This window comes from Malania oleifera, chromosome 7 (genome assembly GCF_029873635.1).
Source record: "Malania oleifera isolate guangnan ecotype guangnan chromosome 7, ASM2987363v1, whole genome shotgun sequence".
Lineage (NCBI taxonomy): Eukaryota > Viridiplantae > Streptophyta > Magnoliopsida > Santalales > Ximeniaceae > Malania > Malania oleifera.
In genome coordinates this window covers 1,271,952-1,344,040 of record NC_080423.1, presented here as the reverse complement: position 1 = coordinate 1,344,040, position 72,089 = coordinate 1,271,952, and the positions used below count along the sequence as shown (strand labels likewise).

The 72,089-nt window shown below is 34.8% G+C and overlaps 2 protein-coding genes and 1 pseudogene across 2 annotated transcripts; all 3 read left to right on the top strand.

Annotated features, from left to right (window-relative positions):
- Positions 1-15,399: 15,399 nt before the first annotated feature.
- Positions 15,400-17,471, top strand: LOC131159795 (peroxidase 47-like). The gene is made up of 4 exons (XM_058114967.1): positions 15,400-15,642; positions 15,749-15,937; positions 16,056-16,218; positions 16,858-17,471. The coding sequence occupies exons 1-4, from the start codon at positions 15,409-15,411 to the stop codon at positions 17,256-17,258; spliced, it is 987 nt and encodes a 328-aa protein (XP_057970950.1). The 5' UTR covers positions 15,400-15,408; the 3' UTR covers positions 17,259-17,471.
- Positions 17,472-19,799: 2,328 nt separating this feature from the next.
- On the top strand, positions 19,800-40,212 carry LOC131159727 (uncharacterized). Its single transcript, XM_058114867.1, has 6 exons — positions 19,800-20,266; positions 24,961-25,014; positions 29,658-29,731; positions 38,653-38,770; positions 38,873-38,931; positions 39,945-40,212. The coding sequence occupies exons 1-6, from the start codon at positions 20,129-20,131 to the stop codon at positions 40,021-40,023; spliced, it is 522 nt and encodes a 173-aa protein (XP_057970850.1). The 5' UTR covers positions 19,800-20,128; the 3' UTR covers positions 40,024-40,212.
- Positions 35,106-35,724, top strand: LOC131159728 (small ribosomal subunit protein eS12-like; annotated as a pseudogene).
- Positions 40,213-72,089: the final 31,877 nt, after the last annotated feature.

The window sequence follows — 72,089 nt, the reverse complement described above, 5'->3', positions numbered from 1 at the left end:
CATATACTGAGTCCAGCTACCCCAAAAATCCAATACACACGCTCGCAACATATCCTCAAGTACCTGAATCATTCTCTCTTTCTGACCGTCCGTGTGAGGATGGAAAGCGGCGCTAAATGCTAGCTGAGTCCCCAATGCCTTCTGCAAACTCCTCAAGAATTGCGATGTAAAACATGGATCACAGTCTGAGACTATGGATACCGACACTCCATGGGGTCGAACAATCTCCTGTATATAAATCTTTGCAAACCTGTTCATAGGGTAGCTAACCTTATTGGGAAAAAAGTGCGTTGTCTTCGTCAACTTATCAACAATTACCCAGATGACATTTTGACCATGTGGTGCCGGTGGTAACCTAGTAACAAAATCCATGGATACATGGTCCCACTTCCATTCGAGAATAAAAAGTGGCTGCAACTGGCCAGCCGACCTCTGGTACTCAGCCTTAACCTGTTGGCACGTCAGACACTGTTGCACAAATTTTGCTATTTTCCTTTTCATGCCACTCCACTAGAAATACTTCTACAGATCCCTATACATATTCGTACTGCCAAGATGAACAGTGTATAGAGATCTGTGTGCCTTCTCAAAAATCGTCCTCCTGATGCTGTCATCTGCAGGCACACACAATTTGGTGTGAAATCTCAAAGCCCCATCGTTAGAAATGCTAAATTCTTCTTCCTGACCATCCTGTATTCTGGCTATCACTTTCGCCAATTCTGGATCATTCCCCTGGGTGACTTTAATCCTTTCGTAAAGTGTAGGCTGTACAACCAGACTGACAATAAATGCCTGAGGATCATATGCTACTTATTCCATGCCGAGCCTTTCCAAGTCCATCTAAATCGGGTGCTGAATTAGTGCTACTAACTGCGCTATATCCTCTGATTTACGGCTCAATGCATCAACTATCACATTTACTTTACCTGGGTGGTAACTGATGGTACAATCGTAATCCTTGATGAGTTCTAACCACCTTCTCTGGCGCATATTCAACTCTTTTTATGTAAAAAAATACTTTAGGCTCTTGTGATCAGAAAATATTTCACACCTCCCACCATATAAGTAATGTTTCTAGATCTTTAGTGTATGTACAACCGCAGCCAATTCTAGATTGTGAGTAGGGTAGTTCTTTTCATATTCTTTTAACTGCCTGGACGCATACCCCACCACCCTACCATGCTGTATTAGTACACAATCGAGCCTTTTCAAAGACGCATCACTGTAAATCACATAACCATCACCTTCTGATGAAATCGTTAATACTGGTGTAGTGACGAGCCGCTGCTTTAATTCCTGGAAACTCTGTTCGCATTCTTCATCCCACGCAAATCTGGCATTCTTTTTGGTCAAACGTGTGAGAGGTCCTGACAAGGTTGAAAATCCCTCCACAAATTGACGGTAATAACCTGCCAGTTCCAAGAAACTTCTGACTTCTTGCGCATTCATCAGCCTGGCCCAATTCACTACTGCATCAATCTTGCTGGGATCCACTGATATATCGTCTTCTGAGATCACGTGGCCTAAAAATGCAACTTTCTCAAGCCAAAACTCACACTTGCTAAACTTGGCATAGAGCTTCTCTTCCCTGAGTGTCTGCAGAACCTGTCTCAAATGCACCTCATGATCCTCAAAACTCTTCAAGTACACCAGTATATTATCAATAAAAACTACTACAAATTGATCTAGATACTGGTGAAAAACTCTATTCATCAAGTCCATGAATACAGCTGGGGCATTCGTCAAACCAAACGGTATAATGAGGAATTCGTAGTGCCCATATCTGGTCCTAAAGGTTGTCTTTGTAACGTCCTCTGCCTTTACTCTCACCTGATGATAACCTGATCTGAGGTCAATCTTGGAATACACCCATGTACCGTGGAGCTGATCAAATAGATCATCGATACGGGGTAGAGGATACTTGTTCTTAATAGTAACCTTGTTTATCTTCCTGTAATCAATACAAATCCTTATGGTCCCGTCCTTCTTCTTTACAAACAACACTGGAGCTTCCCACGACAATATACTGGGTCGTATAAATCCCCTATTTAGAAAGTCTTGCAACTGATTCTTCAATTCTCCTAATTCAGCTAGAGCCATACGGTAGGGAACTTAGAGATCGATGTTGTCCCTAAAGGCAAATCTATAGGAAAATCCACCTTGCGTTCGAGAAGAAACCCTAGTAGCTCCTCTGGAAAAACATCTGGAAATTCTCATACAACTGGGGTACTGTTAAGCTTCGATTCATTCCTTGTCATTTCTTTTACAAAAGCCACAAACCCCTGACTTCCTTCTTGGAGTAGTATGCTCGCCTGTATAGCTGATACCATCTCCAAGGGAGCATGCACACGAGAGCCAACAAACCGGAATTCTTGTTTACCAGGGGGTCTGAAAATTACTTCTTTCTGATGGCAATCAATACTGGCGTGATTAACAGCCAACCAATCCATACCCAGTATTACATCAAACCCGCACATCTCAAACACAATCAGGTATGCTGGTAATACTTTTCCCTAAATTTCTATAGGATACCCTCTGAGCACCCTCTGACATCGTATCACTGACCCTGACGGTGTAGCTACAGACAGTTCTCTATCTAATAACTGAGTCTCACTTTCAGATAATTTAACATATGATGTAGAGACAAAGGAATGAGTAGCACCTGAATCAAATAAAATAATAACAGAATGTGATAAAACAGTAAAAGTACCTATCACCACATCCGCGACAGCCTCTGCATCACCCGGCGTCAACGCGTAAACCCTCGTTGGGGCCACATTCCTCTGCTGTCCTCCATAAGGTACCTAATATCCTCCCCGATAGGGCCTGTGAGCTGGGACCTGGTCTGGCGGACCGGGGCATGCACGTGCCATGTGACCGGGTCTCCTACAGCGATAGCATACATCTCTCCCAACTCGGCACTCCCCCAAATGACGTCTATTGCATGTCTGACATACCGGGACAATCGGCGCACCCTTATTCCCACGAGGTCTTGCCATATCACGACCTCCTATCCATGGACCCCTACTGGAGCCAGCCTGAAAGCCTCGAGGTGCAGGCCTCTTCCTCTGACTCTGAGCCGCTATACCCCTCTGCATACCACTCTTAATGATCGCAGCTCTGTCTACAACCTCCGTAAATGTCTGAGCCTTGAAACCAATCACCTGCTCAAACAAATTCTGCCTCAGTCCTTCTTCAAACTTCCTTACCTTTTTCTCTTCATCAAGTGCTAGATGTGGAGCAAAACGCGACAACTCGATAAATCGAGCTGCGTACTGGGATACGATCATCTGCCCCTGTACCAGATACATAAATTCTGTTGCCTTCGCGCTCCGAACAATAGTAGGGAAATACCACTCAAAGAATAGCTCCTTGAATCGGTCCCACACCTCTGGCACTGGAACCAACCTTTGCTCCTCTATCAATTGCGTTGATCTCCACCAGCGCTTCGTCTCTCTTGTCAACTTAAATGCTGCAAATACTACCTTCTGCTCATCCAAACAAGGAAGTACTGCCAACTTCTCTTCGATGTCCTGGACCTAATTCTCAACTATAATCGGATCATCTCCTCTAGCAAAGGATGGGGGCTTCATCCGCGTAAACTGCTCGATTGAGCAGCCACGCTCCCCAGAGCTCCTAGCCATCTCAGCCATCACCTGCTGAGTGACACTGCGCAGCACAACATCTGTATCTCCTCCACCTATGCTAGAAAGTCTTGGCCTATCCTCTCCAGCATTCGTACCACTGCTTCCCGGGTCCATCCTGAAACGAGAAACACACTTAAGCACCTTATCTCTTATACAAACCTATCTTATACCAATTCAAAATTGACTATCTTCCCTGACCTCAACTTAATATCCAGTTCTGTCACCTAGACACACGACCCGACAATAGTTTACTATGATTTTATTGAAATCGTCACCCCAGGAAAAACACAGAAACCACCACAGTAATCCTGTACCCAGACCACAGAACAAACCTCAAATCATTCCCTATACTCTGGTATTGCTTCTGCTGCATTCTAAAGTCTACAGAATCTAACAACCTAGGCTTTGATACCAACTTGTAACGACCTGCTATTTAACTAGGTTTATATATATACTGTAAAATTTATAATGCTCCAATACGTACTAGATCAAAGCAATCCATTAACCTAAGCAGCAAGAAGCAGAATTCATATAAACATCATCAAGAAAATATACAATACTAGAGTGTTAGAATGTGTCCCCAAAATATATAGATAAAAATGTTTCCCAAAAATACCCTCAACCGGGCTAGGGCTACAAATAAATACTCACTCTACTGATAGGGCAGTACTGAGGCTCCTCTATCTGCGAGCCTGATCTGTTCGCCTATCTGGATCACCTGAAAATGTTAAAGTAATGGGATGAGCCAACGTTCAGTAAGAAGAAATATGCTATTGCTAGTGTGTGGCAAATGAGTTACAATACTTTAAAGATCTGTTCTTATATAATCGTGTATAACTGAATATGAGAATATAAGTACAAATAACATATAAAACCACCACTTGTACCCATGTTGCTTAACGTATCTCTTTTTATAAGTTTCTATACGTAATACTTCTACTATATATAAGTACCCCCCCCACTGTTACTGTAAAACTGTATATACATCTAATAGCTGAAAACTTCCTTGTGGATAACTGTATGTCATGGTACTGTAAACTGTATCTGTATCAACTGTATAATCATGGTATTATGTAATTACTATAAAATATATTTACTATCTATATAATCTGTAAATTATAACTTTGAAAAATACTGTAAAGCATGTCTCTGTACTATATCTATATTCTCAAACCACACAGTAATTTAAAGCATATTATACATAATGGATAAATTGTATTAATTCCTCTTGTGAATAATAATCTGGTATAAATATATATACTATACTGAAAATCATACTAATTTTGCCTAACATAGCATATTTCCCTTACCTGACTATTAAAAAGCCCTTATTGTATATCGGTCCTATCCCCGCAGGGCTTCCTACCCGACATCCTGAAAATAACATTCATCAGAACAGAATATCAATATTTCTTTGCTTACATCATTTCCTACAATTGTCAGAAGGCCAAAAATTGACTAAAAGACCTTACCCTTATTCTGGGGAGAAATTCGACTCCATCTCATCGACGATCCACCCCAGCAGACTTAAAGAGAACTCTGCCAGGAGTGTCGTGGTGGCCTCAGATCGTCAATCCGGCGACTGACGAGGCCGAAATAGACGAGAGAAGAGGGAAGGACCGTAGAGGAGAGAGAAGAGAGGTTTCGGTGAATTTCCTGCGCAGAAAAAATGAGTTTAACACTATTTATATTGCGGCCTTCGTTGACGAGTCACGTCACCTCGTCGACGAGTCCTGTAGAAAGTTCATCGACGAACCTATTCCCTCGTCGACGAATTTCAGACTTCCAAAAATCCACTCTTGGTATCTTTTCATTGACGAAACTTGTATTCGTTGACGAGACCCTCTTGTACCCTCGTCGACAAATCCCCTAAGTTCGTCAACGAGGACCTGCTAAATTCTTTTGAGTCTTACATCCCAAAGTGCTGCCTCCTTTTGTTACTGTTTCCATTTCTATCCCTTTTATTATTTAAATACGCTTATTCTTTAGGTCGTTACAGCAACCCTAAGAGAGGAAAGAGAGAGGGTTTGATTTTTTAAACATAAAAATGATCTTAATCCTTTATATAGGCTGCTGGCGTAGGGGAAATCGTCAGCGGTTTCCCTGAAACTGTTGACGGTTTGACCTTTTTAATCAAGTTATTTCTATTGTTTTACCTTTTACTGAGCCTTGATAACTAAAACCGTCGACGGTTTTCTGAGCTCCACCAAAAGCGTCGACGATTTGGCCTTGCACCAAACCAATTTATCCTTTTTTTTTTATTATTTATTGTTATTATTATCATTTTTGGGGTCTCTACATTCTTTCCTCCTTATAAAATTTCGTCCTTGAAATTTTTCATTTAGCATTTATACTAATATTTGGGGAAAAAATCTTTGAAATTTTATTAATTACCCTCACTTATGGTGGAAGAATACTGTGGTTACATAAACGACTCTAGGAGATTATAATAACCAAATCAAAATTCTCCCAAAACCACTCAACATAAAAACCATTACATTCAACTAATTAACCTGCATAAAACCTACTTATATACAAACGAATACTCACCTGAACTATTACATTATCTATCTAACTCTTAGACCCGTTGAACAAGTGTGGGTACTCCTGGCGCATTTTCTCCTTTAACTCCCATGAAACTTCCTCAAACGCATGGTTCCTCCAAAGTACTTTTACCAGTGGGATTTTCTTGGTGCATAGTTCTTGCTCTTTATGTTCTAAGGTTTGGACTGACACTTCATCGTATGATAGAGTATCTCAAATCTCCAGTGCCTCATAACTTATTATATGTGATGGATTTTGGACGTATTTTTTCAACATAGACATATGAAATACGTCGTGTATTCTAGATAACGGTGGGGGTAACGCTAACCTGTAAGCAACTTGATCGATTCTTTCCAATATCTCAAACAGCCCAATGTACCTAGGGCTAAGCTTACATTTCTTCCCAAATCTCATTACTCATTTCATTGGTGCAGTTTTCAAATTGTTGTTGTATTAGTGTATATGGTTTTTAAAGTTCAATCTTTTCCTTGATGCTATTGTTATTCATTATTTAGGATTATTGTTGTTGTATGTGTTGTATATTTTAACTAATCCATATTATTGTTGTAAAATTGTTTTTGTTGTAATATTTACTTAATTTTTTTTTGTATTTTATTGTAAATACTAATTGGTTTGTTCTCATTATTGTAGGATTTTTATTTTTATTGCGGAGGTAAGAATTCTATTGTTTAACATTTAAATGTAATAATTTTTGTTGTTGTATATTATTAAGTGCGTAATATTCAAGTTGTATATTTAATATTTAGGATTTTTTGTATATTATTAAATAGGCAATATTCAAGTTGTATGAGCTTTGTTGTATTTATTAAATAGGCGATATTCAAGTTGTATGCTTAATATTTAGTGTTTCGTTGTATTTATTTAAATAGGCAATGTTCATGTGATATGTTTAATGTTTAGGGTTTTCTTTTTTATCATGTTTATCGTTATAAAATTCCAAAAAAATATTTTCAACTTGATTTTCATTATTTGTTTTTTTGTTATTTCAAAATTTGGGGAAAAATATCCAAAAATGTTATAAAAATTCAGAAAAGTTACATAAAAATATAAAAATATTTTCTTGAAATTTAAAATTCATATTTGCAAATTTTTCATCCCCAAATGAGTTAAAAAAAAAAAAAAAAAAACAAACTCTTGGAATATTATTTTTTCGTACTTAGAAGAACCCTACAAATTTCAAAAATCATGGGAGTGTATTTTCTTAACCTATTTTCTCGAGTTTCATCCCTATGATTTTAAAGAAAGGGTATGAGTTTTTTAAAACTTCTCGTACCCTAGTTATGAAGGGATATATATGTAGTGACTCAGAGGAATTATAATATTTAAATAATAAAAAGAAGGGAGAAAAGGAAATTAAAAGGGGCAAAAGCAAGTCTTTGTCGACGAATGTTTTGCGTTCGTCGACGACATTGCATATTGGGCTTGTCGACGAGGGGGTGATTCGTTGACGAGAAAATACCAAGAAAGGTTTTGGGAGATTCTGAATTTTGTTGACGAGGAGAGAGTTCATTGACGAGTTGTCTTCATGACCTCGTCGACGAGGTGACGTGACTCGTTGACGAAACCAGTGTATAAATAGTGTTAAACGCGATTTTTCGGCTTAATTTGGCCGCATAAACACTCTCTCTCACTCCCTTCGGTTTCCCTATCTTCTCTCTCAATTTCTGGGCCGGATTTCTGCCGATTTGACGATTTGAAGCCACCACGACACTCTTGGGAGAGTTCTCTTCAAATCTGTTGGAGTGGATCGTCGGTGGGGCTAAGTTGGAAACCAACCAAAATTCAGGGTAAGATTTTCTATTCATTATTTGACTTCTTGACAGTTGTAGAAAGCGCACGTAGAAATAATGAAGTTTAGTTCTAAAAAATGTTATTTTTAGGGTATTGAACGGGGAACCCTGCGAGTGCAGGACTGTTTTCTTAGGGGGCTTTTTCAGGAATTAGGTAATGGGATAAACTAAACTAGTTATTTTATGAAAATGTATGTATGTTATTACAACATCTGATTTCAGGAAAATAAATATATGTATATATGCTTTATGCTTAGGAAATACTACTGAAAATAATGATATGTTTAAATATACGAAAAACTTATTTCGTGTGGCATGAGTGGAATTTGTAATGAAATACTATTTTCTGGGAACATGATAATGATATAGATTTTTGTAATGAAAACCGGCATACGGGCCGAGAATTTTACATATGTGTTGTCGGTGTACGGGCCGTGCTATGGATATGTTTTGCCAGCGTATGAACCGTGCTATGGATATGATTTGTCGGCGTACGAGCCGAGCTATGGATATGATTTTCCGGCGTACAGGCCGAGCTATGGATATGATTTGCTAGCGTATGGGTTGAGCTATGGATATGTTTGCCGGCGTACAGGTCGAGTTATGGTAAAATATGAAATACCGGCGTACGAGCCGATAATTTTTATGATATATGTAAATATGCAAAATGATGCGATGATATTGATTTGGCAACTAATAGTATGATATATCCATTTATCATAGTTTAATTATATGTTATATGTTATCAAAATCTAGTTGGCTTGGTTCAGGCTAGCACTTACATCGTACCGATGCTATGTGTTCATGATTCATCATGATATTTGTGTTAACGCTGCTGTACGGAGTGGTGTGAGGTTGGATGGACGATGTGGTTTTAAGAAGTGTGAGCGCCCCTAGTGTATGGACCAGGTCTGGCAGACCCATCGGACTTACAGACTGTACTTTTGACTTGGCAGTGGTCGACCAATCATTGTCAGGTCCCGCCTTCGGGCCACACAACCGAGTCATGTGGCGGTAATACATGACAACAACCAGCTAACCTACCAGGATTGTTTTCGTATTATATTATATGAGATGAATTATGTTTATGAAAATTATGTATGTTCTGCCATGATATGAGAATATATGTTTCCCAGATATGAGACAGACAGTTATACTAATATGTTTATGTATGATTTTATATAGAAACGAAAATACTCATGTTGTCGCACACTAGTATTAGTTTATTTCCCTTACTGAGATGTGTCTCACCCCGAATTACATGAATTTTCAGGATCCCCTAATAGGAGAGCGGATAAAGCTCTACTGAGATAGTACTGTTGATCTGTTCTCTTTGAAGGGTAAGTTTTGGTAGGGACAGATGAATTTTGTGGTAAATGTCCCTAGGACTTTCTTTTTGGGATGTATATACCTAAATACAATGGATGTAATAACTCTGGTATTGAGATAGATGGTATCATGTGTATGATATTATGAGATGTTTATGATTTTATGTTTCCTACTGCTTAGGCTTCCGCATTATGTTATTTTTATATCCCTGGTACCCACGGGTCCAAGTGGATTATGATCTGGTGAGTTTTGTGATATTGGTTTTATTATATTATGGGAAAAAAATATTTGGAAATTAAGCAGATTGTTACAATATATATTACTTGCATTTTTGTATGATTTATTTCCTTGCTTGTGCATTTCATAAATTCACAAAAGCTAGTAATTTTAAAGACTTATTAAATTTAATTGGTGGGATAATTTTTGATTAATTAGGTACCGTTTGTAAGAACGAGCGCATAGGGGGTGCTTGTATCTTCCCATCGCATAACTGAACTCACAATCTCGACTCTGGAAACGCAGACTGATTCTACCCTTAATTGGGTAGTAATCAAGTGTTCTAACCACACTAAAAGGTTAGTGGCGACTCCATTCCTATTTTTCCTGAAAATTAAACCTTACGATTTTTATTTAGCCACCCTGGGGCACCTGCGCTCCCAGAACGTCACGATACCCTTTATATAGGCTGTTGGCGCAAGGGAAACCGTCGACGATTTTCTGAGCTCCACCAAAACCGTCTACGGTTTGGCCTTGTACCAAACCAATTTCTTCTTTTTCTTATTTATTGTTATTATTATCATTTTATGGGTCTCTACAGCTGAGCCATTGGTGGATATATAATAACTTATCATCTCACTCGCCTGATGACGATATAATTGGTGAAGGGGATAAAAATAATTGTGTGAGGAAGGGGGATTCACTTGCCTAATAGGAAGGGCAAGCACAAGAAGAGTTGAAGGGTTAAGAACCATGAGGGCTAATGCGGCATCAGTTGCATTCTATGCGTGAGGCCATATATGGGAAGGGAGTGCCTTAAATGAAGCAAGTTGAGTGATATGATGTCTTGCTATAGGAGCCATTGTCAACTTATTGTTGGTAGGACAAGCAAGGAGATGGGCTCTTCAAGTAAGGTGGTATTTGAAAGTTGTGAATTTAGGGTGGTTTTTTATAAATGAAGTTTTTTTGTGGGGTGAAGTTTCGTACAAGTGAGTGGAATGACAACACAAATTTAACTATGGCACATATGGATGACTATGTCGTTATTTTTGGCATAGAATTTTTTTTTAGGTAAGTCCAAGGTTGTGATTTTGTTGATTAGTGGACATTAGATGACTACGAATATGAGGGGAATGCTTGTATGGTGAAGACATCAAAGGAAGAGGGGAATGACATACAAGCCATGGCAGCACTATAGCTTCAAAGATAGGGGAAGGCGCAACAATTGGGCAAGGCCAAGCAAGGCGATAGGCAAGGGAATTCAATGCAAGAAGACATCTTCAAAGCACCACAAACATTAGTGTTTGAGAATGGGTAGGGGGAGAATGTCATGTTTTGAATATGCAAGGAATGGTCATGTCGTGCAAAGGTGGAAGTCATTAGTGATTGGAGCCAATCAAGTGACTTGTATGGAAGATGATTCTAATTTTTTTTTCTTTTTTTTTTTGGGAGGGGGATCTAGGTTTTTCCTATATTATTGAGAAATGTTAGGATTATATAGTGTTTTTGTGAGTTGGCAGAGATAATATTTGTTTGCTTATTCCTTTGTGAAAGAATATTTATTGGAATATTTAAGGGAACTTTGATATGAGCGCGCATCCATTAGGGGATGAGGTGGCAAGGTTTTGCGGAAGGTAGGTTGACATGGGAGCTAATAAAATGTATTTCCATAAAAAAAATTGTATTCTCTATTAAAAAGATATTCAACTTCTCTATTTTCTTTTATGCATGTGTCTTTTATCCTTTTTCTTTAATTAATTCGGGATTTTTCCACCCTAATGGGCGGGGGATTTTTTTTTTTTTAAAAAGGACGATGCCTCCATTTATTTTTTGATAACCCCTCACTTTTGGCGGAGGAATACTGTGGTTACAAGACAATCAAAGGGAGATAACAAAAGAAACACGTTAAATACCTCCCAAAGAACAACACCAACATCTAGTCAAAAACCGGGTTACAAGTTCAAATAAAACAAAACAAAATAGGACCTACAAAATAAATCTCACCCAACAAAATAAAACAAAAGGGATGAAATTGAAATTGATTGCTTAATGTAGCACAAAATTGGTCAAAAGGGATGTTGACTCTAGCCTTATGGATTTTTGCATTGGGATTCGACTTGGGATCTACCTTAGTTGTTGTTTTTTCAATTAATTCAATGCACATAATGTAATAGCACAATATCTTTTACCTTTCATCTCTTTACCTCCTTTTGTGTTTGATCTATCCCCTCGTCTAATCTAAATCCTTTCACCTTTGGTGGGGATCCTTCTTCATCTTTCTATAATTTTTATGATTTTTACTATCCTTATCCTACACCTCTAAGGGGAGATGTCATAACGAGGTCATTTACAGTTGATCCATCATCTCCCCTGTCTCAATCCACACAATCACTCGAAATTAAATATCATAAGACCTTAAAAAAAAATCTTTTCTCTACTATTGCTAGTGCACTGAAATGCTTACAAACATTAGTGGTTGAAGTTACTACTATTGTTATTCTTATTATTATAATTGTTATCAAAGCAATCTCTAAATAATGATATAATTGGGTTCATCTATTAGGCACAACCTTTCTCTCTCTCTCTCTCTCTCTCTCTCTCTCTCACACACACACACACATTGGTGCATGTGCGCTACACAGACTTCCACTATGAATATATATAACTGTAGCCTATGATGGAGGGTGTGCATGTCCACTCATGTCTGAGTGTAGGTTGGATGCCCCTAATAAGTCAAAACCTCATTTCTCATAAAACAAACACACGTACATTCCCTATGCCTTCTCTATATTTATATATAGGGAAATATGTGGAGGATATGGATGAATGGAAGAAAAGAAAAGAAAAGAAAAGAAAAGAAAAGGAAAAGATGAGTAGGAAAGTGTGTTTGGTGGAGTCAGCCAGTCTGCCCTTTAACAATTAACATATTGGAAACCAGCTATATAGGTATTAGGTAGTTCTCTCTCATCTCTACTTGGGCAGGCCCATGCAGCACCCCACTTCCATTCCATTCATTACTTTTTGACTTCTTTTTCTATGTATGCTTCAAACTCAATAAACACCAAAGAGATTCCCAAACGCCTCCTGCTGCTAGCTAGCTTCTAGATGTAAGATGCAGTATGCATATGAATGAATCACAACTTGACTATTAAAAATTAACTTAGTTAAATATCTACAAGTCAATATGATTATTGGAGTCTTACTTAGCTCTATATAGTTATTATTGTTTTTTCTTATTAAAATCGAAATACATATCTTTGAAACAAACAATGCTCATACTGATCGAAAAGCAATGAGCGCAGGTAATTATTTCACCAAGTTTGAGAACCTAGTTAGGACGATTGTATATAATGCGAGTTAATTAGGTAGTATTGTAAAGATACCAAGCACTAATTTGAAGTATGAAAAGATCATATAATAAAGAATATTCTAGTTTTTAATTCACTTTGTCCAGCAAATTGTGTTTTGCGTGCTTAAAAAGATTGATGATCGAGCTTTTGCTGAGCTATTTAATAAAAAGTGCGCTCCATCATCAGGATGAAATTACAATGGATGAAAGGCATAACATGCTTCAAAAACAATCTATAGACCAAGTGCCTTGCTTGTTCATCCTATATATAATTGAGAAACCATGCATAGTGCAATTATAACTTTGCTAATTGCTTCTTCCATCTGGTCTCTCAAGCCACAAATTACAAGAGGATGCATGCTTAATCATATTAAAAGAAGCAAAGGGTTAGGTAGGATCTTCCTCTAGAAGGATCTAAATAATATAGCTAGGTACATATCCACTACAAATCTCAAATACTGAGCTAAAATTTGAGAGTTCAAACTTATAAGTTTGAATTTTTGTTTGACAAAATTTGTTGAGGGGTAACCATATGAATGCTTAGAATTAACCAAAACCAAATTCAATAATTAAAGGAAATAAAACATTAGCTTTGTTGTGAAATTACGTCTTAAGGTTATATGTGCACATACAGAGCAAATACGAAAATCATAGAAAATCGAAAGGGAGAAGAAGAACACAAATTTACATGATTTGACAATGTGCCTACGTTCACAGAACCTTTGGACATTTTTTACCATCAATGAAAATTTGCCTTAGGATTTCAACTTTTGACTACAATGTGCATATATAGCCTCATATGAAAACTCCATAATACTCTCATATGATATACAGTTATATTGCACCTTCACTCAAACATACTGCATCGTACCACGGGAAACGACCCCACAACGCACCTCCACTTGAACTAGTTTAAGTAGACATGGATGTCTCGTAAATAAAAGTCTTAGGGACCCTGAGCCCTCCAATTTGTAACAGTGCTCAAGTCTATACACTCTGAATATGGGTGACAATTCAACAAACTTTAACAAATAGGGTTTATCAGATATCACCTGAAATTTTTAAACACTTACTGAGACATGGTTAAATCGAATTCTTCTTATATACCCTTTCCCTCCACTAACTAAATTGAAGTGGAGGAACTATTGGGAGTGCCAAAAAATTAGTATTCATGGAATCATGTCACCTCCAACAGCATAGTGTTCAAAAACCTAAATAAAAAATTGAATGTATTGACAAAAAAATTATTTGTTTAAAAATGTAAATTTTACATGTCAATTTATTTTATTTTAAACAAATAGCTGAAGTATGTGGGTTGAAAATGAATTTTAAAAAAGTAGTAAAAGAAAATTAGGCAGGGAAGCCAAACAAGATTAGGGTTCCATGCATGGGGCATGGCAGGCTGGTGTGGTGTGCATGTGTGATTGGCTGATTCCAATGGTCAATAAAGAATTAAGACTACCCTATATATTTTAATTAAATATATCTATATGTGACTATCCACTTATTAACTCAATTATCCAAGTATTCATTTCTAAAGCTAAAAAAAAAAAAAAACCATACTTGAAAAAAATCGATTTCTTCACACAAGAGTTCGAAAATCTCATAACACAATATGATATATCAATGTTTGGAATTAGGTTTAGTTTGACTTTTCTATAACTTTTTAAAAGGAGTTTAAAAAAGAAACGGGTGAAAAGGAGCTTATTTATAAATTATTTGGTCTGCCTGTCAAGGAAAAAGAAAAAAAAAAAGCTACTAGAAAGAAAAAGCTGATTTTAAACATTTGATAAATAAGTCGTAAAGCGTCTAAAAGTATTTTAAATGACTAAAATAGATTTGTAGTTTTAAGAAATATAATTAATGTTTTGATAATTTTATAATTAGAAAATATTAAGAACAATAATAAAATAAAATATTTTGTTAGAAAAATAACTTTTGAAAGTTCTGAATCGATCTGTAACTTTTAAAAACTTTCTAAAAAAAATTTAAAACTAACTTTTAAAAATTAGAAAAATTTAAAACCAAACACGTTAAACGTCCTAACTTTTACATTTAAAAAAAAAAATTTGAGACAAAAAAAGGGTCAAATTCACCGTACTGAACATATTAGAAATAAGTCCTCCTTTTTATAACTCTAATATTAATAAAAATAAAATTAATTTATCACATATTTAATATCTAAAATATAAATATACAGACATATAAAGGGTCAAATTTTATGCATAATTTTTCTTAAATTTTAAATAATTGTATGTGTAAGCATGCATCTTCGTTTACTTTTGGGAGTCGTTTTCTCTTGGAGTCTTCAACGATAAGGGATAGATGAGAGATTGCATTTCATAAAGTGGAGAGAATTAATCATTGTCATAAACCATTTTGCGCCCAGCCCTTCCACTACCTTTCAACCTACCTTCTTCCATTCTCCACTCACTTGCTCCAACAACTCTTTCCATCATTCTTTCCCATATTTATAAGCTTTGATAGATGAGCGTTCTGATGAGAAGTGTGCATGATCCAAAGTAGAACAGGAAAAATGAATGTGTTAGGCGTAGTGTTTGTGGTAGTGAGTTGTTTGTGGAGATATGGAGTAGTGAGAGTGGAGGGTCTTACAATGGACTATTACCTTAGGACTTGCCCCTTTGCTGAATTTATTGTAAAGAACACTGTTAACTCTGCTTTGCAAGCTGACCCTACTCTCGCTGCTGCTCTCATCCGAATGCATTTCCACGATTGTTTCATACAGGTCTCCTCTCTCTCTCATAGTCTCATGTGCATGCATATTCATGGTACGTTAATTTTAGTAATATATGCAAATGAATGAATATATATGTGTGTGTGTGTGTGTGTAGGGCTGTGATGGTTCAATTCTGATTGATTCGACGAAGGGCAACACAGCAGAGAAGGATTCACCGGCGAATTTGAGCTTGAGGGGATACGAAATCATAGACAAGGCGAAGGAGCGGTTGGAGAAGCAATGTCCTGGCGTTGTTTCCTGTGCTGACATTGTCGCCATGGCTGCAAGAGATGCTGTTTTCTTCGTAATGAATTTAGATCCTTATTAAAAAATAACATTAGTAGTAGCTACTACTCGTCGTCGTCATCATCATCATCATGATTTTGTTTTTTGGTATGTTAATTTGTTAATGGTGGATGCAGGCAGGAGGTCCAGTGTATGACATATCAAAAGGCAGGAAGGATGGAATGAGGTCTGACATAAAGGACACAATCAACCTCCCTTCACCTGTGTTTAATGCCTCCGAGCTCATTCGGGTCTTTGGCCAACATGGTTTTACCGCTCAAGAAATGGTGGCTTTGTCCGGTAACTTGTTCTATACGAATAGATCAGCCTCACAGCACATTCATTCATACCCCAAAGTCTATGTATGTTATTACTTCTGTCCAAATACAAAAGTGGATTCCACACTAATAAAATAACTTAACCTAATTTCTCCACCTATGTTATATAAAATAGTACTAGCTAATCTTTGGATATTAATAGTTTTTCCTAGGTATAAATAGAAAGCATAAAGAGAGCAGTCAATCTCTTGAAAATTGTAGCAGAGGGAGTAATTTGTTTGTGACACATAGTTAGGAAATGTCCGACATACAATCTATCTCTAGAAAAGAAACAAAAAAAAATTTCATTTGAAATAGTCCCACTCCACTAAACAATATCAATGCATATTATTACGAGACAAATATTTAAATCATACTTAAAAACATTGGTATTATGTATTCACATACTTAACATAGGGGATTGAAAAGAAGATTGTGAGTTCTCATGTGATTTCCACCCTTATGTCTATTCTAACAAGTTGACAATGGACCGCCTCGATACAAATCTCGAGATGCTAACTCTATAAATACATATATATAGACACATATATAAGTTTTACTGTAACAGCACTAATCAATCAAAAATTTAAATGATGATGATTATTTTCTTAATACGTGGTAGGGGCACATACTGTGGGAGTGGCAAGGTGCTCATCATTCAAGAATAGATTGAGCAAATTCGATGCTAGCCATGACGTGGATCCAACTCTAGACCCTGACTTTGCAAAGTCTTTGTCTACGACGTGCAGCAGCGGCGGGGACAATGCTGAGCAGCCATTCGATTTTAGTCGCAACACCTTCGACAACGCATACTTTGGGGCACTGATGAGGAAGGCGGGGGTGCTGTTCTCAGACCAGACATTGTTCGAAAGTCCACAGACAAGGAACACTGTTCTTGGCTACGCACTAAACCAAGCCATGTTCTTCCTAGATTTCCAGCAGGCCATGCTCAAAATGAGCTTGCTAGATGTCAAGGAAGGTCCCAAGGGCCAAGTCCGCCTCAACTGTCGTAAGATCAACTAGATTGCAACATAGCATATTTATACAGAGAAATTATTAGATGCATTGGGTGTATGTGTATGTATTTTATTATGTTCAATGTTGTGTATACACTCAGTGTATCTAATATTTTCTATATTTACATATAATCATTATATATATATATATATATATATATATATATGATACAAAATAATGTAGTTAGTCAATAATACTCAAATTTATTGAGATTTATCACTTGATTTTGCCTATTGACATCCTTAATTTGCATGCTAACTAAAGATAGAGGCAAATGAAGCTAATAAAATTTGGTGTTGATTAACTTTATTTTGCATTGTGTTTGGTTTCGGATATTCAAAAATATAAATTAAGTGAATTTATATTGTCCAAATTTACATAAATTCAAATCGAAAACTTTTTCCAAATATAAGAAAGGTTAATAAGTACCATAATTTGTTTGGCAAAAAGTGGTTTTAACATAATAAAAATTTATTAAAAAGTGTTTTACTAGCAACTGAAATCACCGACGGTAAAAGTAGGATAACCACTAGAGTATAATTTGATAACCTAAGGTTCCATGCATCTGAGGTAAGTTCGTTTCTCATGATTTGCTGCTCTTGGGAATATTCAACTTTATACAACTTCAAACCAAGAGGCTAATTAATTAACACATCCCAACTTGCTACCATCTCTATCTTCAAGAAAGAAGATTTGAATTGTGTGCTAGTTAATTCTTTATAATTGAGGTTTTTCATCCCAAATTAATATAATCCTTCTTCATTAGCTTGCACTTGCATCCAACTCACAATTCTTAAGCTCAATATGTTACATCTAAATATATATATATATATTTTTTTTGTGGTCAAAAGAAAGGTTATTGCCTTGTTAAAAAAAAAAAAACAAAAACAAAAACAAAAAGGTAAACCTAGATACGACGTGTAAATCAAACACTTGAAATATCCTAGAAGAGAATTTGCAGCAATCCAGAAGAGGACATTAAAAGTTTGAAATTCAATGCGTAGTCCTAAAGCAAATCCTAGAAACTAGTCTATAGTTAAATTACCCTTCCTATAAGTGTGATGAAACTTAATCAACAATTCCCTTTTAAAGTAATCTCTACACTTCTTAGCAAAAATAAAAAGAAAAAAGAAAAAAGAAAAAAAGGATGCCTAGGGTCCATAACATGCTTAACACGCCAAATGGATTAATGAAGTCATTTTTCAGAATGAATTTCCTACAGCCCAAACACCAAGTAAGACCTAAACATTTGAAAGTAGCCCAAAGTTTTATATGCAAAGAATTGCAAATGGCTATATTGATTGATTAGTGGGAAACCCATCTAGCCATTTTTCTCAAACAATCAAGCACAACACCCCTAGCATTAGTTAAGCTTGGATATCCTTTAATTGATCTGTATCAATGCTTTGCCCTAATCCCTTGGAGGAGTAACCTACCCAATATAATTCTAGCGTTTTTCACTCTACCCAACAAAGAACTTGTTACAACCTTGGGATACAAGACTGCACGTCTTGGTTAATAATAGTTTAATAATAGTTAAAGGGAATTAGGGATTCCTTTTTCCTAGAAAATAGCCTCGTTATGATCCTTCCATATCCTCCAAACAGCAGTTGTGAGTATTGATGTCCAAAGAAAACCCTCCCCACCTCCTACAAAAATAGTGTTCTACTTTTTAAAGGGTGAAATCAATTATGGATCATGGTTTATCATGGTTGCATTGCTTTGGTGAGTGATATTTTCCAATTGCATCAAATCCATTAGGCAACTTCATTTATATACTTTAATTAAACCAAGTCATCACTTAAAAAGATAATCTTCACATTGCCCCCATAGGCATGGTGCGGTGGAAAGATATCAGCAAGTAAGAAGGAGCATTGAGGGTTCAATTCTAGGTAGATACACTCTCGGAGCCAGCGGTACCTGTGGATGGTGAGAGTTTACTTTGTGAGTCAGCGGGAACTGTGGATGGTGAGAGTTTGTTCTGTGAGTCAGCGGAGACCATGGATGGTGAGAGTTTTCTGTGAGTCAGTGGGACCGTGAATGGTAATGGAGATGTGTTCTGGGGGTTGGGTTGGCCGAATGACCAACTGATGCACATAAGTCGTATCTGCATTCCGGACTTTGCCCTGATCAGCAAGACCTGGGGGCGGAGGATGTTGATCTGTAGGTTTGATGTTGCATCAGGGGGTCTAAAGGCTTATTGGTAGCTGAAATTCCTATGTAATTAAAAAAAAAAAAAAAAAACTTCACATCCATCTAATGTAACTTTAGATCAAAATGAGCCAACACATCCATTATTATTTTAAAGGGATCCTAGATTCTCTAGATACTAGCTATCTAGAGAGTATATCATTGAGTCTAGATGATGCTTGTTCATCTCGTCTTACCACTTATCAATTTCATGGACTTGAAGAATATATTGAAACACTTTTTTTTTGTTATTTTTGCTTTCCATTTTTTGTTTTAAAAGAGACCAAAAAATTAAAAAAGGCCCAAGCCCAATTGTCCAAGAAAAGTCTTAAGTCCAATTGTTCAATGATTTGGACTGGATCAGCCCACAAAAGCCCAGAACCCTGAAGGCCCAGCCCAGAAGGGTATTTGCCACTCGGACTCTGCTGCAGAGCAAAAATGTCCGAGAACCACAGCTTCTTCTTCTTCTTTCTTTCCACTTTCAGTTCAGCTGCCCTTCTCTGAAATCCATTCGTAGAGCGAAAGCAATGGTGTTGTTGGATGCTCCTTCCGCCTTCGATTCTCAGTTCTCGACTTCACGGATCACATGTTAGATGGATCTCCTAATTCTTGTGAATTAGTGGGATTTTCTTTTGTTTTCTTTGCTTTTCTCGAGAGAGAGATTGTACCGGTAATTGAGAAGGAAAATGGACAAGATGAACAAGGCGATGGAGAAGGTAAAGATGCTGGTGGGCATGGACGTGGAGGAAGACGTACCGGTTGAAGAGTCCTCTCTTTCTTTCATGGACGACTTCAATCGGGAGTGCACTTTGACTACCAAACAGGTTTCTTTCTTCTCCCTCTTCGCATTTTGTGTTTATTGTCACACCTCTTGTTATTAGTTTTTTCCCATTTTCTATTATAGAGTATTTGGTTGGGGTCTGGGTGCCTTACAGGCTTACGCATATAAACTTATAGTATGATCGCACGGTTGATTCCCAGATTGATTCTTTTTGAGGAAAGGACGTTTAGATCCAAAACAAATTAAGGGTACTTTTTTCAGTTGCTTATGATATGACATTATGTATTTATTGAAGCACACGACTGGCATTAGGGCATGATTTTTAATACCTTTGTTGTTAACATTCAGCTTTCACTGTGCAACTTACTCTCCCTGTGATTTTTATTTTTGATTCACCATATGTGAACTTGTAAAATTGAGTCATGAAACTGGTCTTGAATGAACTTTGAACCGAAAATTAAATTTCTGAATTCTTGGAAACAATTTATGAGAGCATGCAAGTTGGGGATAGACTAAAAGTTGAAACTAGAGTAGTAGATAAAAATTTTGTTTGCTTGGATGTTGTGAATGTCAAGAACTATGCTGGAGCTGGAATGAATTTTTAAACAATGACAGAATTGGCGGAATTTGAGCATTTTTTTTAATAGGTGAAATTTGAATAGTTTATGATAAAATATGATATGTTGTATGAAATGAATGTAGTGTAGTCATGAATTAGACTGACATTGCAATGACGTTGAAGGGCTTATTTCATTTTACATCATTGAACCTTATGTGCACGCATGGATAAAAAATATGGAAAGTATATCAGATCTTCAAAGGGATTGGAAAGGGGCTTTGATGTAATTATTTTCTTTTGTTTATTTTTTGCACTGTCTGCGTTAGGAGGATTCCCTATCCTTCTTTCTTTGTAATTATCTCTTCTATGCACGAATAAATGTTTTTTTTTCTATAAAAAAAAAAACAAAAGATGAAATTTATATGCTTTTGGGGTAGAATTGTATATATGGACCAAATGTACTGGGAACCTTGTTAACATTCAGAACAAGGTGGAGCTAGGAATTTGGGCCTTAGTACTACAGTGTGGGGAAAGGGTGGGAAGGAGAAGCTGGTATGGAGTGGAGTGTGTGTGCGTATGTGCAACTATGTGGTAATTGGAAAATGATGTGCTCTAATTTTTTGAAAAGATAAATATTATGTGGACTATATAAAATCCATAGCTACACAAAGTGGGAGTGGGAGCAGTTGCAGGAAGCATGGAGATCCAAAAGAGTCAAAGGCTAGTAGCGTCTGGAAGCATTTAATATAAATTATAATATTGAAAAAAATATGCAACACTATAAGAAACCCAATCTAATTCTAAATTAATTAACACAAGTACATAAAAGGCAATATGTTTTGGAGAACTCCTTAAATAGCATGACAGAGCTGTAGGGGGTTTATGCTGAATATGCTGAAGTTCAGGGAGGGACAGCTTGTTACTTTGCAAAGAGACAGTTAACATTCAATAGGAGAGTCACAACTTTCGTACAGTTAACATTCAATAGGAGAGTCACAACTTTCGGAAGCTGCTCTTTTCTGATCTTCCTCTCCATCTATTGTTGTATAGGAAGGATGTCCATAGGCAGCTTCTTTTCATGTTGTAGACAGTCTTTTATGGTTTTTCTGACTGCATGGCCTTACAATTAATTGGTAATTTTCACAACTGCTGGGTTACTTATTTCATGATATTTGTTGGGGCTCAACCCGCCACACATGTTCCCAAGTTGATGTTGGGATACGTGATTGGTCCCTGGTTAATCTTGGCCTCAAAGTGTCATAGTAAGATGCAATGTTTTAAAAGGCTCAATTGAGGCTGGCCTCAAGACAAGGCATACTTAAAATGCCTTGAGTCTCAATTTAAAATACCAAATTGTGAAAATGCTAACACATTACACACTAAGGCTTATGTTTTTTCATGGAAGGCATACTTTTTGCGCCTTTTTAGTTTAGGCCTACTCATTTTGAGTGTGTCATTCTCAAGTTAGATCTAGCTAGAAAATTTTAACTACATGTTTATGTGAAAGAAATGCCATAATAAGAGTTAATTTCTAGAACTCTTGAACCTCAACCAAGCCAAAATAATTGAGAGTTTTATCTTAAATCTTGAAAAAATAATTTGAACTTTGTAATTTTAGAGCTATATTTTGACATGTTTTACATAATGAATTCAAATTAACAATTTTGAATGGCCTATAAGTAGTTTGCAAATTGTATTTGATTTTTCTTTACATTATATTTGTGATTTTCTTAATTTTTTCTTAATTTTTAAAATATGTGTAATTTATTTACATAATTTTTATCTAAAAATAAATTCTCAAAAGAATTATGCCCCAATGGGGCCTTTTGAGGGTTAAAATGCCTAGGCTTATGCTTAAGATTTTAAAATATTAGTAAGATTTGGCTTGGCGGGTTTGAACCAGGTCTATTGTGTGTAGCTTCCTTAACCTTTCCTTAGCTTGCTCAAGTGTCTACAATGTGACTTTCATGACAGATGTCCTTCCTTCGTTCTTCTTCTTAGTCACATTTTGCTACAACTTTGGGGGCTATTTCAAACTCTCTTTTCTCATTGGTCAGAGCCTTACATGGCATTGTTCTGTTGGAGGATGACCTCATCCTACAATAATATAAATACCACTTTTTTGTCTCATTTAGCATGTTTTGGACCATCGCTTTCATTGAGACTCTCATAAAAATCAGAGCTGCTGTAAAACCCACCCATCCTTACATCACCTTTTCACACTTGGATCTCCAAGATGTCGTACCTCCATCTTTACATCAACCACTCCCTCTACCTGCCACCCTATACTTCTAAGGATTGTTCAATTCTCCTCTCTTAACCCTCTTTACTTCTTCCCATTAATTGTAGTCCTGTACGCAGTACTGCCTCTTCTCCCGAGTCGAAGAGGCAAGAACTCCTATCTATACTACTCATAGGTAGGCGTGATTTCTTTTTATAAGCAATAAAAAATTATCAATAATTGAATGAATAAACAAATTGTTTGGAAAATAGAGAGATGGATTCTTGAGATAAAAAGTAGCCTGTCACGAAGATTGTGGAAGAAGAGAAATATAAAGAAAGCAATTATTCTAAAACTTGAATGTGATTTAGTAAGTTGCTTGCCTGCCCTGTTAAGTTACAATTTATTGTTGGTGATGAATTTATAGCCTTAAGCAGTAGATCCCCATTATGTACATGTGATTATCCTATTGTGATAAAAGAAAATTTCAGGGCCTGCTGAAAGTAAATACCAAAAGAAGTGTGTTATTTATGTGACCTATTATTATTTATCCTAGCAGAAGAGCCTTTTTTGACTTGAATCTGCCCATACAAAAAGCCAAGATGGGGGTCATTGACAATATTCATTTTTTAGCTTTATGAGTTTGCATATCTAGAAGTACTATTGTCATCCGTCTTTTTTTTTTAATCAGCAAAGAAGGGATTTATTAAAAGGCATCAAAGGGATGCTGCCCAAGTACAAACAAATGAAGGAAACCTGCATTGCAGGTTGTAAAAAAAAACCAAGAATTAAGAGAAAGCAAAATACACCATTTTGCCATCTGGTCATAGGTGCATTCCCTTGGTCTTGCATGGACGGTCTTTAGTAATATGCATGGGTGTGGCTGATCCTTCAAAAGTTCTCTTATATCTTTTCCTCCAAATGAACCAAAAGATGGCAAGGGGAATGAGGGATTAAGCTTTCTTCCTCTCCTGGCTGGAGCAGATGCCTTTCTTGGCTCGCAGCTCTTTTTTTTGATTGTTTTGGCAGTAACCCGCTGCAGTCTGGTCAGAGAGGTAGCCAAGTCCCAAGGGATTCTGGTCCAGGAGCACTCTTAAGAGTATGTAGTCAATAGGTTCAGCACCTTGCCAACACAAAGAAAGCCAGTTGAAAGGAGGCAGTCCTCTTTTATGCAGGTTATCCACAGTGAGAATTCTCCCATGAGTGCAGCATGTTATGAAAGCAACTTTTGTGGGGGCTCCAGTTTTCCAAATGGGCTTCCTGGGAAAGTTGCTGCAAGCTTCTGCCTGTAGAGTGAGTTTCCTATCATAGGATCTCACCATAAATCTTTCATGCTTATCCAGGATACACATGGGATCATTAGTAGAGGTTCCACACTTGGATTTTGTATAATCTACCATAAAAATATGTATGATGATCAATTTCCCAATCAAAAACATTTCTAATCAAGGGGAGCTTCCAGCATTGTCATCAGTCATGTAATGATTCTGAAAGTTCTGCTTGTGTTATGCTTATATTTTGAGCTACTCTTAATAACAACAACAAAACAACAAAACCAAGTCTTAGTCCCACTAAGTAGGGTCGGCTATATGAATTCTTTTCCGCCAATTTATGTGATCATGGACCATTTCTTTTGATAGATTCAATGATATTAAATCCTTACTCACTATTAAATAAATACTGGTTGGTTTTACTGGAGTGAGCACCATTGGATTTTTTTTTTTTTTTTTCAAGCTATTGACTTGTTAAAATGAATCATGGGGTCAATGACAGGTTTTGTCTATCTTTGCCTAAAATCCTTTTGTTTACGCATGTTTTTGGAGATTATTCTACTATTTTTCACTCTGATGAATTTCACAAAGTGTTTATTTCTGGAATGATCTATAATTTATGATTTGTTTTTAGTTTGTTATTAACTTATTAATTTTTAATCAATCTCTCTCTCTCTCTCTCTCAGAGGATTTATGGGTTTGTCATATGCTTGGTTGCTGGTTTAACATGCACACTCTTGGTAAGTTTGAATACTTAATCCTTATGTGAGCTTTCTATTTTGAGTTTCTTTTTTTAGATAAAAACAGAAGCTATATTAGAAAATATTCAAAAGAAGGAGATTGCAGTACATCAGAGGACAAAGTCCTCAAATAAAAATGAAATAAAACAAACTAGAAAAACAAAGCTCTCCAGTTTTGCTGCACATGAACAAGCCTATCCCTGGGAACAAACCAAAAGCAGAACACCATGAAGAAGCCAAAAGAAGAACCCTATTCCAGACCATCTCTGGATCCATCACCCTCCCTGTAAAAATTCCAGAATTACATCTCCAACCAAATACTTCACACAAACCAATAGCAAAGTGGCATGTCTCCAATGTATTTTCCAGTTGTCTATATCATATATAGAATAATTCAATCTTTTGCTAAATTGAAATCTGAAGTGATAACCAACTATCAACCTTTTAAATGGTTTAATGCAGTTTTGTCTAGCAAGAGGCTGCCCTTTTTGGTATCTTTTCTTGTGGCAGCTCTTCTTATTGCTAAAGCAAATAATTAATTCATTTTATATTTTGATTTTTGCTGACACAATGGCAACCCAAGAGGGAGGGGCACACTTTGTATTGGGTTGACTTGAAACTCATTCAAACTCGACTAGAACAAGCAAAAACAGATGATAATCAGACAATTTAACACATAATCAAATATAAAGAAAGAGTTATTTAGTTCAAACACAGAATATATAGTTGCTAGCTTGATGCCTTACACCCCTCCTTATTTCTCCAACAATCCTATTCCACAACCGAAGATTCAGCCATCTTACAGCTTTCACCAAAAGGCACTTGGTCCTCAGCAGATTCCTCACCCCCACCAACAAGGGCCCAAGTCATCAAGAATAAGGATACAACAATTTTCATTTAGCACAGGGATATTAAAGGAATTCACAACGATATACATCCTTTTAGAACAATTAACCTCTTGAGGATTTGATTTGCCAATTAAGCTTTACAACTATGAATAATGAAATAGAAATTACACCACAAGTTCCTTAAGTTTTACTTAGTAAGTTAGTTTCACTATGAAGTTTAAATTGTGAGAGTTTAATTTCTAAAGTTTCAATTTCAACTTTGATGAGATCCCTGAACTGGGACTTAACCAGTGGAATGAAGTTTCAAGGAATTTAAACCTCAAGGCATGAAGTGCAATTTAGTAAAGATTTAGGAACTTGTGGTATAATTTAGCCAATAGAGAATAAGTAAATGGTCAAAAGTAACAGGTCTGTTTATTGTTCAATGATTGTTCTACCTCCCACACAACTTATTAGCTTGTGTGTAGGCCTCCAGCTTCAATAATTAGCCGTTAGAAATTTCAAATTCAATCAGATCACTGTTCAATTCAAAATCTTGGAGTCATTGGATGATTGCTTTGGAAAGCTACAATGTGTCGCAAAGTTCAACCAAATCTGTGTTTAATTTGAATTTTAGTCGTCCATTTGAATGAGAATCCATCTTTAAGCTCTTGTGAAATATTTCAATATGTTTCTAAATCTTGTACCTTAGCGAATATTCCTTAATTTCTTCAAAAGGATATTTAGTAGAAAGACAAGATGTAGCAATCAATTTTATAAAAATTATTTTGGCTTGAACCTCAATTAAATAGTATAGTTCATGGTAAGGATTTTGGAGACACCATAAATGATTCCTAATCAAAGAAGTTATATCCCAACTTCCAAGTATGGAGCAAAACAATTCAAATAAACTCCAATCAAATTTGAAGTCTTCCAATAATAAACCAAATAATCAAACAATACTTCCATTCATTCAAAACTAATATACTCACAAATCACAATCAACGTTTTGAAAACCAGCCCTGACTAGCTGGTTCAAATGGTTGGAACCAGCCTACATTTCTGTCCAGGTTGAACACCACATTTGACAACACAACAACCCATAAAACTGGTGAACTGGATGACAACCAATTAATACAAAATTGAGTTTTTTTTTTTTTTTTTTTTAAATTTTTTTCACTTAGTATTTTACATTTTAGACACCTAACATTCAACTTAATAATTTTAAATTATGAAGTATGAACTTTGAAATTTAATTTTTTCATTTTTATTTAGGCTCTATTTTATAGGTCATTTAAATTTGAAAACATTGAACTATGGACTTGTTTTAAGATGCAATTATTGATTTCTATGACAATTGCATATAGAAAATGTTTGTGATGTTATAATTATCTGAACAGTTTTTTTTAGTAATTATTGATTTTTTTTTATTTTTTCATATATTTAAAATTTTAAAATAATAGTATAACTATGTTGTCATGATGTCACCTACACAGGCCCAATTAGATCATTCAATCCAAAAACCAGTTGGGTGCTGTTTTCAAAACATTGCTCACAATGTAAATACGATGTCAAACTCACTTTAAAAGCCTAAAGTTAGGGAAAGTAAGAAACCACTTTATTCCAGACTCCATATGGCCATATTTTTAAAACACTAGAAGCAATCAAATAGTAAACTCTACGAAGAATATCTCAATCAAATTAAATTTCTTCCTTGTCAAAATAAAGTTCATCTCTAATCAACCATTCAAAGACAGAATATTCACATTGGCATGGGAGAGAGGGAGAGTGAACTATTCAAATGTAAACTCAATGTAAATATTTACAAAATTATTGAGATAATGCTAACTTTTATTAACTTACAAAAAATTTAAGATAATCATTCAAAAATAAACCAATTTAGATAGTTCATTCGAGGATCTAATTTGAGAGATTGTTTGTTTATGCGCGCGGTTGTCTGCGTGTGACTGCAGGTGGAGGGCGATAGGGTACGGTAGAGAGAGCTTTGCATGAGAGTCACGTAAATAGGCAAGCTCTGTATGAAGCTCATGTAAATGATATGGCAAGCTTACCATACAATATTTTTATCTGTAGTTGTCATGGATGGTAATCATAATCTCACAAAGCTCACTCAAATATTTCACTGCACTATTTACAAAATCTGTTAAATAATGCTAATCATCCAATTTATTCAATTTTCACAAATGAAATTAAAGCAAGGTTTTGTCATTTATCAAAATCATCCTATAGGGCAAACAGACTCTGATTGTGATGGTTGACTCTAATAATACCTTCATAAATAGCTCTTCTCCATTTCCTGGTTTAAAGTGACTCAAATATATAGGGGGGTCAACTTTAACGTACAACTTACTAAGAGTTGAGTCAATTCCCAAAAGGTCAACTCTAATATGGTTCAAATTTCATTACTTCTTTCTACGTTTTGCGCACTTAAATGCATGTTTGATATACGAATGTTTGTATCATCAAAATCAATTCAAAGGTTCAATATTTTTCATATCTTGTATTAATTTTTTAATAACACAATATTTATTGAAATTTTAATTGAATTTTTTGTTTAAAACCATATGACATATTGTTGAATTTAAAAATGGCAGTCTGCAACCTGAAATTAAATCTGTTATTTACCTTATCATTCTTCTTATTTTTTTTGATAGCAGAGAAATTTATTTGAAAATGAAGAAAGAATTATAATCTAAGGGAGGACGAGAAGTTATTTAGACTAAGAAAATAGCAAAGAAAAAAAATGAAAAAATCAAATAAAGAACATAACACGACTTCATTAAAAAGCCTCCTTTCAAAGCCCCCATGCCATAACTTATGGAACTGTCACTTTGATCTGTTTCATCTTGCTTTTGCCACAGCCCACACTAACTTCTTGGCCTGTCGGAGCAGACAAGCAAGACGACCACAACCCCATCTTAACCAAAGTTGTCGGGCTTCAATGTCCTTCTCAGTTCTCACTAACCTTTTTCTAAAGAGAGCGTGATGGGCAGAATGCCTTATCATTTGTTGTTGATAATTAAAATGCATAATAGTGCTTTTTATTGGCAAGTAACATTTTATTCTGCTTTCTTCTTTTCTAATTAACAAAGTTCTTTTTCTATTGAAAAAAAAATTATTCTGCTAAATCTTCTAGCTTGTAGAAATGTCCTTACAATGAACAGGATTGCCTAATTTAGCAAAATGTGATTTTTCTTCATGTAGGTGGTAGGACTAGGATTGGTAACAATGGTCAAGTTACGGTAATATTTGGAAAATTTTTATTTGCAATCTTTTTGTTTTAAGAGGGATTTGACATTTTTTTTTTTAATCTTCTATGCTGTTGGTTACTGTTAGATTACGACTTTACTTGAAATCTTAAGCTATTATGTTGTGGGCCAACAATGTTTATGAAGCTTTAACACTCCCTTGCATGTGCAGCCTGACAGCACGTGGAGAGATAAACAAGCGAGAAGTAAAACCCATTATAGGGAATGTAATAAGTTTTAAACACCACACAAAATTAACACAGACAACAAGACTAGAACCTAGGACTTCCTGGTAACCAGCTTTGATACTATGTTGGATTACCACTTTACCTAAAAGTTTAAGCTGTTAGGTTGTGACCCAACAATGTATATCAAGATTTAACAGTTACACATAATTATATAGAGGTAGCGTTATAGTAATTTTGTTTAACAACTGTATAATCCAAGGCAGGTCTAATGGAATCTCATGTGAAGATGTAGACTTTGATAGATATTGGTGCCATGGTGAGAATTGACTTAAATTCCTTTTCCCCTTCTTTGATGGCAGTCAATTCTTGTCTTCTTCAATCCAATCAAGTTCGGAATAACATTCACCTTTGGCAATTTACTGGCTCTTGGAAGGTATGTTTAGATTGTATGTTGCATGCTCTATGCTCTTATTGTCCGATTCTTATTCTTATCATGTTAGGGAAGTTGTCTAGTCCCAACACTTGAGGTTTTTTTCCTTGATCATCTATTTGAAAAAGCTTTTTCTTATGTGCCAAGTGTACTTCCCGTAGTGGTATAACTTATTGCTTTTAACCATGGTTTTAAATCGCGATGGTGGGTAGCATAACATAACGGTAATAGGTGTAACGGGAAACGGGAGTAGCGGATGTTACATAACGAGAAGCAGGTGTAATGGCCGTGAATTTTTTTCAAGCACGCACAAACTTTTCATATTTAGTGTATTTGTATGTTTCAAGCTTTTAACCCTTCTTGGAAAGAGTTTGTGTATTTTGAATCCTTTAGTTCAACTAACTAAGTTGTTTGGTAAGGGCAAGAAGTTTACATTTGTTTTAAACCACCATTGATAGAAAAATTACTTGTGTATGCATATTTATGCTTTCTCATTTTTCTTATGAATGATAAATTCTTATGTGTCCTAAATTAATTAATAAAACAAAATACATTACACACTCCATTAATCTATTAGACACATAAAACATATGAATAATACAAATATACAATAATTAGAAAAGAAAAGAAGGTTGAAGTTGAAGAATATAAAAAATAAATATCAAATTGCTAATATTATCAAAATGAAATATTTTTCTAACAAGTTAGTATTTTCAAATTGTTAATTAATGCATCTCTTATAAGTACTTAAAAAATAGTAAATTTTGTATCATTATCATATCCTCATCGTAATCTTTTCCCCCTCTCGCCACATGGTATATTGAGAATGATTTATGTAACCACCGCTCTACCCCGGGCCGGGGGGGGGGGGGGAAGTGAGAAGAAAAAGTAAAAAATAAATAAAATTGACGTAACAATCCTATAGCAGTTACGCAACGGCCATAGTGGCCTTTACGTAACAGTTGCTGTCTGTAATTGCCTCTATGACCGTGATTTTTCTTCCTACCGATTTCGCGGTGTGTAATGGTATCGGGAGCCCAAAAAACCGTTATTATGTAATGATCACGGTCGTAATTTAAACCCATGTTTTTAACTTATGTCAATACTACGTATAAAAGTACGCTTGTAAATTATTTTGTGGATAAAAATATCCTTGTCTTTTAAATATAAGACAACTTTTCGAATCCTTAAAGAATATTAAATAAAAGAACATATGAAGCATTTTTCAAATCAGTTAAGATTTAAACTCAAAAAAATCTGTGCATTGCTTCAAATTAATTCCTGTGCCAACTGAAAAGAACATTCTTGTTGTAAAGTATTAATAATGTTCAAAATTTTTAGTAATTTATTATTGTCCATTGAACTTTAAAACTATTTAATAATTTATTTATTCATTAATTTTCCTTTTTGCATTACTCTAATCCAGATGACTTTCTTCAATTCCCCTGTATATCTTGTCCTTTTGTAAGATTCTGGTGGGAGTGGCTAATCACCTAGATAGGGTTAGGACTTTTGAGGGATTTCCTTTATGCAGGGATTGGTGAGAGGAGGGACCACCTTGTGAGTTGGGAGGTAGTTTGTAGGTTTAAGGAGGAAAGGGGGATTGGGTTTTGGTAAGTTGGTGTCTAAGATCTTTGCATTGTTGGGTAAATAAATATGGCTTTTTCCTTTTGAAACAGATTCTATATGGCATAGGGTTATTAAAAGCAAATTTGGTTTGCAGGCAAACGGGTGGGATGCTAATATTATACCTACAGTTACTCATGAAACCCATGGAAATTCATATTGCAAATATATTCTTTCTTTTTTCCCTTGTATCAAATATAAAGTGTTAGGTGGCTGTAGCATTTGGTTTGGAAGGATTTCTAGTACAGTGATTTATGTTTTTTGATTGCCATTTAATCTTTTCTCTTTGTGTCTTGGTGCACTTATGTCATCTTTCCTGATTATTCATGACGATTTTCTTGGGATTTTAAACTTCATAAAAATCTGAATGATAGGGAGGAGCTTACGTTTGTTGGATTCTTATTTTTCCCGCATCTAATCTGATCTTCCTGTTCTTATTGCTAATTGTCTGTGGAGAGCTAAAATTCCTTCAAAGTTAAAGGCTTTTGTATGGATTGACATTCTTTTTGTTGGATCGAAAAATGAAAAATTATATCAATTGAGAAAGAATATACAAAACTGGGTATAAAAGAATTGTCCAAAAAAAAAAAAAAACCAGAACAGCTAAACTAGAAAAACAAAACAATTAATACAAAACAGCGAATCAATCACACTGAACATCTTCAAAGCATATTCCATTGAAATAACCAGCAGCAACAGCCCAAATGCAAGCTTTAACTTTAGAGGGAACCTTAATTAGTGTCCATTTATCCACTGAAGCAATGTTCTTCGAAACTAGGTTCTGCAGCCCAAAACCATACTCATACTTTAGATGCAAGCCTTATCTCAATTAACCAAATGATCCCTTTTAGGGTCGCGTATTCCCAACCACAAAAAGACTAATAAAATTTTCTAACCTCTGAGTAACACTCACAAGAACCTGAAAGAGGGACAGGAAATATAGGAGAATAGAAGGAAAAGGCGCCTGAATAATAGTACGCCCATCCACAGCTTAAAAAGCCCCGCTCCATGTATCTAATCTCCTACCTACCTCCTCAACAATGGAATTCTGAAAGGACACAACTTCAGGATTACCACCTAAACGATGCCCAAGTGAGAAATGAGCTGGCTACTCACACACCTTGCTAAAACTGCAAAATTAGATGAAATCACCTGTTCTAAATCTATACCTTCTGGACCACTCTTAAAAATATGAATCTTTAACCCTAACTCTTTCTCCATGACTTGCAAAAGACTGAGCATGTCAGAAAAACAGCCTAAATTTTATATATATATATATATATATATATATATATATAATTTTAAAGTCAAAGAACAAGTGAAAAGCTATAAGTGAGATACAATCACATTCTCATAACTTTATCTAACGCCCTCCGTCACACCCTTCTCTGGTCCACAACTAATCATTTGACTAAGAATATCCACCACAATTAGGGGTGTACACGGTTCGGTTATTGCCAAAACTGTCAACCGAACTGAACCTCTCGGTTTTTAAAACTACTAAACTGTAACCAAACCGTATAGCATCGGTTTAAAACCACACCAAACCATTTATTTTACGGTTCGGTTCGGTTAATTCGGTTTTACCAAATTTTAAACTAACAAATCAAAAAATTATTACTTAAAGCCAAGTCAGGCCACAGCCCACAGCCTCCTATATTATTCTAACTGGGCCAAGGCTTTGACTGCAAAGCCCAGCACGGAAGAGGATGAGCAGATCCAACTTCAATAAATAGGGTGGGGAAACTTTTTTCTTCCCATTTCCAATCAATGTGGGATGAGCAGAAACACATTTCGCACCAGAGATAATGTGGGCGTGAGCTGCGTTGCTGTGTGTGACTGCGTCGGCGTGGAGATGTGGGCGTTGGCGATTGGCGTGGGCGTGAGCGTCGCTACATCGGCATGGGGTGGGACTTGGGAGGAAGCGGGAGGTGCTATGAGGAGTCGAGGACGGAATAATTGGGCGACTCGGCTTTGGTGTGGGCGTAAGCGTCGGAGGGCATGGCAGTCGGCAGGTTACTAGGATTCCAAGACCAGGAGCCAAGAGGATTGAGTGTCTCTACAGTTGACGAGGCAGGGGTTGCATACATAATGGGACACTCGTACATGAATATGCTTTGTGTCTTGTGAAACTAAAGATGGAGAAGATGATGCATGCTGTGGTAGTAGCAGGCTGCTACTGGTTCGGTTCTTCCCAATAGCACTCATCCCTCATGGCCAAAATGGGAAGCTTCGGTTCTCATGCCTCCTATATAAAATCTTTCCCGACTCCCTGAGAAAGTACAAGAAAACAATTCAAATTAAAAAAATAATATATTCCACAGGACATATATGTATAATATAAAAAATAATTATTTTAAAATTATAATTGGTTTTCGGTTTTTACGGTTCGGTTTTTGAGTGAAACCGAAACCGAAACCGAAAATCCGTTTTTTATAAATTCAAAACCGAAACCGATGACCGAAACCAAAAAACCGAACCGAAGCTTCAAACGGTTCGGTTTCGGTCCGGTTCTCTGTTTTTCGGTAAATTTTGTACACCCCTAACCACAATAGTGAATAGAAAAGGAGATAAAAGACCACCTTGACAAACTCCCTTGAAGCATTAGACGACAATTTTGGATCATCATTAACTATAACTGCAAAGACAGCTGAGGAAAAGCAGCCCTTAATCCACTTTCTCCATCTAAAACCAAATTGTTCATCTCTAACACCCTAAGCAAGGATTTAAACACACTTTATGATGAGCCCTTCCAAAAATCCAGATTGAGAACCCAATCAATATAGTTGGTCTACTAGTGGCCATATAGAATTTTCCCTCTAATTTTAAAGGTATTCTTTGATCAAATGGCACATGCTAAGCACTCCTCCATTTTACCCAACTTACTTTAACTCTATATATCACATTTTCTTTAATTTCTCTTCAACTTGCATAATAGATTTGAGGCATTGCTACTAAGAATTCTTGGCCATCAAGTTTAATATTTCTTCATTGATCACAGAATAAATATCTTTTCATTTCTTGCTTCTTTGGCTTCTACTTATGTTGAACCCTCTAGATTTTAAAACTTCTCTCCATAATTCAAACTTAGGTGGCATTTGGAAAATTAGGTGTTAAAGTGGCAAACATTGAATTCAACCTGATTCCATGAACCAATTCTGAATTTTCATTGGAACTAATCACTAAATCTGATTATTGAATTATATTGTTTCCATTTTAACCCTCTTAGTTGTCAAGAGCACAACCATTTGGTAAAGTTATAAGGTAGTTACATACATCAAAGTTTTTTATTTAATATAAATAAAAATTTACTTGTCATATATTTTTTTATACAAAAGTAAATTTTATTATTTTGATTTTAACCATTTGGGTTTTGTCATTTTCATTTTTCACAATGGGTAGAAATGAAAAACAACCCTTGAATTTTCTCATTTACCAAATCAGACCAATTCCTGTGTCTGCTTCAGTTAGACCTAGGGGTGGCAAAACGTGTCGAAACTCGACGGGTGACCCGTGACCCGCCCGTTTAAAACAGTTTTGGATTTAATATAAGTTAACCCATTTATAAACGGGTCAACTCGGACTCGACCCCTTTATCAAACGGTTTAGGTGGGTTCAGGTTGGGTACCCGCTAGGTGACCTGTTTAACTTATTATATATATACATTATTCAATGAAACCCTACCCAACTACCCATCTTTGGATCTATCTCACTATTAGCCTCAAGAACCTTAGTCCTCATGCTCACGCATGGCCTCATCGCCTCACAGAGCCAATGGCTACCCATCTTTGGATCTCTCTCACCCAGCCTCAGGAGAGGAACCTCACGCTCACGCACGGCCTCACAACCGTCAGGGTGAGGGGAAAACTGACCCAGAGGCTTTGTGGCATCTCGTCTTCAAGCAACAGGGAGGACTTACCAAATTTGAACGCAAACCAGAGCAATGTTGAGAGAAGAGGGTGTTGTAGCCACTGAGACAGCTCTTGCTCCAGGTGAGCAGATGGACCTCATGATGGCCTTGCAACTTGTTCTGAGGAAATCATTGGCTCATGGTTTCCTTGCTTGTGGCCTTCATGAAGGTGCAAAGGTAATTGAAAAACGAAAAGCTTGCTGCCCATCTCTGTGTCCTGGCTGAGGACTGCAACCAGCCTGATTATGTTAAATTGGTCAAAGCACTATGTGCAGACCACTCAGTGGCTTTGATAACAGTTCCAAGTGCCAAGACTCTCCACAAATGGGCCGGCCTTTGCAAGATTGACTTGGAGGGGAAGGCAAGGAAAGTTGTAGGTTGTTCTTGTGTTGTTGTGAAGGGTTTTGGGGAAGTAACCGAGGCCCTTCATATTGTTCAGGATTATGTCAAGTCTCACTGAGTACATCTGTACATGAAAACTGAATAGGTTTAGTGAGACTCTAAAAAATTATGTTAAAAATTTTAAAATAAATAATTTATATTTTTAAACGGGCGACCCGTTTATTAAATGGGCAGGTTTGGATTTACCTATTAACCACCCATTAATAAATGGGTCAATCCAAACTCGTTTAATCCTGACCTGTTTATGACCCGCCCGAATGCGGCCCGTTAACCTGTTTTGCCACCCCTAGTTAAACCAATTTTAGGAAAATTAAATATTGTTACCAAACATCATGATATTTGGCTGGTTTACTTATTTAGTAAGTCGGTTCAGACATAGCCTCTTCCCAAAGGCCATTCAAATGAAACAAACACCCTGATTCTACTCCTCTACTTTCACCAATCAAGACAATATATTTAACATATACCATAGAACATCATTTTTGGCTTGTATGGTAAGTTTCTCCATAACTCAATGCTGACCCTTTATGTACACATATTGTGATTGAAAATTCCTTAACTCTTCAATTGTCTACGCTAGTCATTACTCCATTGTACTTATCCTATTCTAGTGATGGTAGTATCAATGGGGGATGTAGGAGTGATGGTCAAATGAAGTAAGATGGAGGGAAAGTGAGGTACAAAGGTGTGGTAACCTACTCTTTCTTAGTGAGAGAATGATTGATGTGAAAATAGGTTATAAGATATCTCTCCAAATGGGATAAGTGAAGGGTAATCATAGTTAGGGGTGGCAAAACGGATTCCCGGGCTTGGTTCGGGAGGGTTGAAAACGGGTCGGGTCGTAAATGGGTTGATGTTAAACAGGTCATGACCATGTAAACCCTAATAAATGGGTGGGTCACGGGTTACTCATTTAAAAAATAATATATATTTTAATATTTTTAACTTTATTTTTATTTTTTAAAAATACTCCTTATTTTATTTATTAAATCTTAAAAAAAAAAACGTAAAATGCAAAAAAAAAATTACAGATGGACGGACTGAGTCTGAAAGAGCCAATAGAGGGAGATTGGGCCCTAATCACATGCATCATCATCTTGTACTGACTGACCATGTGCAATGTCTTCAAAAAATAAATTCATGGCATCAAATCACTTTTTGGGCTCACATCAATCCCTTACGCTACCAATGTTTCAATGACCACCGACCGTCGATGTTTGAAAAAAAAAAATACTCATGCAGTGATGCCATGCCATCAGACTTGAAAACTAGATCTGATTTGACTATCTGAAATAAGTTGGTGTAGACCTGTGGAATAATAGACTAGATGGAGAAGAGACTAGGTGCTGGCCTAGCTACTCATGCTCGATGGACCTGTATATGTGACGAACAAAGCACAGTGAGGCACGAAAACCAACACTCCCAAGCATGAGAAAGAAGCCATAGCAGATGCAAGCCAATGGGCCTGAGAGTGAGCCGAGACTCGAGAGTCAAGAGGGAGACTGAGGCCTGAGGGTGAGATCGTGAGAAGGAGAGTCGAAGACTGAGAGTGAGAGGGAGGGGATGGCGTGTGGCAATACTGAGGCTTGAGGGTGAAATCGTGAGAGGGAGATTCGAGATCATGAGAGCTGAGAGGGTCTGAGGAAGATTGAGAGTGAGAGGGAGGGGGATGGTGTGCGGTGATGACGTGCTGGTGCTGCAGTGCTGCGGTGTGGCGTGCGGGTTGAATGTAGAGCTGGGAGCCTGGGCAGAGGGTAGTGGGTGTGGGTAAGACTGTTAAGAGATGAGGGTTTCTTGGTTAAATGGGAATATACAGGTAATCGACCCAAACTTGGGTTGACCCGTTTATAAATGGGCGGGTCACGGATTGACCCTTTTATAAATGGGTTGAATTTCATAGACCCGAACTTGTCTTAACCGGGTGGGTCACGGGTGACCTGTCGGGGCATGACCCGTTTTGCCAGGTCTAATTATAGTGTTGACAGGGTAAGCATTACCCAATAGGGTAATGCCATTAGGTGTGAAAGCAAATAAGAATGGGATATATGATTGGTTGAGTAAAAAGGTAACTGGTGCTTTTCTTGATGAAAGAAGGTTTAGAGAAAGTTGCATCCAACTATACAAAGGAAGCACATGGTTGGAGTTTGAACTCATTTGGAAGGTTAACGGCTATGGCTTCCTTTAGTGGAGACCAACCTGAGCCCACCAGACCAAATCTATATAAAATATCCTGAGGATCCCGAATTTATTAGGGACCCACTACAAATTCTTCAATTAACTCTGTCCAGTGTCTGTCCACCCTCCCTGCTCCTTGTGAAATGCCAAAATGCCCCTTGATTGTAGCTTGAAGGAAATCCTTTACTAATAACCATCTCAAGATTAGTCAATAAGTCAAATGAGATGATTAAGGTGATGATCATAGGAATAATACTGATGATGATAATGATGGATGTGGGGCCTTAAGGGTCCATGAATAAGAGTAATGTAAATGAGCTGAAATGCAGGCCGCCTCAGTTGTCACTAATTCAATGATTAAGACATGACAACATCTATGACATCTAATATATTAATTTCAAAATTTCTGTTGTTGCTTAAAGCTCCTGTTTTGTGTGGGAACTTTGTAAGCTAGAGAGATCTTATTGTGCGATATAACACTTGGAGAGGCTTTTTATTTTTTCCCCTTTTTTATAGATAATGAAATTTCTTCTTTATTTGAGGAGTTGGACATAAGTTATGCAATCATGAACTGAAATAATTTTTTCCATAATGTATCTATTTAAAAAAAAAAAAAAGAAACTTTTATGAGGCATGGTATTGCTTAAAATTGTGCAGGCTAGGTTTTTCCATGTAATTTTTGTATTCTATTTTCTTTCAAATTATTGGTAGGACTAGCCTATTTGCCCTTTCTTTTCATGCTTTTTTTTTCTTTTCTCTGTGACTATCTTCTTGTATGCCAGATGCTAAGTTGGAGTCTTTTGTATGGCAGCACTGCATTCCTCATAGGCCCCAAACGACAAGTGACAATGATGCTTGACCCTGTCCGTATCTATGCAACAGCCATATACATTGCCAGCATTATAATTGCACTGTTTTGTGCTCTTTACGTGAGTACTCAAGTAGTTTTTATTTCTATTTTGTTTTTCAGTTAGAAGAAAACTATTGACCCTGCTGTGCTATTCCCGATTAATTTTTGTCTGTTTGAGCAGGTTCATAATAAGCTATTGACACTCTTGGCAATCTTTTTAGAATTTGGTGCGCTGATTTGGTATGTCTCACGACTCAGTGTCTCATTTTTAATGCCTATAAGCTTGCTTATATGTTAAATGCAATGCTTTGGAAAGCTGTGCAATTCCATGATTGTTAAGGTGCTGTTTGGTATCACTTTAATTTTCATTGCTATAAAGTGAGGAAAAAAGGCTTTGGCAACTGGTTTGTTAATGCTACTCTGATTTCCTGTTTTTATTGTCAATTTTCACAAAAATTGATCTTTTATGTTTTTCAGTTGTTGTCAACATGTTGCTCTGTTATTTTTCAGCATCATGTTTTGTGATTTAAAAATTTATTGTAGGGAAAATTTTAATTATAATTAAAATAAAATTATCACGTGATATAAATTATTATTAAAATATAAGTATCTATCTTAGAAATTGGAAAAAATTTGCTCTTGGGGAACTAAAAATTGAGTTCAAAATCATAATAAGTAAATAAAATAATTATGATTTTTTTTTTTTTTTGTAATTATAATCTTCAAATATATATTCTTATACATTTTTAATATTTTAACCATATTTTTTAATTGCCATTTGATTCAATTACAAAATTGAACATGAGTTCTGTTAGGTTTTTTAAATATATTTTAGTTTTGAAAATTTTCATTAGACATGTTAGTTTTCTATTTTCAGTTTCTATTTCGAGTATTCTGCTTTTCATTTCTATAATTTTTGAAAGTGATACCGAATGGCCTCGAACAATTTCATAGAATATGAATGCTGAAGTTAGTTCTTAAAAATGTTGGGAGTTTTAAAAAAGTGTTTCATAGGATATGGTTCTCTGATGCATGATAAGTTATGCATTTATTTGCTTTATACAAGTCGGCTTGGAATTATTTTGTTCCGCTTGATGGTCTTGCAGATACAAACTGTTGCGCTATGCTACATTCATAAGGCCTTATATTGTCGATTATCGGTGGCTACAAACTAACCACATATTTCGCTGCTCGTTTGATGCCACATTGTATTGAGGAGTTAACAATTGTGTTTTGTTTTATTTGGTTTACAGGTATAGCTTGAGCTACATCCCTTTTGCCAGGTCCATGGTTACAAAGGTCATGGTTGCTTGTTTCGACACCGAATTCTAGGTACAATGAAACAAATTTTCTTGATCTTGATGGAATGAATCCACAAGAAGTGTAAATATATATATAAAATTTGGCAAGCAACTGTCAAAACTTTTCTGTGAGTTGTGCATATTGAGGGCTCCCAAGCCATTGTAATCACATTGAACCTAATACACATAGCTGAAACATAAATTTTATGTTTGTGGACAACCCTCATGAGTTTTGAGCCTATGGGACTTCCATTCTTTCTTCTTCTTCTTCTTCGTTTCATTATTGTCTGTTTTTTCTCTTGGCATGCCTCTTTGTTAAGGGAAACTGATCTATTCTGGACTACTTGAAAGGCCCAGCTGATCAAAACAGCCATATGTGAGGCATCAAACAGCTACTAAGCCAAGAATTGCAAGGGTGAGACTTGGTTCCATAAAAAGATTCATAGCATCCAGTGTTTCATATTTTGTTTAATATTCTATTTAAAACTTGATGAGTTAATTAGGCTGTTATTGGGAATTAATGTATATAAATAATGTGTATTGCAAAATGAATAAGGTATCAGATCAATCTGCTCCTTGGACATGGCTCCATCCATGACAAATTTGAATGAAGCCTCACCAATCTTGTTGAGAACTTGAGAAGTATACCTTTGGAGTCATGGCTGTAAAGGGGTTGTCGAAATTTTTTTTTTAAAAGCTTCTTTCCCTTGGAATAGAAATGTAAAGGCAACCCTCCCTAATATGCATGGGCAAGAATCTCTAGCAAAAATAAAAGCTTTGGAGTCATTATCATGGCTCCAATCTGTAGGGGTTGCATTCTTCTATGAACAACAATCTTTGGAGATTTATGTGTCCAATAAACCCTTAATACCAAAGGGTAAAGATTCTCCTTGAAAGCTAATGATCTCTCATCAATGTCCAAATCCCTATTCATGCTTTTCATTGCCATACAAGATATGATGGACCCTCATGCAAACATTAGTATGGAAAAACATTACTGACTTTAATACTGTGAAACTAGACTGACCTTGTGTTTAGAAGCATGGATTTCGAAATTTGATACACTGTTTAAGATATTTTGTTAGACCCGTTGTGTTCTTAATTCTTGGACTCCATATATTTCAGTCCTGTCTTGAATAAGCACAAGAGTGGGCCCAACACTCATGCGAGGACCCGAGAATAAACATAATCTGAGTAAGAATTTTAAAGTAGCAAAGAGAAGGAAAAAAAGAAAGGATGATTACTAAAAACTTTAAAGAAGTAGCAAAGAGAAGAAAACGAGATGATGACCGGTCTACCTATGGTCCGTTTGGATTAAAAATTTTATTTAGGAAAAGGAAAGGAAAATAAGGAGAAAATGTACTCTTTCTTGTGTTTTCCTTCTAAATAAAATATTATAAAAAATAAAAATTTATTTTATTATAACTGAAAATTAGAAAAAACTAAATATGATGTGTAAAATCAATTTTTTGTTCATAGATTTGGTATATTTTTTATTCTCTTTCTTACTTTTCTTGATAATCAAATATGAAAATATGAGTTGTTTGATATTTGCCTTTTCTTTTCGTACTATTTTTAGAGTTCCAAACCACCGAAAGCAGTAGAATTAGAATTTCATCACATCATTTTCGCAGAGATCTATGGGAGCTCAGAATGTATAGCTTCTTCTTGCAGTACTGGACCTACCAAAGTGGAAATTTACCACATGTGTACGAATGAAGCTTTGGTAAAGCATATATATATATATGCATACATCAAAGCTCTCTCTCTCTCTCTAAATGGGGAAGATGGGGAGGTAAATTTGAAGAGAGAGAGAGAGAGAGAGAGAGAGAGAGAGAGAGAGAGAGAGAGAGACTGGGTCTGTCCAAATACCTTTCATTGCATGCAGAGAATGTTGGCTAACATCTAAAACCATGAATTCATCTCTAATCCCTCTAAACAAAACCCCCTCCCCTAAAAATAAGTATATATTTATATATTTATGTAGTGAGATTGCACAAAATCATTTCCTTGTAGACCAAAAGAAAAAGAAAAACCCAAAAAAAAAGAGAAAGAAATGCAGCAGCCGCCATTTTACAGTAAGAAATTGATGGAAGGAATCAATTACAGTAGTGGTGTATTAAATATGTAGAAACATTGATCATTTAGTGGCCTTGTTTATGGTAATCAAAACCCTAATTCTCATTAGCCTTTTTCTTTTTTATAATTATATATATTAAATGGGTATCCTAAGCTTAAGCGTGATACATACTGTCTATGGTGGATTTTGTTCAAAGTAATAATTATACCATTCAATGCATTTGGTGCTTAACTAATTAAAAGCTTCCCCTTTCTGCACATGCCTCTCTCTCTCTCTCTCTCTCTCTCTCTCTCTCTCTCTCTATATATATATATATATATATATATATATATATATATAAACAAAATCATTTGTTTCTTCCTCTTTTACTGCCTCGGGCATATGGCCTGGTGGTAGGGGCGAACCTTAGAACATGCTGGTAACCCTAGTGGTCCGGGTTTGATTCCTACCACCTGTGCTGCACATTCGCGATTTACCTCCTGCATATTGGCTGTGGACACAGTTGACGTAAGCAACATATTAGTTTGGGCAAAAAATGCCTAGGATACTGTTGCTAATCCAAAAAAATAATAAGCAAGATCACCAACCCAATTAGTATCATAGTATGCAAGTAACACTAGTTGTAAGTGAAATGAAAAATGAAGACCCCATGAAATAATAAGATGTCCTCCATGTATCAAAAGAATATACACAGAACAAGGTACAACATAATGTACACAGGTGGCGCAACAAGAGATTAGCTAACATGATAGTAAACTGCATTGTTAATATCAGATCAAATCAAGTCCTCATGAGATATATCAAGCTCCTAATTAACAATGGTATTCTTATGCCAAAAGTGAGGGTATATTAATAAATAAATGGAGGTGTCGTCTTTTTTTTTTTTTAAAAAGCTCCTAATTAACAAACTAGCAATAAAAGTACATAGCATTGTCTCGTGTTGTGTCATTATTTGTAGAGTAAACTTGACATTTGGGTTATAAAAAAGAAGTAGAGTAGTTCGCTATCAACTAAACTAGCTTTAATATAGAAAGTATCTTAGAAGCATACCTTACTTGAGATAGGCAACAAGCGTTAAGAAAACAAATACACTCAAAACCGAATGAATAACTGAGAGGTTAAGGTCTTTAACTTCAAATAATGACTATAAAACATTTAAGATGAGTAATGCCATCAACATATACATAATCACCGAAAATGATTATACTATTAGCATATGGTAAGAGTAAGATAGTCCTATTGTTTTGTGTATAAAGAGGGAAGAGTACGTCTTGTGAGTTGGAATGAAAAATGAACAAATATACTATAGTACTAAACTTGGCGAAACCAAGCATTAAGGGATTGGGTGTAATGAACCTAAAAATGTATATATGATTAAAGTAGAATAATAATAAAATAATAAAAATGGTCATTTGATACGAAGATGTTTTCTGTTAAGATCCTTGATTCCATGTTTGATACTTAAGAAAGATCTTATCTTAGCAAGTGCTCAGAGACCATTGCAGCTCAGTCGCTCTCTGGAGGTCGGTTTAGTCAAAATGGAATTTCATAGGATAAACAGAGTAGACATTGTTTGTGCACGTAAATAAGTACATATACATAAAATAATATTTTTACTGACATAACTTGTAGAAATATATGATATAATAATAATAATAATATAGGTATCCTATGCGGGACCCACAAGACCGTATGAGGCCCACATGAGTCCCAAAATTATGTAGGGTCCATAAAACCATGTGAGAACTATTGGAGTTACATAGGACTCACTTGGGTCTCAAAGTTATGTGGGGCCCACAAGATCATGTGGAACCTATATGAGTTTTCAAAATTTGAACTTAATTTTTTTTTATAAAAAAAAACTAAAACAGAGCTTAAAAATAATAATGATGATAACAATAAAAATAATAATAATGATTTAAAAAATAAATAATTAATTAATTAACTAATTAAGTAAATTAATTAAAATTTAATTAAATTTTACAGAATGTATCATTTATTTTTGTTGCTTTTATATATTAAATATGGTATTAGGTACACAAACATCACTAAAGTAGCACCCCGGGCCCCAGGTGGCGAGTCGAGGCGTTATAGTGCCCCTGCCATTTTCTCAACTACTTGTATCCCCATCCCTATCGACAATATTCCATCTATGAAGCTTACAACTGACATCACTCCAATGAGCCCTACCCCTTACAATGTCAATACTACATTTACCACACTAAGGGTTTTTGATAATGTTGGTCTACTCCACCATTGCCAACAACTCCAATTCGCATTGAGACTTGTGTACGAGCAATTGATGGCTCGTTACGAGCATCCCCACCAGAGGCCACAGGGGGAATAGGGTAGCACTTCCTTCCTTGCCAAACAAACGAGCGTTCTCTCCCTTTTTTCGACTCAAACCAGTGACATTACAAGAGGTCAACGCCGCCAAGAAAGAACCCAGGCAGACAGCAATGACACTGCTAGCACTTCAATAGATGTTGACGTTGTGTCAAGGCTCTAAAGGCCTGATTTTATTACATTTTTATTTTATTTTATTGTATTTTATGAGATATGTATATATATATATATATATATATATATATATATATATATATATATATAGTCGTTCAATCCTTTTTTGAATTCTTCCACTTCAACCCCTATTAGACCAATGATTCTCACTTCAATCTCCCAAAAAAATATTCTGCCAAATTGGTCTTATAATAAGATTTGGCCAAATTTTTCAAACTAAGAATGCAAATACAGTATTCATTTTTTAAAATTAGCAAATTTTGAGGACGAAATTTTTATAAGGCGAGAAGGATGTAATGACCCCAAAAATGTATATATGATTAAAGCAGAATAATAATAAAATAATAAAAATGGTTATTTGATACGAATGTGCTTTCTGTTAGGATCATTGATTTAATGTTTAATGCCTAAAAAAGACCTTATCTTAGCGAGTGCTCAGAGACCATTGTGGCTCAATCGCCCCCTCGAAGTCGGCCTGATCAAAATGGAATTTCATAGAATAAATAGGGTAGACACTATTTGTACACATAAATAAGTACATATACATAAAATAATGTTTTGACTAACATTATTTATAAAAATATATAATAAATTAATAATAATATAGGTATCCTATGTGGGATCCACAAGACCATGCGGGGCCCACAGGAGTCCTGAAGTCGTGTGAGGTCCACATGAGTCCCGAACCTGTGTAGGGCCAATAAAATCGTTTGAGAACTATTAGAGTTATGTAAGGCCCATTTGAGTCTTGAAGTTGTACATGAGTTTTCGAAATTTGAACTTAATTCATTTTTCATAAAAAAAAAAAAAAAACTAAAATAGAGCTTAAAAATAATGACAATGACAAGAATAAAAAACAATAATAATGATTTAAAAAAATAATGAATTAATTAATTAAATTAATAAAAAAAATTTAATTAAATAGGAGTGTCGGCATGCACTCCCATTTTCCTCACATGTACTACCATCCTCATCTCATATCTCCCATTCCAAGCCCATCTCATGCTCATTCCATGCCCATTCCTTGCTCTTTCCATGCCAATTCCTTGCTCATTCCTTTATTTTAAAAAAATTATAATTTCACCAATTTCCCCACACTTTTACAAATTATTTTCTTCTCCAAAATTTTCCTATAAATAGGAATCTCTCAACCTTTATTTTTCATAAAATTTTTTCAAAGGAAAAGAAGAATTAGTGAGTGAGAGAATTAGTGGTAGATGGAGAATTTTTGTTATAATTAAAACTTTCATTTACCCACTCTTTCTAATCTCATTTTTAGAGATATTCGTTGTAATCGTGCCACAAGAGAGTATTCCTATCTTGTGTAGTTTGGTAGCTGAAGGATTGAAATTCAACTTTCACCATTTCTGGGTCAGTGTCCATGTGGTGAATGACTAATATCAAATACAAAATTTTGATATGTAAAGAAAAACAAGAATGTAATAGAAAAAAAATGGAATTAAATTTATCACTTAATTTTATTATATTTTTTATTTAAAATTTTATTTTTATTCCTCTTCTACCTTTACTTTATTCACAAACCAAACAAAATCTTAAAATTAGGAAAGGGATATGGTTGCATGTTTTACTGGGAGGGACTAGGAAGAATCAAGAAAGTGATAAATTGTCAAACATGGTTAAGAATGGTAGACAAAGGGTTATTAGTTCAATTTGTTAAATAAATATAAAAAAAATATGGAGAGAGAGAGAGAGAGAGAGAGAGAGAGAGAGAGAGAGAGAGAGAGAGAGAGAGGAATTGGTTTTAGGGTTGTTAGTTGGGGTAAAGTGAATTAAGGAGTTAATTGGATATTGTGGATTTTTTTTCAAATTTGTTATTATTTCCCTATATAGTAGGAAATGGAGACTCCACTTTCATGCAACAGTATCTCTCTCTCTCTCTCTCTCTCTCTCTCTCTCTCTCTCTCTCTCTCTCTCTCTCTCTCTCTCTCTCTCTCTCACACACACACACACATTGTCGATAGCTCCAATTTGCGTTAAGACTTGTGTACGGGCAACGGATGGCTCGTTATGAGCATCCCCATCAGAGGCCACATGTAATGACCCGAAGAATAATGTTATTTAAATATTAAAGAAGGAGGGAAATGGAAACAGAAATAGAAGGAGACAGTAGACTTCGTTAACAAACGCAAAGCGTTCGTCAACGACATTACACTTTGGGAGTAATAACTGAGGAATTTAATCAAGAACTTGTCGACGAATAAAGGGGATTCATCGACGAGGATAACATAGGGTCTCGTCGACGAGGGTATATTTTATCAACGAGAAAATACCCAGAGGATATTTGGGTGACTCCGAATTTCGTCGACAAAGGGTAGGGTTCGTCGACAAATTGTCTCTTGACCTCGTCGACGAGGGCCTGTGTATAAATAGCCCGAACTTCATTTTTAAGCTTAATTTTCAGCGCAGAACTTTCTCTCTCTCCTCCCTTTGGTTCCCCTCCCTTCTTTCTTCAATTTCGAGTCGGATTTTTGCCGGTTTGAGGATCTGAAGCCACCACAATGCTCCTGAAGAAGTTCTCTGTATATCTGTTGGAGCGGATCGTCGGTGGAACTCCGTTGAAATTCATCCTTGAGTTGAGAGTTGTTGGTTTCAGGGTGTTGCTCGGGAAACCTTGCTAGTGCAGGACCGATATTTTAGGGGGTTTCTTTTCAGTTGTCAGGTAAGGGAATAAACTAAAGCAATTATTTTTCCATACAAATTAGCATTATTTATCAACAAATTAATTTTTAGAAAAGTATGTGTTATATTTGAATATTATTGAGAAAATACATATTTGAGAAAATATTACTGTTATATAGGAAATGTAATTTTTAGAATGAAATGTATGATTTTACTCAATAATGTGTGTCATGAACATTATTTTACGTGATAAGTATTATATTATAGCAAATTTTACGAGTAAAACATGTTTTCAGGAATTATGCAATAATACAGTACATTATGATTTTGATAATACACGATAATTGATTTATTTTCAGAATGATATGTATGAGATATTCGGTGCAAGGTCGTGATTGATAGCCGGCGCAAGACTGTGTTTTACATATGATTTCGGCGCAAGGCCGTACATATGAAATGATTTCAGCGTGAGGCTATATTTATGAAAATGTCCGGCGCGAGGCCATATTTATGAAATTATATAAATTGCTATCAATCCATTTATGTTAAATGCTATATTATCATGTATTATACGTTATCAGATCCAGAATGTTAGTTTAGTTCAGTTTCCGGAGCACGGTACCATAACTATATAGATAAAATATCTATGTTCAGATTGATGCTAACCACCCCACGAGGGAGTGAGAGATAGATAGTCGATGTGGCTTTCAGTGTAAAGTTGTAGACTTCAACTTGATAGTTCAAACCAGAGTGTGGCGGGTCCATCATACTTACGGACATTCTTGACTAGGCAGTGGTTGGCCAGCCATTGTCGGGTCTTGCCTTCGGGCTGCACAACCCATCATGGGGGGTAATACATGACATCAGCTAACTATTCATCCTGGGTATGTTTTCAGTATTATTAGTTATACCAAACAGTTATGATTAGTATGATTTATTAAATAATGAAGGTATACGTTTATGTAGTTACTAAATTATTAATGTTTTCTGTTATGGAAAATGTATTGTATATCTATATTATCAGTAAATATTCATGTTGTCACACAGTTGTATTTAGTTTATTTTTCCTTACTGAGAAGTGTCTTACCCCGAACATTAAATGATTTTCAGGAAACCCAGAAGGACTGGTGGATAGAGGCCGCCGTTGAGTTTATTGAGTTACCCCGCTAGGAGGGTAAGACTTGTACTAGGATCAGGAGGTTTTTTTGGTGTGGGATCCTAGTTGTATTTTTGGTATTTTGAGGGATTGTATATAAACACAATATTTTGAGATATACTTGACTCTAGTATTATGTATTTTGTGATTATGTGTTTGTGATTACATTTACTACTGCCTAAGTTCCGCTGTATATGACAGGTATCCCCGCTACCCACGGGTTCGGGTTGACTATTTTACTTATTATATTTTAATAAATGATTAGATAAGTAGGTCGTTACACCATAAGGGGAAGAGAGCAACACTTCCTTCCTTATTGAACAAACGAATGTTCTCTCCCTTTTTTTTACCCAAACCGGTGATATTACAAGAGGTCAACACCGCAAAAAAAAGAAAAAAAAAAAAAACCAAGCAGACAACAGTGACCCCACTAGCATTTCAATAGATATTGATGTCGAGCTAAGGCTCTAAAGGCCGGATTTTATTTCATTTTTGTTTTATTTTATTGTATTTTATGAGATATTATATATATATATATATATATTTCGTTCAATCCTTTTTTGAGTTCTTCCACTTCAACTCCTATTAAACAAACAATTCTCACTTTAGTTTCCCAGACAAATATTCTACCAAATTGGTCCTATAATAAAACTTAACCAAATCTTTCAAACCAAGAACGCAAATACAGTACTCATTTTTTTAAATTAGCAAATTTCAAGGATGAAATTTTTATAAGGAGAGGAGGATGTAATAACCCCAAAAATGTATATATGATTAAAACAGAATAATAATAAAATAATAAAAATGGTTATTTGATACAAATGTGTTTTCTATTAGGATCATTGATTCCATGTTTGATGCCTAAGAAATACCTTATGTATACAAATGTGCTTTCTATTCATACTTAAGTAGCGAGAACATAAATCATACAACCATTCACATATATATACTATACAATACCAAAATCCAGTGTATATTCACCATAACCATACAAGACAAACTCCTCCAGCATCATCAACCCAAAATATATATATATATATATATATATATATATATATATATATATACACACACACACACACACACAACTCTGTCAAAAACTTACCCTATAACCAGGGTAATCAACACTCTCTCTATCTGCGAGCCTAATCTGCTAACCTAACTAGCTCACCTGAAAAATGTTAAATTAATGGGGTGAGTCGATGTTTTGTAAGTGGAAATATGCTATTACTAGTGTGTGGCAACTAAGTTAAGAGTACTTTTAAATAGTAACTGAACTATAATGAAATAAATAATTTGTAAAGCATATCTTTCTTTCATAATTTAAAATATACTGTATCGTCTGTATTTTCTACTTTTCATACTAATAATACCATACTATACTTTTCATATACTGTAAAACTATATACATATACATAACTGGGTTTTATCCCTGAGACTCTGTACGTCATGATTTGACCCCTCATGACAGGGTTGTGCAGCCCGTAGGCGGGACTTAACCTGGTTAGCCCTCCAGGTAAGTCATCATACTCTACACTACCTCAGTCCGGTCAAACTGCATCCACTCCTAAGCACGGGACTGGCTGCTACCTCGTCTAACTGACCCCCTCAACCTGGCGTACTGGGGAGCTGGATCGACTCCGAGCACGGTTAGACGGTACCCACATATTATCTAAAATATGTGGTTGCACTTTATCTGTATATAGCAACGGTACCGCGCTCTGTAACTGTATCTGTCTGTAATCTTTACACAGGGATCTGATACTATATATATATACATATATACTATTTTACTATTTTCATCATGTTCCCCAAAATTGCCACAACGTTATCTTTATGTACTGTAAATATTGTAATCTCCGTATACTGTATCTGTAGCATCTTGATGCTACCTCTGTATATCTATTTGTATATTCTGTCTATATACTCTGTATGTTATGGTAATAGGAAAACATGACATGCTATAACACTGTACATACTGTTCTGTATAAAACTGTAATATATATACTGATTTGAGTAAAACTGTATATATATATGTGTGTGTGTGTGTGTGTGTGTGTATGTGTATCATGAAACTATTCGTATAAAAGCTGTATATGCATGTAAATTTCTCTGTATAATCTCTGGGCATTCAGTATAATATGATACATTATAAAAACTATATAAATTCTTCATCACGTGAAAATCTACTTAGGCCACCCAAACATTTAAATTCATATTCTGTAAATACTATATAATAAACTGGTATAAATATATGTCCATGAAATCTCTAATAACATTATGAAAACTCCTACCATAGCATATTTCCCTTACCTTAACTTTGAAAAGCTCCTATAAAATTCTGACTCTATACCCGCAGGGTTCCTAACTCAACATCCTAAAAACACAATCCTTCAGAACAAAATATCAGTATTTTCTTACCTACAACATTTCTCATAATGGAGGGAAAGACAAATATTGAATAAAATGCCTCACCTTGAGATTGGGACGAAATCCAAACCGACTTTTCCAACGATCAGTTCAGACAAACTTGCAGAAAATTTCGTCAAGAGCGTCGTGGTAGCCTCAGTTCTTCAATCCGGCAAGAAACAGGCCCGAAAACGAAGAGAGAAGTGAGAGAGATACATAGAGAGAGAGAGAGAGAGAGAGAGAGAGAGAGAGAGAGGAGCGCTGTAAATGGGTAAAAATTTGAGTTTTTCACTATTTATACTGCCAGATTCGTCGACGAGACACGTCACCTTGTCGACGAGTTCTTCATTAAATTCGTAGACGAGTCCTTCATTAAATTCATCGATGAAACCCTATATTGGTCGATGAAATTCAGAACAGCCCATATTCATCTCTCGGTATTTTCTCATCGACGAAACCCTGTATTCGTTGACGAATTTCCTTAAGCACTCGTCGACGAAAGCTTGTATTCGTCAACGAAGTCTACTGTCTCCTTCTGTTCCTGTTTCCATTTTCCTCTCTCTTTAATATTTAAATATCAGCATTTTCCGAGTCGTTACACCTTATCTTAGCGAGTGCTTAGAGACCATTGTGGCTCAATCGCTCCCTGGAGCTTGACTTGATCAAAATGAAATTTCATAAGATAAACAGGAAAGACACTATTTGTACACATAAATAAGTACATATACATAAAATAATGTGTTGACTGACATAATTTGTAAAAATATATGATAAAATAATAATATAGGTATCTTATGCGGGGGCTCACAAGACTGTGTGGGGCTCACATGAGTCCCGAAGTCGTGTGGGGTCCATATGAGTCCTGAAACTGTGTAGGGCTAATAAAATCGTTTGAAAACTATTGGAGTTACATAAGGTCCATTTGAGTCTCGAAGTTGTATAAGGCCCACAAGACCATGTAAGGCGCACATGAGTTTTCAAAATTTGAATTTAATTTTTTTTCATAAAAAAAAACTAAAACAGAGCTTAAAAATAATAACAATGATAACAATAATAAATAATCATTGATGATTTTAAAAAAAAATTAATTAATTAAGTAAATTAATTAAATGAGAGTGTCAGAAAGCACTTCCATTTTCCCCACATATACCCCAATCATCATCTCATACCTTCCATCCCAAACTCATCTCATGCTCATTCCTTGTCCATTCTTTTACAAATTTTATTTTCTTTCCCAAAACTTTCCTATAAATAAGAAGCTATCAATCTTCATTTTTCATAAAAATTTTCTAGAGGAAAAGAATGAATAGTGAGTGAAAGAATTAGTGGTGAAGGGAGAATTTTTATTATAATTAAAATTCTCACTCACTCATTCTTTCCGATCTCATTTTTAAAAATATTCATTGTGATCATATCACAAGGTTAAGTAAGAAATAAGTAAATTTGATTATGTTATATTTTTATTAAATTTATACCCGAATTTATTTGTAAGTAAATTTTGATTATGTTAGTTATTTTTCATAAAATTTACCTAAGTTTATTTTTGCGTATATTTAATTATACCAGTTTTATTTTTAATATACTTGCATTATTAAGAGATATTCTAAACCTTTCGGGTATTTTACATCATCACTTTCTATTTAATAAAATATTTTTAACATAAAAATCGTGTGGCATGAGTTTAATTTTTACGTTGCATATTTCACGAAAATATTAGTAAAGATCACATGACTTTATTCTTACGTTACATATTTCATGAAAATATGAGAAAAAAAAAAAAGAGATTATAAAAATTATTTTAATTGTATAAATTATATAATAAGATGTTTTCAAAACCCCTTATGGCTCAGGCGATACAAAAATTATGAATGTTCGATATCGTATCTTAAAGTTTGAACAGATCAGAGTGCATTCACACTACTTACAAAGTGGTTTTATATGGTAGTGAATTTCTCTGGGTCCACACCTGGATCGGACCAGAGAATAGGGAAAATCTCACTCTATGATGATGTACGTTGATTTAGTTTGACCGGCCAGTCAGTTAAGTCTAATTTTCGGACTGCACAACCTACTCATAAGAGTAAACATAACTTACGATTAACAGGCCTAAGAGTAGTTTTTACAGTATGTATATATACATATTTAATTACGTATATAGAGTTATTGATGAATTGAAGGAAAAGTATATGTTTATGTGAACAAGGACATTTTTGTGTCTAAATGATGATTTAATAAGAAAAAGTATATATATACATGATTGAGTATTATAATTATAATTTTAAAAGTTAAAAAAGTTTAGTTTAACAACTATAGTATATGATTATAAAATCTTATTGCTATAGATGATAGTAAAAGTTTTATATAAAAATTTTTAAATTTACATTTATTTAAAAGTAGTTTTAAAGTTATAATATTAAATATATTTTTACGAAATTATAATATTATGAAAGCTCATTTTGGTCACACACTAATAATAATCTTATTTACTTACCGAGCGTCGTCTCACCCCAATCATTATTTTACATTTCAGATAATTTTGAAGAGTGTACCAGAAATCTAGCGTAATGAGTGTATAAGTGGGAGTAGAAAGAGTAGAATAGAATAAAAATTTAGTATAATACAATTTAGAATATGCTTGTTGTGTATTTTAGAATTTTAGAAATTTTAATTTTAATATTTGAGACGTAAATTTATAATAAAGCTAATTAGTACTCTGATAATAAAGATAATTGAAATTTATTGCGTCCGCTGAAAAATTTATATGTAGGAACCCACTCGAGTTCGGGTCTTTACATTGGCTACCTCATGCCACCACCCACTTCGTGAATAGTCCGCTGATGGCGACAATTAAGAACTTCTTCAAGCAATATAATTGCTTTTAAGATCCAAACATGTTAATTTCTCATTGAATGAAAACCATGAGCAACTTCTAGATACGAGCTTGAGGAAACTATTTCTAGGCGCAATTGAATTCCTTCACGGGTTTGGCCGCACTTCAACTTTACGTTCGATGCATGCGGCCTTATACAGCTCGAAGTAATAGTAGCCATACCTTTGTCAAGGCTTTCAATCCGCTTCAATGATTTTTGCATATCCATTCATGTACTTCTGCAGAAAATGATCTGTGTATACTTGGTCGACACTAAATGCCAATCGAATTCATTGAGTTCAAGAGTTAATTTTCTTGAGATGACAGACTTTTGGAGGATCTAAGCTCGGTCGATTTCCTGCTTTATAATTACTTAAATATAATGAATGAAATTAGTAAGAGATGGTAGCTAGTGCACTCAGGTAGAGCACACATGCTTGAGTAAATAAAAGTTTTTAGTGGGGGAGGTGGGTGATATCTTCTAAGCAACCATTAGGGTTTAGAGATAGATAGCATTGACAGATCATATTAATGAATTGCTGCTAATTAATTAATTAATTAATTAATTAAACCACACGTAATAATCATTAGGTTGATGACTGCCTAAGCCTAAGCATGCATATATATAATATTAAGTGGCAACTAATAATCTCCAAATCCCCCACTTAATCATTGATATATGCTTTTCATTACTAGATTTAATTGCTTAGATGCATCTTAGATCTATATATTTATATATATATATATAGCCATTAGCCGCTTTCTTGAAGTGTCTTCTAATCCATCCATCCATCTCCTTTCATTTCTTTGCTTTTTTCTTTTCTAGCCGTCCACCTGTTTGCTTAATTGCGCCAATGAAGGACAAGTTAATGGAGGCACCATTCACGCACATGGGTCTATGTATATGTGACGGCATCCATACTATATATGACAGCAGTCTTACAAATCAGTAATTCTATGTTCGATTTTATTAGTCAATAGGGTAAAAGAAACTTACCTTTAGTAAAAAGATGAAAACCTTGACTGAAATTTCAAAATTTTCATTAGTTTCTCTTGAGATTTTAAAAATACCACCGACCTTAGCAATTCTATGTTCAGTTTTATTAGATAATAGGGTAAAAGATACAAATCTCTTGTGAAGTTTGGTAAAAAGACAAGAACTTTTCCTAAAGTTTCAAAATTTTCATTGGCCTATCATGAGATTTTAAAAATACCTCAAACCTCACCTAACATTTAATTTTTAGGACAATTACATCCCTCAAAAGACCTGTCCTTTTGCAAAATGTAAGAAGATGTTTGTGTTTTTTTTGACAATCGTAAGAGGAGGTGTCTTAAACTCTTGAAATCTAGGGGAAGTGAGTGTTTTTTTTTATCAAACCTTAGAGAAGGTTAGTGTTTTTTCCTATAAATGATATGTATTAGAATAGTTTACTAGTTTGTTTATGAAATATTCATGTTAAAATTTTAATTTTTAATGACAGTGAAAACTTTTGACTTTATGAATTCATTGTTCAATTCCTTTGGTGACGATGATCAAAAAGTTTTTGAAGATTAATTGAAAGGTGGCATGCAAATAATTAACAAGAAAACCTCAAAAATTTTCTATCGTGCAAATTATGATTGTTGTGTGTATTGTGTGTATGTACATACATACAGTAGTTGTTATTGACATTTTTGAATTTTTAGAGTGATTATTATTGTTTCATGTGGCATAAACCTAGTAGGTTTATATGCATATACACATACTTGTGTGCCCAAAAAAGAAAATATTATTATGAGTAATAGGCTAAGCATTTCTATATAAGAAAATATTCATTGATCCCCTCTAAGATAAATCTCCATTAGAAGCTTAATTTACTTATACTATCCATTACATTTGGATCTTATATGATGACAATGAGAGCCAGTCAAAATAAGCAAAACTAAATGTTTATAAAATGATGGAAAACTTAAAAGAAGAAGAGAGAGAAACTATAAATTTGAGTATTTTGGTTAGTCATAATTATAATGAAATTCAAATAGGATTTACAAAACTAATATAAGTTAAGCTTTCTATTAATGGTAAAGATCTCTTCTATAATTGCACATAGGCTCAATGAATGTTTATTTGCACAAGAAGACTTGGCCACTTACTCATAATAAGTATGCCCTCTCTCTCTCTCTCTCTCTCTCTCTCTCTCTCTCTCTCTCTCTCTCTCTCTCTCTCTCTCTTCTATAATTGCACATAGGCTCAACCCTCGAGTTTTGTTTGGTGAATTTTGATTTTTTTATGATTATTTTTTGTGTCTCTATCTTCTTTGTTAGTTTTGTTTAGTTTTATTATCCTAATTTGGTTGGTTGCTGGTGTTATTTTTGGAAGAGTTTTATTTTATTTTTCTGTAATCTCCCTTTTGCTTATCTTATAATCATAGTATTCCTCAGTCAAAAATGAGAGTTTATTAATAAATAAATAGAGATGCCGCCCTTTTTAAGTAAAATATATATATATATATATATATATGGAAGGAAACATTGACAATATTGGTGTAAGAACTACTAATTCTTATACATTGTATTATTGTTTTATCCATATACACTTATCTTTGAAAAATTACTCAAGCATATTATATCTATACAAATTATGCTTGTTTATTTTTAGGTATATATATTATAGGCACAATGATCAACTATTTTCTTTTTTCTAATAGTTAAAAAATTTATATAATTAATGAAAAAAATTTCATTTTCAATCAAGTTAAATTAAACTTTTCTTGCATGACATATATGACAACAAATATTAAATCTTACAAGTTAAGCTTTCTATTAAGGGTAAAATCTCTTCTATAATTGCACATAGGCTCAATGAATGTTTATTTGCACAAGAAGACTTGGCCACTTTCTTTTTTTTTTTAAAGAAGGGCGGTACCTCCATTTATTTAATGATAAACCCTCACTTTTGGAGGAGGAATACTGAAATTACAAGACAATTAAAGGGAAAAGCAAAAGACAAAATTTTAAAGGTCTCTCAAAAGACAAGACTTTGCCACTTACTCATAATAAGTATGTCCTCTCTCTCTCTCTCTCTCTCTCTACTATAATTGCACATAGGCTCAACCCTCGAGTTTTGTTTAGTGAATTTTGATTTGTTTATGGTTGTTTTTTGTGTCTCCATCTTCTTTGTTAGCTTTATTTAGTTTTGTTGTCCTGATTTGGTTGGTTGTTGATATTGTTTCTGGGAGAGTTTTATTTTATTTTTCTGTAATCTCCCTTTTACTTATCTTGTAATCACGGTATTCCTCCACCAAAAGTGAGGATTTATTAATAAATAAATAGAGGTGCAGCTCTCTTTTAGTAATATATATATATATATATATATATATATGAAAGGAAACATTGACAATATTGGTGTAAGAACTACTAATTCTTATACATTGTATTGTAGTTTTATCCATATACACTTATCTTTGAAAAATTCCTCAAGCATATTAGATCTATACAAATTATGTTTGTTTATTTTTAGGTATATATATTATAGGTACAATGATCAACTATTATTTTTTTCTAATAGTTAAAAAAATTATATAATTAATGAAAAAAATTTCATTTTCAATCAAGTTAAATTAAACTTTTCTTGCATGACATATATGACAACAAATATTAAATCTAACAAGTGATTTAATGAAATATGAACTATACTAAACGATATATATATATATATATATATATATCATGATTAAATTTAAAAGAATTCTTAATTTATATAGCAATGTCCATGAATAATTCTTTGGATGTGTACATGTACGAGAGTGCGTTTGTGACGATAGACTTATTAACACTTATACAAGATTGAATTAGTAAATCTTACACCATACATATAGTTTTATAAATAGTTCTTTTTTTACAAACCAAACCATCGAATCTAATTATTTGTTTGTGAGTACTGTTTGTCAATTTTTAAGTCAATTGATATACGAAAATAAATAAAATGATGCTATTAGCACTCCAATATCATCGGCACTTTATCTTTAATTTTTTCGTATATCAAATAAAAACTTTAGCCATTGATTTGCACTTTACGAATGATCAAAATTAAAGACAAAAAAAAAAAAAACGAGAGGAACAAATTCTTCATTTCACTATGTGAGAGAAAATAATGAGTGCCAAAGTGGTATTAGATTTTATTTCCTATAAATGATGTATAACACGGTGGGGGAATATCATCCGTGCTAGTCCTAGAAATTTATTTCCTATATCCATCGCACACCTTCTTCTTTTTTTTTTTTGACTTCTTGTAGATTGGGAGATGGTTCTAAAATCCATTCCTAATTGGAAGGATTTGTGAAAAGGAGAAGTTATGTTCCTTTTTGTGATGATTTTCTACATTTATATTGCTTTTTGGTCTTTCATCATGTTCTCATTATAACGACTTCAAAAATATTTAGAGGTAGTAATCCAAAAAATAATAGTAAATTAAATTAAATTAAGTTAATAGATAATATAATATAATATAATATAATATAATATTAATATAATGTATTATAAAATAAGTTTAAATCCTTCAAATTGAAGTAAACCAGAGGGTTACTCTCTTTCTCTCCAACTCTCTCTTGCTCTCTCTCTCTCTCTCTCTCTCCTCCGCCACTTCTCTCTCTCTCTCCTTGATTTCCTCGGCTACCGATTGGAGAATGGAAAATACCCCTGGATTCAATTCTCTACCACCGACATTTTAGCCGTAATGGATTTGTTGTAGAAGCGTCGTAGGCACCACTCTTGGGGTGAGGTAAGAGAAATAAATTATGTCAAGAATTTTTATAATTTAATCGATTAAATTGTAACATGAGATTACAAAAATTATATACACATTTTTTTGAATATTCTGCCATATGGAAATTAGATTTTGGATTATTATTATTATTATAATGAATTTATAAAATTTGTGTTTGTGAGCGTAAGGATTTTATGATAATAATTATTTTAAAGTTGAACCGATTGAATTAAAGTATTTGATTTCTGGATGATTATAACGGATTTTCTGAATAAATTAAATGAATGAAATTAATGGTCTTGAATTATTAAAGCATGATTTATTATTTACAAGCAGTCTAGTAAAGTATGGTTAAATACATAAATCGTGTGGCATGAGATTAATATTTTATTTTAATAAACTGGTTGTGATTACTGTGGTATGAGTACTTATATGTTTGTATGATTTAATGTCTTTCATGCATATCGATATATAACGTTGGCAAGAAAATGAGGAGTTCATTATGTCGTTCATGATATATGTTGACTTTTTGAGTCCGATCTCTGTTTTTTATACTGACAAAACATATGTATCTTACATGTGCACTGAGCTTATGAACAGGATTAATTCTTTGCACACATGGATGGTAAAGATACATCTCTGTTTTTTATACTGACAAAGCATATGTATCTTACCTGTGCACTGAGCTTATGAACAGGATTAATTCTTTGCCCACATGGATGGTAAAGATACAGTTGATGCCATAAGGAACTCAATGCTCACATCGTATGATAGCGTTTGGAGAAGCAAAAGGAATGAAGACCTATTTTCAATTGTATTTGCATTTATTTTTATATTGGTCTGTAATAATTTATATTGATTTGTAATAATCTCTGCATGTCATGCATGTAGGTAATTATAAGCTCGACATAACCATAGAATGACCTTAGGACACCCTTTGGTCGACTGATGCCGGATTTTTAGGACTATCTCAAAACGGCCTCAGTAAGATCATAGTATGACTCTAGGTTCCAACACTCATGCACATATATCATACAAAATATATGAGTGTTAAAAATGCACTCAATTGAATATTTTCAGGAAATTTGAGAGAGCTCAGGCAACCGAACCCCAAGAGTTCAAAACTCCTTAGGCGCCCAAACTGTTGAGAAGTCAACAGTTGACTTAGGCTCTTAGGCGATCGAACAAATTTGTGCATATCATCCACGGGTGCCCGAACCACCTGAAAAGGACATTTCACCAACTTGGGCTACCGAGCAATTTAGTTCAAATAAAGTCTCGGGCGATTAAACACATGAGTTCGGGCTACCGAACCTATGACCAATCACCTGAAAATCCGAAGAAATGTTTTTGACTTTAATTCGAGCCACTCGGGCTGTTGAACTAATTTAAAGGACATTTATAACTGTATTTGTTTAGGTGACCAAACCATGGTTCAACCACCTGAACCTCACCGGATTAAAATTATTTTAACTGTGTTAAATTCGGGTTAATGAGGGTTAATACTTCCTAAACACTTTGGAACTTTTCTAATAAATCCCTATGGGTCCTAAACGGTTATAATGTTACCCTAGCCTATAAATATGAGTCATTTGTGAGGATTAGCACGAGATTAGCCAAAATAATTAGCAAAAATTCTCTCTATCTCAAAATCTCATTTTGCCCAAAATACTCTCAAATATTTATTCTCTTGATAGATCTTGATATTGTGAGAGGTTATTGTTTGTTCTTGTGTTTATTATATAGTGCTAATACTCCCATTTGTTTGGTTGATTGTTTGATTCATTTTTGGGAGTTTAGTTAAGTTTATCCCATAGATTTCAATTATATAAATCTTGTGTTGGGATAAACTAGTAAGTTTAGGATATTTGCATTGTTATTACAAGTGTCCCATAACTTTGATTTTGGTGTGCAAAATAACTTTTTACAAGTTAAAATATTTTCAAACTACTATTGTGCTTATTACATTGAAGGAAAGTCTTTTGAGTTAAGTTTGAATATTTGATTAACATCTTTGAAACCCTGATCTGCTATTGAGATTTCATTTAGCTTGTTTCAAAGATACAACTTGCTTAGAACACTCTTGAACATTATTGTGATCATATCTTGTTGAGTGTTCTTTGCACATATATTCACATTACTAAGCTTACATTACCTATATTATTGATGTGTATGTGATTGTGTGTATTGAGTACATATCTGCTTTACTTGAGAAACATAATCACCGTACCAGTTATATTGTGAAAAATACTGTTGTATTCCAGGTGTGGCCTAAGGAGGCGGTAATCCGGCCCGTAAGGATTGTTAGGGCCTTCTCCGCCCCGTAAGGAGAATTTGTAAAGGTTGAGGTCAGCCTTGTACTAATTGACCTGCTTGTATTAAGTGTCGATTCACCCGTTAAGTGAGCTTTAGTGGAATCCTTCAACTTACGAGTTAAAGGCGAGGATGTAGACTCAGTTGGCCGAACCCCGATAACATATCTGGCGTTGATTTTATTTTTGGCAATTTACTTTCGGCATGTTTATGTTTATCGCTTAAATATTTGATTGAGATTGTGAATGCATAGAAAGACCATAGGTTTGTGAAATACTGCTTGTTAGATTAGTTGAACCTAGGGGATTAATTTTTAAATACCCAATTCACCCCCTCTTGGGAATACACCAAAACTAACAATATAAGTTGCGATAACGTTGGCAGGAATATGAGGAGTTCGTTACATTGTCATTTATATAAATGGGGCAAAAACGTTGGTAGGATGGATGAGGAGTTCGTTTTTGTCGATGTGTTATGAATGGTGTTGTGTGTATTGTATCTTTGAAAATCCCTGTGTGGGCCACGTATTGAGATCTGCTCGGTACGCAGTGAGAATGATGAATACCGAAGTACTTGTGCATTAACCTTGTTGGGCGTGAGTATGTGTAGATGAATTGATTACATTATGATTTTGGATATACTATGTTATTATGAAAAGTACGTGTATGCGGATTATGTGGTATGATTGAATGTGCGTGAGTACATGTATGTAAATTAAAATGCATAAACAAATTACAGCGAGGTAAGACTCTCCGCCGAGGACTTGCTAAGTAAGACAAGTGCCTTGATAGGTATCAGTTGTAGTCACACCCAAACTAAATAGGTAAGGTAACATAAGTTATTAGAGCAAAGAGGCGTTACATGTATGGGCGTGTAAACTCGATCCCTAATCCTCGGAAAACTCTCACTATAAATAATAGTGTATGTGAGTTGAATGCATAGTGATTGTGGATATGTTGTGGTGTGATCTGTGATGGTGAATGTACTATGGTAATACATGTGATATATGTGTATGCAGATTTATGTGTTGTGGATGATGATGTATGTGCGAGTACTGTCTGCAAGTGTTTGTTCAGTTTTTGGTGAATAATTAAACTGTTATATTTTGACTACACTAAAACTCATCTACCACAGACTCATAATAATTTATTTCATTCTTACTGAAAAGTGTCTCACCTCATCATTATCAAATATTTTTCAGATGCCCTGTGGAGAGAGACAAGAATTAGAGTAGCACAGCGGAAGCGTGGGTGAGGTTAAAATAGTAGTTTAGATTAATAATTAAATATTTTATTTATGATTTATCTTAGAATTTCTAAGAATGTATTTAAATTTGTTATTAAAGATATTTTTGTAATAAAAAACTCATAGATAATTTTTCCAATCAAAATAATTCTAGTCTCTCTTGAAATATTAAGTTCTTTTATAGACTTAAATAATTAGGAGGTCTCTAAGTAAGTTCTTTGAGTTCTATTTCAATCCATTGGTTCCTTGTCTCATAATCCGTTAATTTTTCCTATAATTAAATGTTTCTAGCTAACCTTGTCCTAAACCCAACTCATAGTCCTTTCCTTTTGGAAAAAATTATTTGGAAAGTTAATGTTCATTTTAAAGTTACAACATTTGTTTGATGTATATATGATTCTCAAGATAAACTTCAAATGGTGGTTGCTGGCATGATCTTAAAAAATTGTCAAATTTGCATTAAAATTTCTAATTTCCATCACCCTCGAAATTGAAATGGCAATTTCTATCTAGTATAATTTTCGTCGAAATCTCAACCAATCATGTGAAATTTATTAAAATCTCAAAATTTTAGTTAAACTTGTCAAATTTTTAATTATGCAATGAAATTTTCTCAGAATTCAAATGTGAGATTTAGGAGTGCAGTTAAACTTCTCTCTTAATTAATTTTATTTATTTCTATTGAAACAAAAGATTGTTACACATGCTTTTGAAATTGATGAAAAAAATAAACTTACAACAACATTTTTTTGAACCATTTATGTCTAAATTATCATTATATGTATAATAAATAATATTTAAATGATTTATGAATATCATTTGTATTAATTGAATAATTTTAATGCATATAATCTTACAAATACATTTGATACATATACTATATTACAACTTTTCCAACTCATACACAACACAATGTATTCAACTTGTAATATATCAGTTCTAAAACTTACATTATTATGTTTGTTAGTCATTTCTAAAGTTTCATAAAGAATTTCATGCTTTACTACTGATTTCCGTTATTTTTTACATAAAATCGAAATTTTCATTGAAATTTTCATACTTTTGGAACTTCAAATTTTGAATTGAAATCGAAATTTAAGACCTTGGTAACAAGGGCATAGGAGATTGACCTACATGGCATTATCATCTGATATGTGTATTTTCTCAGCTCAGCATAGGTGAATTACTCATCTTTTTCTCTATTATCCTGGATTATGCTTTGAGGTTGAAATCTCTTCTTTTGAGCAATATTGGTGAGTAGCCTTTAACTGTGCCCAAATATATGATACTGTTTTATGAGTTTTAATGAAGGACTACAAAGTTTTATGTAACTATGTTCATTTGCCATGATGCATGTGTTGTATTTGTAGAGGAATTTGAATACCTTTAATTAGGGATGTTTTCTTCTTATTCGCTTTCTTTGGGATAGGTATGCTTTTCTTCCTACTCGCTTGCTTTGGATAGGTAGGTCTTCTTTGCTTAAATTCGATCTTCAATGACTGTCGCTTTTGGCAAGAGTTCCTTTGACCCACTTTCATGAGCATGATCGAGAGCTTTAATTATCGTGTGTCATTTTATTTTATTTTGTTTTTTCACTTTATTGCTATACCCACATATCTTTATATGTCATATCCTTCTTTTCATTGTCATCGAGACACTTAATATTCTCTTTTCCTCCCATATTTCTGATTTTACTTGTGCTCCCTTTTTGAATTATCCTTATATTTTGCTTATTCTTTTTATTATTGTATGTATTTAAATTGCATAGCACAAGCGATTAGCTAGCTAGTGTCTTATATAAATATATATATTCATCTTAAAAATAATAATTAACTCAAAAATTGTTAAATCTATGTATATATAATTAGATAACATAAGAATCATACTCAATATTATCATTTTAAACACATACCGAGTTATTTTGCATTTGAGACATCAATATGGGGATTGAATATGAACTTGAAATTTCATAAATTTGAACACAAACCAATTTTTTTTAAAGTCACACAATTTCAAGTTCATAATTTTTTCCCTAGATTTAGGAGCTTAATTAATAAAAATGGATAGTAATTACCTTCAACATATCGATTCATTTGATACATAAATATCATCAGCCAAAACCCAAAACTCTCAAAATCAACTACCTCTACATTACATTTGGAAAATTAATTAACTTAATTATTATTAACTAGAGATTCCACAACGGTATTAAATTGAAGGACCTAATATGATCACTCAAGAGAAATTAATTAAGATGCATGGCAATCTCACATTCAAACTAAAACTAAGAAACAAAATAACTAGATTGATGCAGCTATCTGCGAGATCAACGACTAATGAAGCTAGGTAGCTAGCTAGTGCATGATGATGGATGAATTGAAGTTGGTTTAGTGATTATTGATTAATTGGGGCATAGGTGATTTGTGGGCATAGGTGTTTTTGTTGTTGTGCATCCAAACCTTAAGCACTCTCCTCTTGATTCCAACCTCCTGGCAGAAGTGATGCACCACAGACTCATCCTGCTTCTGCAGCTTCCACCCTGCCTTCTCTGCAAAGCTCAGCATCTTCTGTTTCTGTTCTTGGGTGAACTTCGTTCTGGACCGCTTCCTCCTCAGCTCCATCACTCCTCCTCCTTTCTCCCTCTCAATATCATCATGATCTGCACATGATACTATTGCTCCATTGTTAACAGTATTACCATGATCAAATGCTGCTTTTGTATTATTAATAACCCCATCACCGTCATCGCCATCTTCATCGAATAGTCGATGATCGTGATCTCGAGCTGCGCTGCTGGTCGTGGGTAACACCACCAGCGCATGAGCTTTGGTGCTGCTACTCCGAATGGCATGAGACGATGGGCAGCTGCTGCTCCTAATTGCTGCAGCTAAAGAGGGTTTCTGATGAGTAGTGCTGATGAGAATTGTACCATTGTGATTAGAATTGGGATGAGGACGAAGCCGATCATGGTGATCATGATCAGGATGAGGAATGTGATGATTAATGGCGCTGCAGGCACAATTGCAGCTGCTGCAGCTATAGAACTGATGATGATGAGCAGTAGTAACAGGAGCAGTAGGATTGAGCTGGGTGTGTTTGCGGTGGAAGTTGCGGTGGCAGCCGCAGGCGGAGCAGCTGAGGGCTTGGAGGGTGCCTTCTTCTCCGCCCGGCATGAACTCTCCGCAGCCGTCCGTGGCGTTTCCGCCTATGGCGGCCGCGTGGTTCTTCAAGCACTCCTTGTAGCAGTAGTAGTGCTTGTTGTAGTAGTATGGCCCGGCCATTGCTCCCTTTTTGGTCGTCTTCTGATCGCCCGGCCGTAGTCGCCGCTCCTCGGGAGGATGATTAACGTTGCCATCTTCGCCCTTCATCGGTGCATCTTCCTCGTCATTGTAATTGTAATTATAATTATAATAGGAGTGTTGATGATGATTGTGATCAGCATCATCTGCAGGCAGGGCCGCCAAATTAATTAAGGGAAGATGAAGGATCAACAATAATAATAATGGATGATAAGAATTATTGAGTGGGGAGTGAGTAGTAGTTGATGATGAGAATACAATTGGGTGGTCAGACATATATACCTGATGGTGGTACGCCTGAAATTGCTGCTGCTGCGCTATTGTTGTTATCGTTATTATTATAACCATTGCCATTCGCAGAAACCAGTAGTACTCCTGCTGCTGCTTCTTCTTCTTTTTCTTGGCTGCTGCTGCTGCTGCTTGAGTTATTCATCTGCTGCTTTCTCTCTCTGGAAAATATAAAAATTAAGGAAGGAGTGTGGGGTTAACCTGCAAGGGGAGATCTGCAGATTGGAATTTATAAAGCAAAAGACATAGCTACAGAGAGAGAGAGAGAGAGAGAGAAAGAGAGAGAGAGAGAGATGAAGTGCAGTAGCAAATTAATATAATTAAGCCCTTCTCAACATTGGGAATTAATTAATTAAGTAGAAGAAAGGGGTTGGTTTGAGAATTATGGTAGGTAGCGAGAGGAATGCTACCTCCTCCTCCTCCTCCTCCTAATAAATAGCAAAAGGATGGGAAGAGACCTAGAGAGAGAGAGAGAGAGGGATGGCATATGCATATAGCTAGATTCTGACAGATGGAATTGAAGAGGAGAGGGAGGCAGAAAGTTTTAATTTAATTGATATATAGTATATAATATAAAACAAACTGTGGGTTGGGGGTTGATCTTGCTTTGCTTGCACTATCAGTAAACCAAGCTAGCCGCCCAACGGAGCTTAAACAAATTTATACACACATCACACACACGCCTACGTACCCCGCACCCCCCCCCCCCCCCCCCCCCTCTTCTTTCCCCACCCAGACAAAATATTTCTGAAAGAGATCCACACATTAATTCTATATATATATACACTACTACATGCCCATACATACATATATATAGCTAGCTGGGATGTGGACATTTCTGAAAGAGATCCACACATTAATTCTATATATACACTGCTGGGATGTGGACACGTGTATATACAATCGATGGGTTGCCTAACTAATAACCTGTCAGTATCAACTAGCAAGCAAAGCTTATATTTAGTTATATATTCATCAATTAATTATTAATAAATAACAGTACTGCTAAATAAAAAAGTCGGAACTATGCCTTACTAAACATGTCACGGTAAAACCCAAGTGGGCTTGCTCAAGTAGTAAGAGCGAAGTTAGACTTTGGTAACTCTAAAGTCTCAGGTTCGATTCTCCACTTATAGTTTGCTTAATGAATTACAATATTTTCATCCCAGTTTAGTAATGGATTTGAAAGGCTTCTAGATTATAGTTATGAGTTATCCAAAAAAAAAAAAATCATAATAATACTATTGATGATACAATAATCAATGATGTTTATGATTTGATATATAATATATATGGCCATGTTATTTTAAATCATAAAGCATACATTAAATTGTGACATTGTTGTAAGAATAAACTATAGACTTTGATCAAGCCTTAACAGAAAACAAATGATGCAAACAAGACATACATAGATCTGGCCTGATTTCACCATAGTATAAAAAAAATATCTAATTTAGTTAAATATATACACATGATGAAATCATGTTAGATTCGTCATATTTAATTCGTAATTAATCCTGCCATGTGTCCTCAAATTTAACCAATGTAAAAATTGTACAATTGATAAGCATTTGACTTCCTAAAAAGATAAAAATCTTGTAGGGTCTACAATTACATAATAATTATGCATATATATATAGTAAGTTCCAAACAAAAGCAATACAATTAGGGGGAAAATGTAAATTTGAAAGTCAACAATTAGCTAGCCCCATACATGCATGCAAGCCCTTTTGGGTAGTCTAATGTTCACACTCATATGCAAGAGGGAATGATGCAATTTTTTTTTTTTTAATTAGAATAAAAGAAGGTAGCTCAAACTAAAGTCCCAAAAGTGATCAAGACATCTCATTATCCAAATAAAAATCGAGATAATTAAGAATACATGGATTGAGAAAACGCATTTTGGATGTTGCATGCTAAGTGGATCGTGACTTCATTAATCTTATTTTCATAAATGTACCAATCTATTAGTACATATTCAAGACTTGATGTTTAATGAGCTTGATTAATGTCAAAAGTCAAAGAAGATGATCAATAAAGTTTTGAAATAACTCTTTAATACTTAAGTCTGTAATGAAATTTTCTACAAATGAAGTGGTGGTTATATATGTATGTAGGTGATGAAAACTTCACATCTTTGAGTTTACAGAGAGGTAGTTTTAAATTAGTGGAATAAATTGCGCGGTATTATTATATCCACTGATGGAGAGTGTGTCATGTCCATGTCTTGGTGATATTTAATACAATCAAAATCCTCACGCTAATCTCTCAAGTAATGAATCATACGAGTATAAGGATCAAGAGAGATTTTGAGCACTAGAATGATAAACTAAACGCAAAGTGCTTGTGAATGATAATCACTAAATGTTAACTACTAAGATCAATCTTTAAACAAGTATTTGTACTTGTATTTATAGGCAAATTGGGCTACTAGACTTTATATGGTCGTTGGCTTAATAAAACATTTATTTACTTTGAAAACTTGTCGTCTTATGGCCGTTAGGGTTCAAAACCCGACGCAAACCATCAACGATTTTCTCAAACAAGAAAACCATTCAGCTCCCTGCCTGAAACCGTTGATGCACCTGACTAAACTGTCGACGATTTGCCCTGTTTTGTTCATTATCTAAACCTTCTCATCTGTGAAAATCTTCAACACGAACGTTGTGAGATTTTTTCTTAACTTTCTGTGGATACCAAGATCGCCCTTTTTTGGAGTTCTCTAACAAAAGTTATGCTCCAAATAGTGAAGGGTGTTTCAGGAAATTCGAGAGAGGAATTTGAGTGGTGCATAAATAAGGTTTTAAACCCAACCAGGACCAAGTCTTTAAAAGATTATAACACTAATATGATTTAAAACTTGTCCGATATAAAAATACATTTGAGTAAAGGATATTTTTATAAAACTCTTATTTTGACTTTGAAAACTCATGAGTACTGAACTTATGTACTCAATGATATCCTATGTACTCTTACAAACTAGTATGCAGATGCAATTTGCTCAACTCTTACTAAATAAACTTGCTCGAATCAGAACTACAAGAGTTACAATAAACACTACCTCAAACATTTTCCATTATACATATGACTTCACATTTGCTTTGATGGTTGTGCTTGAGTCCTTTTGATTGAGTGTCCTCTTAATCATTGCCTATTTGTTTGTCCACTCGATCTTTGCCTTTGAGAATGTTCGCTTGATCTTTGCACAAAACCCATTTTTGTGTGATTTCTCCACTTATACCTACCACAGCTTAGTATGCAAAGATTAGTTTAGTTAACCACTAATGGGTTGTTATCATCAAAATACGATAATTAGGATTATGTAACCACTTAACTGTGTTTGTGTGTGTGTGTGTGTAAATTGTACAAATTTTCTCAAGCATGAGAAGATTAAGTGGCAACATTGTCCTTGCTTGAGCAAACCCATTTAATTTGGATGTTGCGAGCAAATGTCATCTTTTTCATTCATGTTTTCATAAACTAGATCAACCTAACTATTAATACACATTCAGGTCTTGAGGCATTGAATAGACCTTACGGACTAATGCTATAAAACAAAAGTGAGAGTGGGTAATAAGAGCTATCGAAAAAAATTCAGTGATGCTTAAGTTTGTAATGCTTAAAATTGCCTATGACGAGAACATATCTTCTTTGGGTTTATAGTAATTAGCAAGGTAGTTATGTATTTAATCAAATGAGTTGTAAAAGTCATAAGCTTGAATCTAGGCTCACATAATTGAGTACTATCCCGTGCTGATCAAGAGATCGAGTGTCATGCCCATATATTCGACATGGGATTGAGGACTTTCTTCCATTTTATTTTATTTTATTTTTCTTAGAAGCCAATCCAAAATATCCCACATAAGTTACCATTGAAAATAAGCAATTTATTTTAATCTCGCATCCACTAACAAAAAAAAAAAACCTATTAATTAGTGACCCACAAAAACCATCACCCTAATATTTCAATCAAGGAGTCACCCAAATCGTCACACCATGATCAAAATCTTCACTATTATTAATTAGTTCACCAAGAGCTAACCCAAAAATAGTTCATAAAATTGCACTTATGAATTATTGTTCCAAAACTTACTAATCAAGAACATACCCATATGCCAATTGCCAACATATTCCCAATTGAAACAAAGATTTGGCAGAAAAACCTTTTATATTAATGATTGCTGCACGCTGAACAGGCCAGCCCTCTCCCTCTTGCCTTGGCCCTTGCATGCTGTTCAGCATTATTAACAATAACCTACCTAGTATAATGCTCTTGATGGATCATATATATATATTGCTATATGCTATTGTTGGTGTGTGACTTACTTTTATTTGGGGTTCTTAAGGTTATGATGAATTGTGTCTTTGTCTTATGTATTACTATATATTATATGATTCCTTTCCATCAAAAGCACACACACTGTGTAGTACTATTACTGATGAATTAAAATTAACATATGGAAATGTTGCTTTGAAGGCATGCAGCAAATTATAATAAGTAATATAATATAGACACCCAACAAAAGGAAACCCTTCTCCCTCCAATTTAATTTGCACTAATTCACTGTTATGTTTCGGCATTAAACAAATGCAAATTGCAGCTTTTAGCATTGCTTTTAATTAAGACCTACCTATACCCTCCTAATGTTATCTAATGAGTTCGTAGTATCATGTCATGATCTTCTTTCATTCATTCCATTTGCCCTTATTCATTGAACACAAATGCAATTTCAACTTTATTTACTATCGGGAATTAATTGTTGTAACCTTTCCAACTAAGAAAATGATATTGGGTGCAAATCAATAATTAAGAAAATCTTGATTAGGATAAAAGTATATATAGTTTAGACTCCTTTTGGTAGTACATCTCGTATTACGAGCAAGTTTAATTCAAAACGATTGGGCAATTTAGATGTCCCGAGTTCGATTCTCTACGAGGTCAAACCTGCATTTAAGTGGACACCTATGTCGGAAATTATTATACTAGATATCCTAAAGATTTTTGATCAATTGATATTAATCAGACCCCTTGATTATAATTAAATGAAAACATAGCATAGTAGTTTACTCTGCGTTTTCTTACTGGGCTCAATATAATTTTAAGAGAAATATTGTCAAGAAGTTGCTATAAACTTATTTGGTAAATAAAAATGTGAAACTTACCTTCTAAAGATTACATTCATTAATTCTTACTCACTACATTATGCATATTATAAAATTATATAAAATAGTATGTAAAAAAAAAATTATATATATATAACTGTGATGTTTGAATAGTAAGTGCATGTAATACTACCGAAGAACACATATTGTACTCCGTGTATGGTACAATTACTATGCATATGGTATAATTATATTAAACAGTGGGTAAATTTGAGCATAATGTTTGAATCATAAGTGTAGCATTACTGTCTGACTATTTTTAATTGCTTTTATAATTTTTATTTGTCTATAAATATAAGTTTATGGTTATGATAAGACAAATTTGGTCTATTATTGAGAATTTTTCTCTTCTTGCTTTTACAATATTCCGTTATTTTTTAGATATGCTTAATTCGATGGAATTGCTACATGAAAAAAAAATCATCATATCATTAAAGACACTAAGATTGTGTTTGTGAGCATGAATTTGAACTTGTTTCAAACTTAAACTGTAGAAACCCGAACCCGAAAAATAAAGAGAAAATAAGAAAAAAAGAAAAGGAATTTAAAAAGGGCAAAGAAGTAGGGTTCATCGACGAGTCCCCTATTTTCGTCGACGAACGTCCTTCTGTGTTTCGTCGACAAAGTTCAGACGTCGTCGACGAAGAAATCCCGAACGACAGGAAATTTCAAGCTTAAGGTTCGTCGACGAACCCCTTCTTTCGTCGACAAACGTCCTTCTTCAATTCGTCGATGAAGGTTCCATTTGGTTGACGAAGACGATTGGGTCAACGGTCTATAAATAGGTTTTAACTTCACTTCTTCATTAAGAAAACTAAATCTCTCTCTCTCTCTCTCTCTCTCTCTCTCTCTCTCTCTCTCTCTCTCTCTCTCTCTCTCTAACCACGAACCATACCCCTTCTCTCTACGATTTCTCGCCGTTCGTTGCCTAAATCGATGATTGGAAGCCGCTACGAGGATCTAGGAAAAATTCTCTACAAGTCTAGCGGAGTGGATTTTTGAACTGGGTCTTTCTAGGCATCACTCCAAAGTTTAAGTAAGGGTAGAAATGAGCTATCTATTTAGCATGTAATTAGTTAAATCGGGTGTATGGGTCTGGTAATGTTTAATGGTTGTTAATCTGAGATTTAAGTTGATTAAACTAGGGGAAATGTGGTTTCAGGATTTTGGACTCCGTATTGCCATAGGGTGGGCTTTAGGAGTATCGTAGGAACCTTCTCAGTAAACAGGTAAGAGGATTATATTATGTCAGCTATTTTGAGAAATATGGATGATTTAAATGCAATATATGTTTTTGGAGAAATTAAGGTGGGTGGTTTGATCATCTCCTATTTTCTATAAAATAAGTAGTTTAAATTAAATAAAACCCTG

Bases quoted from the DNA above. Each gene is read 5' to 3' on its own strand.
- LOC131159795 (XM_058114967.1), top strand. From the start codon at position 15,409: ATGATCCAAAGTAGAACAGGAAAAATGAATGTGTTAGGCGTAGTGTTT. The intron at 15,643-15,748 runs GTCTCCTCTCTC...GTGTGTGTGTAG, and splicing joins TCCACGATTGTTTCATACAG to GGCTGTGATGGTTCAATTCT. The intron at 16,219-16,857 runs GTAACTTGTTCT...AATACGTGGTAG, and splicing joins AGAAATGGTGGCTTTGTCCG to GGGCACATACTGTGGGAGTG.
- LOC131159727 (XM_058114867.1), top strand. From the start codon at position 20,129: ATGGACAAGATGAACAAGGCGATGGAGAAGGTAAAGATGCTGGTGGGC. The intron at 25,015-29,657 runs GTAAGTTTGAAT...CTTTGATGGCAG, and splicing joins GTTTAACATGCACACTCTTG to TCAATTCTTGTCTTCTTCAA. The intron at 38,932-39,944 runs GTATGTCTCACG...TTTGGTTTACAG, and splicing joins GAATTTGGTGCGCTGATTTG to GTATAGCTTGAGCTACATCC.